General features: G+C 32.6%; 4 protein-coding genes and 1 long non-coding RNA gene across 11 annotated transcripts; 2 read left to right on the top strand and 3 right to left on the bottom strand.

The window, feature by feature from the left end:
• Positions 1–13,674: 13,674 nt before the first annotated feature.
• LOC107896408 (uncharacterized) lies at positions 13,675–18,053 on the top strand. 3 transcript variants are annotated; one of them, XR_005903520.1, is made up of 5 exons: positions 13,675–13,953; positions 14,087–15,010; positions 15,108–15,233; positions 16,766–16,850; positions 17,802–18,053. It is a non-coding gene; the product is annotated as an uncharacterized lncRNA (long non-coding RNA). The 3 variants fall into 3 exon arrangements; XR_001683745.2 differs by having other exon boundaries at positions 13,687–15,010; XR_001683746.2 differs by having other exon boundaries at positions 13,687–15,010; positions 15,108–15,223.
• Positions 18,054–35,721: 17,668 nt separating this feature from the next.
• Positions 35,722–40,006, top strand: LOC107896405 (protein REDUCED WALL ACETYLATION 2). 2 transcript variants are annotated; one of them, XM_041079146.1, is made up of 16 exons: positions 35,722–36,061; positions 36,172–36,263; positions 36,360–36,503; positions 36,596–36,652; positions 36,769–36,841; positions 37,089–37,247; positions 37,454–37,603; positions 37,681–37,936; positions 38,017–38,132; positions 38,239–38,325; positions 38,403–38,491; positions 38,580–38,642; positions 38,728–38,784; positions 38,909–39,005; positions 39,086–39,244; positions 39,672–40,006. In XM_041079146.1, the coding sequence occupies exons 1-16, from the start codon at positions 36,029–36,031 to the stop codon at positions 39,675–39,677; spliced, it is 1,638 nt and encodes a 545-aa protein (XP_040935080.1). In that variant the 5' UTR covers positions 35,722–36,028; the 3' UTR covers positions 39,678–40,006. The 2 variants fall into 2 exon arrangements, with proteins under 2 accessions (XP_040935080.1, XP_040935081.1); XM_041079147.1 differs by having other exon boundaries at positions 36,363–36,503.
• A 99-nt stretch (positions 40,007–40,105) lies between these two features.
• LOC107896406 (ER membrane protein complex subunit 6) lies at positions 40,106–43,893 on the bottom strand. The gene is made up of 5 exons (XM_016821572.2): positions 43,639–43,893; positions 42,964–43,091; positions 42,680–42,875; positions 42,527–42,546; positions 40,106–40,257 (listed from the first exon to the last, which is right to left on the bottom strand). The coding sequence occupies exons 2-5, from the start codon at positions 43,077–43,079 to the stop codon at positions 40,227–40,229; spliced, it is 363 nt and encodes a 120-aa protein (XP_016677061.1). The 5' UTR covers positions 43,080–43,091; positions 43,639–43,893; the 3' UTR covers positions 40,106–40,226.
• A 3,807-nt stretch (positions 43,894–47,700) lies between these two features.
• Positions 47,701–50,073, bottom strand: LOC107896404 (putative vacuolar protein sorting-associated protein 13F). Its single transcript, XM_016821569.2, has 5 exons — positions 49,673–50,073; positions 49,330–49,384; positions 49,171–49,227; positions 48,474–48,551; positions 47,701–48,327 (listed from the first exon to the last, which is right to left on the bottom strand). Exons 1-5 carry the CDS (start codon positions 49,928–49,930, stop codon positions 47,831–47,833), a joined length of 945 nt encoding a protein of 314 aa, XP_016677058.2. The 5' UTR covers positions 49,931–50,073; the 3' UTR covers positions 47,701–47,830.
• Positions 50,074–50,652: 579 nt separating this feature from the next.
• On the bottom strand, positions 50,653–55,933 carry LOC107896403 (uncharacterized). Of its 4 annotated transcripts, none has more exons than XM_041079148.1 (10): positions 55,470–55,933; positions 53,948–54,863; positions 53,540–53,669; positions 52,999–53,450; positions 52,674–52,754; positions 52,497–52,595; positions 52,146–52,304; positions 51,900–51,986; positions 51,604–51,675; positions 50,653–51,238 (listed from the first exon to the last, which is right to left on the bottom strand). In XM_041079148.1, the coding sequence occupies exons 2-10, from the start codon at positions 54,728–54,730 to the stop codon at positions 50,918–50,920; spliced, it is 2,184 nt and encodes a 727-aa protein (XP_040935082.1). In that variant the 5' UTR covers positions 54,731–54,863; positions 55,470–55,933; the 3' UTR covers positions 50,653–50,917. The 4 variants fall into 4 exon arrangements, with proteins under 4 accessions (XP_040935082.1, XP_016677056.2, XP_040935083.1 ...); XM_016821567.2 differs by having other exon boundaries at positions 53,948–54,841; positions 55,377–55,933; XM_041079149.1 differs by having other exon boundaries at positions 55,377–55,932.
• Positions 55,934–72,089: the final 16,156 nt, after the last annotated feature.

The following is a 72,089-nucleotide window of genomic DNA, read 5'->3' on the forward strand; positions in this document are numbered from 1 at the left end:
CATAGTAGAGTCACTCATATCATTGATATCTTGGACCTGTTATAGGTATCAAAGAATGTACAGGGAATGTATGAATTTAAGGATTCTTATTTAGTATGACCATGAATAGAAGAATGATTCAGAATAAAAGCATTCGGGATGACTATTCGTATGAAAGAATGGAAAGAGTTTTAAAAGAATATATATACTCAAAATGCGAAGATATATTTCATTGAAATCACAATGTCTACATATAAGCCTATTTTAGTTCACAAAAGTTTTATTTTCTCCAGGCTTAGAACAATTAATATGTTTTGAATATTACTCTGGAAAAGCTCTAAAAACTTCAGGCATTTCTTCTGCAGTCCAATTATTTAAAACACTCCCAGGTTCAACGGATAGATGCCTGATGTACTTCCCTCTTCAGATTCTTCTTCAAATATGGCATTGATGCTTAAGTTTCCTAACATTTCCTCTGCGGTCTTCTTTCTTGGAGTCCTCAGTCCAGAATACATGTTCCTCCTGATAAGAATGTCCTGGATATGTGGGGGAAAGCCATAGGTTCCCAATCAACTTCTTTTCCGTTCAAACGCGCTTTCCTCCTGTCTTGTCTTTTCTCTAACTCTTTCTTTCTCTGCTTGGCATTTGGTTTAAATCCTAAACCAAAACGGTCCTGTTTGTCTTTCACCACTGGTGCCTCAATCTTTCCTTGAAGGCATCTTCCCAGTCCTCTTCCAGGCACAGCTCCTTTCCCAACTGTCATTTGTAGTCCCATCCTTGTGGCTCTAGATATGCTGGGCATTGGGATTTTCTTTCCTTCAGTGACAAAGTTGCATTTACGAACTCTAAGGATCGAAAAGAACATTCGACCGCATCGTCATCTACTCCCAAATATGGTGCGTCGCTGGTTACCGATGCAATGATGTCTTCCTCAGCGTCAATCGTAATTAACCGGCCTTCTGTCACTAATTTCAACTTCTAGTGCAATGATGAAGGCACCGCCCCTGCTGAATGAATCCATGGTCTCCCCAGTAAGCAATTATACGAATGCTTGATATCCATCACTAAGAAATCCACTTCGTACGTATTTGGGCCAATCAAGAGAGGTATTTCTATTCTTCCCATCACCTTTCTTTCGGTACCATCAAATGCTCTCACTATGTTCTGGCATGATTTCATGTGAGAGCTGTCCACCGGTAACCTATTTAAGGTGGATAGGGGTAAAACATTCAAGGCTGATCCATTATCAATTAGCACTCTTGACAACATATGTTTCCCGCAGTAAGTAGAAACATGTAAGGCTTTGGTGGTTCCTCTTCCCCCGGGCGGTATTTCATCATCATTAAAGAAGATGAAATTGTCGGCACTGATATTATTAACCAAACGGTCCAACTTATTCACTGAGATATCATCAGCGACGTAAGTTTCATTTAGCACCTTAATCAGCGCATTACGATGTATCTCTGAACTTAGAAGCAATTCAAGCATCGAGATACGAGCCGGTTGCTTATGTAATTGCTCTACCACGCTGTACTCGCTATGTTTTAAAAATTTTAGAAATTCACTAGCCTCATTTTCAGTTACCGGCTGATTGATGCGCGGCTCGATTTTGTCTGTCTTTACTTTTCCCAATTCAACCGCTAAGGCTTTTCCTTTTCCAGACTCCACTCTTGCGTTTGCCGGATCATAGCGTTTTCCACTTCGTGTATAGAATCCTTCATCCTCTCCTGAAGCATTTATCAAGCTCTCCTCTCCTGGGATTGTTACATTGCAGTTGTAATTCCAAGGAACCTTTTTGCTATCCTTGTAGGAAAAGGATACAGGTTTTTGGATTACGACCTTTGGTGCTATTTGTATTCCAGATTCTCTGCTCATTGGTTTTGCAATAATCACCACCGGGTAATTGGCCTTTTGGGCTTTCCCCGTGGATCCTTCTTCTGCAGCATAAACCTCTCCTCCTTCTAATCCCTTAATCTCTTCATAAAACTCCAACTCTTTGCTATCCATTAAGTTTTGCATCATGGTTCTGAACTCGGTGCAATCTTGGATGTCATGGCTTTCTTCTGCATGGAACTCGCAAAATTTCCTTGTTCCTTCAGGCCTTTCTATTGAAACTTGCTTGATGAGACCTCTTTTCATCATTTGTTTCCAAACCCATTCAAGGGGGTCTTTATCTCTGCTATGTTGGCTTTGACTCTCCTTCCTTCATATTCAATTATCGCATTCACCCCTTTATTATCATGGTTGGGCAACGGATTCTCTGCTACATTCGGTCTTGATGAGTCACCTATCTTTACGATCCCCAAATTGATAAGTCTTTCAACTAACTTCTTGAATGCAGTGCAGTTTTCAATTGAGTGCCTCTTGGTCCCCGCGTGATACTCGCATTGAACGCTTGCGTCATACCACTTAGGGTATGGAGGTTGCATAGGTTTGAGGTAAAATGGAGATATCACACGTGCATCGAATAAGTTCTGGTATAATCCCTATACGTCACTGGGATTGGTGTGAATTGAAGTTTCTCTACCTTTGGCCTTGGATTGGATTCCTGTGTCGAAAAAATTTACTGATTAGCGGTTACTGCTCTGGCTTGCCCCACCGTGATTGATTTAGAATGGTCCCTGTTAAACGTGCTTGTATTGTTTATCTCATGTTCCTTTTTCCTTAGAGCCGACCTTTTAGTACTTTCTCCTGCTTCTATCTTGCCACATCTTATGGCGTTCTCTATCATTTCTCCAGACATCACTATGTCTGGAAAGCTTTTAGTGGCACTGCCCAACATGTGATTGAGAAATGGAGCTTTCAAGGTATTGATAAAAAGCATGGTTATCTCCTTCTCTAAAAGTGGTGGTTGAACTTGTGCTGCTACCTCCCTCCATCTCCGAGCATACTGGCGAAAGTTCTCATTAGTTTTCTTTTCCATGTTTTGCAATACAATTCGATCGGGTGCTATATCCATCACATGTCTATACTGCTTTATAAAGGCCTGCGCCAAATCTTTCCAGGAGTGGATTTCGGTTCGACTCAATTGATTGTACCATCTAGCTGCTGACCCGATCAAACTGTACTGAAAATAGTGAACCAACAGTTGCTCATTGTTGATGTACCCGGTCATCCTTCGGCAAAACATAGTGATATGAGCCTGGGGACAACTTGTCCCGTCATATTTTTCAAACTCCGGTATCTTAAATTTGGGAGGAAGGACCAAATTTGGTACCAAGCTTAGATCTTTAGCATCCATCCCATGATAATTCTCGCTACTTTCCATGGCTTTGAATTTCTCTTCGAGCCGTTTACATCTTTCCTCCAATCGACTCGGTAGTTCTTCCTTTGTTTTCTCTTTTCCCATCATTTCGTCAAAATCGGGTACTATGGGATTAGTAGGGGCTTCTCCGAGATGAGAACCTATTCCAGTTTGGAAATTTACTGGTATTGAGGCACCAATTTGAAATTTCTGAGGCCTGATAGTAACAGATGATCTGCGTGGTTGCACCTCAGCTTGGGTTTGCGCATGAGGAGGAGTGAAACCTGGGGGATAGAGAGGGCTATCATTATTTTCTTCTTCTGTATTAACCACGGGGTCTTTTCCTTTGTCGCTTCCCCCTTTGAACAATTGCGTTAATTCAGCTATCATGCTTTTTTGAGACTCTATCATTTCGTTCTTCATATCTTGTTGAATCTTCTCTAACCGCTCTTGCATTTGTTTTGTATCTCCCTTTGGAACTGTTCGAGTCTTTCGAGTCTTTGATCCATGGCTTTTGTTTTGCGACGGGTACCGTAGTGATAAACGATTGGCGAATTTTTGTTAGTTTCCAGGGTAGTTCTGTCATAATTTTAAATTAATTAGGCTCCCTTTTTAAAACTTAATGCATATGATGATATGTAAATGCATGAATACAAAAAAAGAGGTACTGATTCTAATTCAACTTCATTAGAAAGCTTTACTAGAGAAGAAATTTCTTTACATAAAATAGATTACATATACGGCTTTGCCCTTATGCCCAAAGCCTTAACCTTTTTAAGGAGCCAAGCTAATTCTCGGCCCCGGTCCGATTCCACCTCAAACTTTAAACTTAATAGATCAGCTTGAACCGCTAAGGTTTGCAGGTGATCAGCTACCTCGCGTACTTGAACCACTGCCTCACCCATAACATAATCTCTGTCTCTAATCTGATCTTGAGACCGCTGGAATCGCCCTTGCCACTGCTCACTACTTCTTTCCAGAAGCTCTATTCGGAATTCGCTGCTTTGCAATGCGTCCTCGAGCTCTCTTACTTGTCCCTTTAATTCTTCAATTTTTTCCAAGCTTACCTTTAATTTAATCACAGAATTACGACTACGGTATTGGTGAAGTAGCCTTTCCAATTCAATTATTCGGGCATTCAACTTCGTCTTCTCATTTTGGCAGACTAGCAGACTTTCTCCCAAAGTAACTTCTCGAGTTTGAGCATCCTGAAATTTCTTTTCCCACTGATTAGCTTTCGTTCTTTCCTCCTGAATTTCCTGCCGCCATTGTTCTGACGTTTTACCCAAGCCAGCAGTTCTTATCGACCTGCGCAACTTCTTGTAATCAGTCTTCAGGCTGTCTAAATCTTCTTCTGCCTTGTTCTTCCCTTTCCTTAATTTGTCGGCCTCTAATATTTGAATGTCCAAATCTAGTCCTAACTGCATTTTCTCTTCCTCTAACTTCTCTACTTTCTTTCCTATCTCCAAACTCCTCTTTTCAAATTCTTGCTTGATAATCTCTATCTCAAAGGGCAGTACCTGTAGGTGTTCCTCTAAAGATCGAGCAGTTTTTGGATTAGACGCCGGGATATTATCGTTGACCCTTTGATCACGCCACTGGCTATACTCGGGGGTCATCGTTGGACCCACGGCTAAAATTCTCATTCGGCGAGTTTGCTTCCAGGCATTAGACACCTCTCGAACCTTTTTCTTGTAATTGTCCTCCCTATAAGAAAAATCAGAATAGGCCAACCCCAGCGTTGCTGGTACGAATTGTCGTGATCTATACTGTCTGGATACGAGTAGGGGAGCATATCCGATAGCTCCCCATATCCCGAGCAGAGGAACCCAGTCGAAATCTCCACACCGGTACAATATCTCATCAGGAATTAACCAAGGAGCCCTCCATTCAATATCTTCATCCTGGAGATTCTGGAGTATCTCCCTCCATCTTTCTTCTGAAAGATCATCCCGTCTTGGTGTGGCCACCAATTCCTCTAGAGGGGAGTAACCGTTAGAGAACACTCGATAAGAGACCTTTTCCATTTTCTAGAAATGACTATGAAACCATGCCAATAAAAGTTGTGCGCATCCAATAAACCTTCCCTCACCTGTTTTCCGACATGCACTCAGGGATCTGAAAGTTTCCGCCAGTATTGCCGGAACCGGTGTAACCCCTTTACTAAGCCGATCAAACAAATCAGATACAGCCTCGTCGATGTGCCCTAAAGCCTTGGGGAAGACCACTAGCCCATAGATACCCAAAGCGAAGACATCGACCCTTTTCTTTACGTCAGGATGTACAAGCACCAAATCTCGTAAGCTTTTCCAAGGGACACATTTACTGTCGCCCTTCTGTTGGATTCAGGCAGCGACCTACTGCTCGCTAATCCCGGTAATGTTCATTAATTTCCTTAACAATGAAGGGACACAAGCAGCTCTAGAATAAACCCTGTCGACTTGAAACTTTGGGCACCGAAGCAAGGTCGTATACTCCTCCACAGTAGGCGTCAAATCGACTTTCCCAAAAGTGAAACAACTGTAGGCAGGATTCCAAAATTGAGCAAGGGCTCAGAATAAATACTTGTCCACTTTGACACTGAGCAGATAAGGTAGGTCACCGTAGTTACAATAGAACAGCTGCTTGGTCCCGACATCCCACTGATCCCAGACTTCTTTCATTTCTCGAAGGTCATTCTGGATTACACTGATACGGGTGAAATCCCATAATTCTGACACGTGCCCTTCGGTAAGACTATCGCATTTCTCTCGTTGTGTCGTTTCAGCCCAAACTCGCACAGCCGCATTATCTTCTACTTTATCAAGAAATCCCTTTTCCATGATAAGCTTTCGTTTTAGACACTGAACATGAATCGACACCTCTTTTAGAATGACAATGCTATACAATCAAATAAAGCAAAGATAATATTACGCAGAACAAGATTTAACGTAAATGACGATAAATATAACATCCATTTAGGTAAGCACTGAGGTTTGGCGTAGCTCTACCTAGGTCGGTTCTTATGGGTCATTACATGTGGTTTGGTTCTAAGCAGGGTACCTGAACCAGCAGATTCCTCAATCCTCACCCATTATAGGCTCATACGGACCGAGTTCAGTTTAGGGGAATACATTTCCCTATGGCCATGCGGAGATGAAAATCTCACGAAGACATAGGTACGGATATATCCCGGAAGCGATTCACTATCCCATGCGGAGGTGAAAACCTCACGAAGGCGTAGCTTCTCACTCCCACATAAGAGGTGTGACCAACGGTCATGCAATGCAATGTGCAGAGGTATATAAAAACTTAAAATACCAAACATGATAAAAACTATAACTCAAAATAAAATGCAATGAGAGGATCGGATATTTAACTCAAATTTTCAACTTTTGACAAAAGGACAAGAGATAATCAACTCGTGGCTTGACTCTCAATTTTTTTGAGTCCCCAGTGGAGTCGCCAAGCTGTTGACACCATTTTTTTTATTGAAAAACGGGGTCGACTTGGGTTTTGAAAATGAAAAAGGGAGTCGCCACCAATCCTTTTTGAGGTGTGATTGGGTCACCTTGGAAAAGGTTGTTTTTAATAAATAATTTGATTTTATTAAAACAACGGTTTTGGTCTACGAAATTTAGAAAATGGGTTCGGGAGTCGGTTACGTACGAGGAAGGATTAGCACCCTCGTAACGCCCAGAAATTGGTACCTAGTTGATTATCTAATGTCTTGATGTCGAAAATTGAGAACTTGAAAGAATTAAAAATACGATCCTTGTATTAAAATGAAAATTTTTGGAAAAAGAAATATATTTCACGTTAATCGAGAAAGAGAATCATATCCAGTAAGTTAGAATACAATATCTCAAATTCTCGATACGCGAATAAAAAATGCTTATTTAAAAGATATTCTAGCCATCTCGGATTTAAAAATGAGATCACGACCAGTAAGTTAGGACGTGATTTTTTTAATCCCGAGGTCATCTAAAATTTGAGTTTGGAAAGATTCGTACATTTAGATTTATCGAGAAAATCGAAACCCAGTAAGTTAGGGCACGATTTTCTCGAATCCAAACACGAAATGCCATTTTTAAAAAAATAAATTTTGTTATATCGAGTAAAAATAAAGCACAAAATTATAGTGAAAGCAAATTACATTATTTATGCATGGCAAAATCATAATGAACATGAAAATATAAAAACGATGCAAGCTATAGCAATCAATATGAACGATCAAACTTACAACATACAAAATAACAAAATAAAAAAACGAATAAAGTTAAATCATTCATTCAAAATAATAACAAAATGAAATAAATAAATAGCAAATACAATTAAGTATAAAAAGATATATATAGACATGAACTAAAATATGTGTATACATGAATTAACAAAATATATAAAGTATATTTATATAAAATAAATAAATACGCGTATGTATAAAAAAATATGTACATATATAGGTGTATAAAACTATGGAATACGAAGATAAAAAAAATACATATAAAAAGTAAGTGTATATATATATTGTAAAATAAAAGAAAAAGTATATATGTACAAACTAAAGTTTAAAACTAATGAAAATATACATATGTATACAAATAAATACGTTAATTTATATACATACTAAAAATATATTGAAAATGTGTATGTATATGCGGATTTAAAAAAATATAAAAAAAGGTGTATTTTGGACTATAAAGATTATATATATAAATATGTATGTATTTATGAAAATGAAAATATGTATATAGATATATAGATAGGTACATAAGTTGTAAAATATATAAATATATATATGTACCAGAAGTTTAAATAAAATTAATATAAATAAATAGGTAATAATAATAATAGTAGTAGTAATAATAATAATAATAATAATAATAATAATAATAATAATAATAATAATAATAGGACTAATTCAAAACGGGAACGAAATCTCAGGGCTGAAATAAAAAATAAAACGGAATAAAGGATCAAAATGTAATATGCGCGAAAAAGGGGGGACCAAAATCATAAATACCCCGAAGCCCCAAAATGCAGTGCAGCAGAGGGTCAAAATAGAACAAAAATAGAATTCTGGGGCGAAATTGAAAAATAGGAAATAGCGAAACAGGACCAAATTGCAACGCGCTACAAAGTCGGAGGGACTACGCGCACAAATATCCCATTTAAAGAAAACACGCGGATCCTTCCCCTGGGTCGGGTCACCGCGCGGGTCAGAGCTCAATACGACGCCGTTTTGGAGCCACTGATCAGACTCCAAACGGCGTCGTTTCACACATCACGTAAGGGCCAAAAAGAACCCTAATCTGGTAGCCTCCATTTCATTTTCTAATGAAAAGAGAAAAAAATAAAAAAAAAGAAACAGGAAAAGAGAACAGAGAGCTCGAATGCTCTCCTCTCTGTGCCCCTCTCGGCCTTAAAGCTCAGGCCACCATCTCCGCCTCCATGGCTAGTGGCCGGAGCTGCGCGAGAACGGCCCCTAGGCCTCCCCCTTTTGCGGCGTCCCCGAAGGCTAAGCCTTCTCAACCGCGAGACCAAAAGGAAAAAGGATGAAACGCCCCTTTTTGCTCGACTCCGACGACGGCAAAGGCGGAGTTCCGACACCAGCCCACCGAAGCAGTAAGGTATCTTCCCTTTCCCTTTTAGTCCCTCTTTATTTATTAAACGATTGCAGAAAAATAAACAACAATAAAAGAAATAAAATGAATAAGAACACGAGAACAGAGTAGAAATAACTGGAGTCAACCTTTTTTGATTTGCTTTTTCTTTTTCTTGAATTCAAAATGTTGTCTCTAAAAAAATGTACAGAGATATTGTTTGGCTTTTATAGCCAATTTACATTGTATTTTTTGGTTGTATTCTATTGCCTTGCACTATCTGTTGCGTGCTCCAGCTTTTTCTGCCATTTTGCAGGCGTTGATGAAGCTAGGCACGGTGGGTGGCGATGGGACAAGGCGAACGGCAGAGGGATGGGTGCGGCGCTAGGTTTGACTAGGGTTTCATTTTTCTGAAACCCTAGTTGGATTTTTTTTTGGGGGAATTGGGCTCCGAATTTGGGCCTCGGGTTTGGGTTGTAATTGGGCTTGTGGGTTGGTGTTTGGGCTTTGTTAATTGGGCCCGGGCAATAATTGGGCTGTACATCGACGATATACACTTCAACACTATATCCACCCAAGCCTTATGAAAAACCCATTTTCTCCATCATAGCACATACAAAACCCCATTCCATTCTGTCGTTTGCCTTACTCATATCCAACTTAAGTGCCATTAATCCCTTCCTACCATTCATTTTCTGGTCGAATGTATGAAGAATTTCATATTCAAGTAATATATTATCTGAAATCAATCTCCCCGGTACAAAGGCACTCTGTGAACTATTAATACAATCCTCCAAGACCTTTTGAAATTGATTAGTCACTATTTTAGCAAACATTTTGTATATAAAATTACATAGACTAATCGGTCTAAAATTTTCCATACTCGCAGGATTAGGAATTTTTGGAATAAGAATTATATTTGTGACATTCATAAGTTCTAAATCCATCCCATTATTAAGAACTCCTAAATAATATTGGCTTACCTCTTTACCCACAATATGCTAGCATCTTTGAAAAAAGATAATCGGGAAACCATAAGCTCTCAGTGCCTTGTGGGACTCGTGTCTCTCAAAGCTTCAAAAACTTCCTCCTCCTTATAAGCCGTAGTTAAAGCCATATTAGCTTCCTCAAAGATATATTTTTCAACTCTCGTTAAAATGTGGTCTATCTCCACTACCCCTCCTTTTGATGTGAAAAGATTCCCAAAGAAATTTCTCGTTATTTTTTTCCATTTCATTGTGATCCTCAGTCAATCTACCATCACCATAATCCAGACACTTAATAGTATTTATTCTCCTTCGTTGAGAAGCATATTTATGAAAGAAAGACTATTTATATCCCCAATTTTAAGCCAATTTGCTCTCACCCTCTACTCCCAAAACAACTCGTCTTTCTTAATTTCCATATTAAAATGAATTTTTGTATCAATAAGATCAGCTAAATTATCATTTCCGTGATCTGTTACCATTAATCTCTCTGATTTCCTATCAATTGCTCTTTCAACTCCTTATTCCCCTTAATATGTCTAGCCCATCCTCTCAAGTTGAACTGAAGTCTATCTAATTTTGTAAATATATCTCTTACTTCATCTTCGAACGAGTCTTCCATAGTCCACCAAGCCTCAAATTTAAAGTCCCTAACTACCTTCTCTCCTATCTCATACTCTAATTGTACTAATAGTGGGCAATGATCTGAGAAAGAAAGTGGTAAATAATGAATTAATACATTTGGTAAACTTTATGCCCAATCTTCATTTGCCACCCTCTGTCCAACCTTTCTTTAATATTTATTTCAGGCATGTTACCTCGTTCCCAAGTAAACCACGGCCCTGAGTACCCTATATCAAAAAGTCAACAATCCTCCAATGTTTCTCTAAACAGCTCTATTCTTCTTTCTTCCCTCAGTAAACCCTCTTTCTTATCAAATGCATGCATAATTTTATTAAAGTCACAACAAACAAGCCACAGGAGATCATTCAACCCTAGCATTTTAAGATCATTCTATGAACTACTCCTTTAACTTGTAAACGGGGAGTCATAGAAACCCGTGAAGCACCAATCCTTCTCACAGCTCCTAACCATTACATCAATAAAATTCGGTGCAACACATCTCAAATGAATAGACATCTTTTCCTTCCACTCTAAACAAAGGCCCCCTTTAGTACCCTCAGCCCCTTTGTCAATCCCTTTAACAAAACCACACCGTCTCCTCACCCTTTCCATCTTTTTCCCATCAAGTTTTGTCTCCATGAAGAATACCATTTAGGGATTGAATTACCTCAGCACATGTCGTAGGCGACACACTGCCCATGGACTCCCCAAAACCATGGAGATTCCAGCATAATATTTTCATTGCCTCTTGTCAACTTGCCTCTTGGCAGCTACCGATCCTTGATAAAGTGGAGCAAAATCTTACTTCAAAGAATTCCTTTCAGTAACGATAATCATTAAATCATTTGAGCCCTCCTCTACAAGTTTCGCTTTTTTTTCGTCCTCAAAGTTAAAAAAAAAATTCCCAAATCCCTTTTCTTTTTCCATGGCCACCATCTAACCGACTCTGTCTTGAACTATCAAGCCTGATTAATCTCCACCTTATTTTTTTTACATTCTGAGGACTATCTTCCATATTATGCAGACCCATAATGGACCTCATTCACATTCAAATCGGGCCCTGTCATAGTGAGAGATCTATCATGATCCATATTCTCCCTAACAAAGTCCTAGAAAGATGGAATTCTATCAATTTTACAATAATTATCATCCAATCCATTCCTAAAATCACTCCTCTCACTCGTATTATCCGAGTCAGACTCAAACACCACCATAGCTCCCTTCTTCGTCGATTTGACGTTCGCCCCCACCCCTCTAGTAAATGAACTGGCCTTGTCAATTTTATTTTGCTCTGCCACATTTTCAACTTCAACTCCAGCATATGACCATTGCTTCATCGATTTTCTAGCAACAGATCCAAGCTTTAAACTCTCCCTACCCAATAAATTTATTTCTACCTTAAGAGCCAACGAATATGGTAACTCATCCTTTGGTAGGTTTTTAATTTCTATTGTAACCTCAGTGCACTCCTTAATACTATGCTCCATCTGGCCATATCCAAAGAAAAATCCAAGGAGATTTTCATATTTAAAAGGGACCCAGACTTTTTTTTGCGTCTTCATCTGAATAAAAATCCCCCTTCTTAAAGGTTTTTGCACATTCATATGCATTTTAATCCTACAAAAATCACCTTTAACTTTCGATCTAAGAAATCCCCCAAAGGTTGATCCAATTGCATGCATAAGATCTTTTCAATCACACTCCGAGGGACAAGGACCCACCTTGACCCAAAAAGGAGACGCCGCTAATCTGATTTTGCTTCATTCCATCGGTTTCTATAATCTATCAAGAATAACCAATTGTCATCGGAATAGCCGTGGTCGTCCCTCCAAAATCAACTCCAGATCCTCTTCATCTTCAAATGAAATCGAGAATAAATTTTGTCCTGTCATCTATATCTTAAATTTCTTCTTTGTCTTCCAAATACATTTTAATTGAGCCTGAAAACTATCTAGATTGTAGGATTTTTTGTCCATATTGTGCATAACAACGTCAGTTTTCCATCTGAAACTATCAACGAACTTTTGACGGACAACTGAATCAGTTCCTCCTCCAATAGGGAGATCTCATCCCTCTCCATACCTCTCAAAGTCACCACCCTACTCAGACCCAACCACAGCCAACACTGTTTCTCTGGGAAGATAAGAGAGAGCACTCTTGACTTCTTGTCTAGATTAATGTACATCGTATAATCTTTAAATATATATATTTGTTCATTAAATGGGAATTGATCTAATTTATAATAAAATATCATTAATTTTGAAAAATAATTGATAGAATAAATAACATTTTAAAAGTAATGAAAATAAAAAGTGAGAAACAACCGATAATAAAACATTAAATAATTAGATAAAATAAGTTGTCATTCGAATATAAATCAAAATTTCACTTACAAATATCCATTACTTAAATACTTAATTGACTTTCATATAATATTTCATAACATAATGGTAAACAACATTTACAATAATGTAAATATTATTTAAATCAAATAATAGTAAAACGATCGAATGTCGAATACTAATAACTAAGTATATCAAATAATAAGGAAAATAATAATTTTTGTATGATGGAAACAAAACCTATTAAATTATGCTAAAATATGATAATAATGATTTTGTCTTGCATATATTTATAGTGCTAAATATTAGTTTTAATTGATATATAACTATAACACTAATTAATCATAGTTTACTTAAACTAATAAGAGTAATCTAATATGGCCCCAAAGTCTAAATAAGTTGTAACAACTATTATATTAATAAATGAAAACATTTTAAATAAATAAATTTATTTATTACAGATTAGATTACCAATATATTGATGCTATCTTTTTGCATATATAATATTAATTTCACATTTATTTTTATTAATTATAAAAATTGATTTTCACATTATTAATTATTATTGTATTTAAAATGAAATTATATTTATGCATAAAAAATATGCTTATTTAATTAAGAATTTGATTTTTTATTTTTTTAATTTATCCAATTATATTTTATGATTTTATAGATTTATACTTTTATTAATTAATAATATATATATGAGCAAATTATTTTTTTTATCTTAAAATGACTGGGTATTTTATTAGAAATCATGAAAAAGGCATAAGAAACCCATTAACCAAATTGGGCTCAGACCAACTTACAACCAAAACTCAAAATGAAAATCGGCCTCAATATTGTTTATACTGATAGGCCTCCTAAATATTTAAAATAATAAACTGACTTGAAAAAACAAAGACAATAAATGAATCAAAATTTAGAAAAACAGGAAACCTACCCCAGTCAAATTAAAAAACGGCTGGCATCCATGACTATTCAACGTTTCCCTTATCACCATCCCATCCGTTTCTGCCGATAGCACTCCCTAAAGAAGATAATAAATCGATTGCTATCTATTTTGAAACTTACTTTCTTTATCAAGTCTTATTCAATCCGGCTATTGTTTCCATCGTCCCTTTGAAGCATTCTCTTGGTCTCTCTATTCTTCTCCCATCAGCTACACAGTCTCTCTTCTTTCTAACGTAGTCTTTGTAAGATTGTGAGCTGCTGAGTGTTCCAATTTCATGAAAACACCTTTTCCTATTTTGGATATCTTGGATGATTGCTCCGATGACTGATTTATCTATTGTTGTTGTTTGGCATTTTTTAATTGTTATTTTGGAGTCCCCCATGATGTTGACCGACTACATACCAATCGAAATGCCTAATTTTAAAGTTTCCAGGCATGCGAATGCCTCAGCTACGAATGGTGTCGAAACATTGTTGTAAAGAGTCGATTTTGATACCAGTAGCTCTCCCCTCAAACTCCAAGCCACTAGACCCGACGCTGACTAAAAATTTGTATTGTCAAAAGCTGCATCAAACTGGATATGCATTCTCGGTATGTCTTCTTGATTTCTTTGATTCCTGTTAATGTATGATGGACCTTTCACTGCTATGTCTTCTTGATTCCTCTGATTCCTATTAATGTCTGATGGCGCTTTTATTGCTTGCACACCTTCATATTCTTCGATTTGTTTCTTCACTCTTTTTGCGAGATCTAATCCGGTAGAGAGTTTTTGTTCGTGAACTAGTTGGTTCTTGGAGGTCCATAGCATCCACAAAGTGTAGCAAAATAGACTACACTGCTTATTAGAACCTACCGCAAACACCCAGATTAGCCATTCCCAAGTGTTTTGATTCATATCATTAATGACCCAGGAAAGCTGTAGATTTGACCAAACTTCCATTGTAAAAGGGCATTGACGAAATATATGGCAACTGTCTTCAACTCTGGAGTGGCAGCGGGGACATTTGTCATTAGAAAGCAGTCTTTTGTACTTGAGATTAGCAAGATAGGGGATGAAATCCCATGAAATCCTCTAAATAATAATTGTGATTTTTGCGGGTAGCTGTAGATTCCAGAGCTTTCTGTAAAAATTTTTAATTTCGGCATGTATTAAATAATTCCTAGGATCTTGTAATAGTTTATAAGCACTACGTACTGAGTATTTTCCCGATTGTTCCCCTTTCCACACCTGAAAATCTTCATGTTTGGCCTCTGCAAGCAGAATCTGTAGGATTTTTTGAGCAACATCTGCTTGAAAGGTAATCATGATTGTATCTATTCTCTATTTCCTATTTGAAGAATCAATAAGATCCGACACCGCAACTAATTCATTGTTTGAATTTTTCTGCCATTCAGGTTTCTCAATTCTTGGGATCCAATTATCATTCTAAATCAAAACCTTATCCCCTCTACCCACTCTCCAACACAGTCTGTTTTGAAGAAGACCCTTAGCTGCCCATATGCTTCTCCAGGTGAGTGAAGGTAAATTTCCCAACTCAGCATTTAAAAAACTTGTCCGTGGAAAGTACTTTGCTTTTAAAACTCTGGCCAATAAAGAATTTGGAAAATTAAGCCAACCCTGTTTGGCTAATAGTGCAATATTGAATTGACCAAGGTTTCGAAACCCTAAACCCCTGTTTTCTTTTAACACGCAAAAACTTTTCCAAGCGCACCAGTGAATTCCCCTTTTCTTATGGTGTTTCTGCCACTAAAAATTCGGTATAATATTTTCTAATTCATCACATAAAATTTTTGGTAATATAAAGCATGCCATCGTATAAGTAGGTATGGCTTGTAAGATAGCCTTTATAAATACTTCTTTCCCTCCCTGCGATAAAAACCTATTACTCCAATTGTCGATGCGCTTTTTAATTCTGTCCTTTAGATTTTGGAAAGACTCATTCTTCTTTCTTCCAACCATATTCGGCAACCCTAAATAACGCTCCGGCTCATTAGAACTACGAAATCCCAAAATATTAACAACCATCCTTCTGTCCTCCTCCACTGTGTTTCTACTAAAAAATACCGTTGATTTTTCAAAATTTACACTTTTACCTGAACAAGATGTAACAGCCCAATTTAGACCCTAATCGGAACGGTGGTTTCAGGACCACGAATTCAAGTCAGAAAAATATTTTAAAATTATTTTTTGTGTTTATTTTGTGTGAATTTATATCTGTGAAATTTTCGTGATTAAATTTTGTCGTTTAGGTGTCCGATTAAATAAAAGGACTTAATCGCGTAAATTCAAAATTTGATGGTTTTAAGTGTAAGGGTCAAATTGATGTTGGCTTATTGAGTGGGAGACTTTAAGTTGTAAATAGGCCATTATTAAAATGGATGGACGGTAATGGACAATTATAAGTGAAAATAAAATGTTTAAAACTAAGGTTAAAAAGGTAAAATAATGTTAAGTTATTATATAACATATAACATAAAAATATATTAAGTTATGTTCATATATCAACATCCACCGAAACCAAAAATAAGAAAGAAAAAGAAAAAGAACTAGGGTTCGGCCATTTTGCAAGCTAAATTCAAGGTTCGTTTCTTTGTCGATTTTTGATAATTTTTACGTTTTTGAGATTGTTGCTTCGAGTACTACCCGACCTATGCTTGAATTTTTGAATTCAGTGAATATTTTGTGTTATGCCATTGATGAATATTTGTGTTTTGTGATGTTTGATGATGAAATATCAAAAATATGTTTTAGATTAACAAATTTTGTATTGAAGTTTTTGATGATTTTGAGTTAATAGGACTAAATTGAAAAAATAATAATTTGAGGGATTATAATGTGAAATAAATGAAATATATGGACTAGTATGAGTATGTTGAAGATTCGGCCCAACTATAATGTTGTGAGATTTTGAGTATTTTGTGTTTTGTGCATTTAGGATTAATTTGTAAAAGTATGAAATATCAGGGGTAAAATGGTAATTTGCCCATTTATGTGTTGTTAGATTAAATTGACTGAGATTGTGTTTAAATGAGGTTAATTTGAAATTATATAGATCAAGAACAAAGGAAATCGGACTTGGATCGGGGAAAAACAAAAATAGTCGAATAGCCAATTTGTAACGTCCGTCGATATCCGAGGTAAGTCTTTAAGCAGTTAAACATGGTTTATTTTGAACATAGAATGATTTACTATGATGATTCAAATTTTTTTAATGTATTAGTATATTAGCCGAATGAGAAATATTAATGAATCAATGTGATTGAGTTGTATTTGAATGACATCAAAACATCTGGAAGTGTGTATGTGTTACATGGGTTATTATACGATTCGATATATGAAATGTTATGGAACGAGTTTATGTTTGTGATATTCAGGCTTTGAGCCTAGTAAGCCTTGTGCTGGTGACTTTGATCGGGCTTTGTGCCTAGCAGGCTTAGTGCTGGTGAATAAATATCAGACATTGGGTCTAGTAGGCTTTATGCCGGTGTGTGATTCAGGCTTATGCCTAGCAGGTTTAACACCAGTGATTTATTTTAAGTCTATGTCTATAAGACTTCACATTGTTGTGGAAAGTGAACAAGTAAGTTGATCTAAATAACTTTTATATGTGGCCACATAAGTATGTACATGTAAGGTCATATTGAGTTTGTACATTCGGCTGCTTGTGAAGTTATATTGAACTTGTATATTTGATTACATATGAGGTTATATTGAATTTGTATATTCAGCCATATGAGATATTTTATTGAACTTGAACATTAGGTTACATGTGATGATAATTTGAACTTATATATTCGGCCATATGAGATAATATAATGAACCTTGTGTATTTGGCTATATAGGTAAGTTTTTATGAGATAATATATTGGATCTTAATATTTTCGGTTATATAGGTAAGTATTTATGTGGTTTTATTATTGACCTTGAACATTCAGCCAAGTTAACTTATTTGAGTTAAAGTATAACTTTAATGGTACAATTCGGCTTGTATGAAATGATTTAATTATTTACTTGTTGTTTAAATTGCTTAAGGCTTACTAAGCTAAGTTGGCTTACTCTGTGTGTGTTTTTGTTACTCTGTTTTATAGATTTTGGTTGTAAGTTTCAAGCTCGGAGATCGTGATCGAAGTCATCCACACTATCGTCAACTTTCGGTATTATTAAAAGTTTATTTTGAAATTTATGGCATATAAAGGCTAATATGTATTTTGTTCAACTTTGAATGTGTATATATATTAAGCCATGTGAATATGGCTTATCTTTAAAGTTTGAATATGGTTATGTTTGGCAATGGTTTATCTCATTTTGATTTTAATGTTATGTGAAATGAATGAAAAGTATATGTGATTAGTGTTTTATGATTTAGAAATAGCTTGAAAATGATTATTGGATTTGGTTGTACTTAATAAATCGGTCATGGTATGTATAAATGTGGTTAGTCAATTCGGTTACGGTACATGTTTGGTTAATTATAAATGTGAATTCGTATACTAAGCTTGTTTAACGCATATTTTGAATGACATGATATGGGTTATGTTTTGTGTTAATGAATAGAATTTAGTTTGATTTGCATGTAAGTGTATGTGTATTTAAATTGATTAATTGTTTAATATAGATTGTAAGTGAGATAAATATATCTACCAAATGAATAGTGATTCGAGTAATAATGTACTATGGGAGTTATATGAATTTTTAATAAAATGTTAATTATATATATTTATATACATGTACATGTTGTGTATTCGATTGAAGCTTGACATAATGGTTTGGTTTATAATGAAAGTATTTGCGTCTGAATATATTTGCGAATGAATAAATGATTTGTGATAAATATTATTCAGTTGAAGATGCGTATGACTATTGGGTTGGAATTATGTTTGTTTGAATGCCATGGATTTGGTTTAAATTTGAGGTAATGACAATGTGATTAATAATGCATGTATTATATTTAATTAGCCATGTGCTTAAAATGTATGAATATGACTTGCATGAATATGTGAATGTTTGGGATTATGTTTTTGTTCAGTAATGCCTCATAACCCTAATTTGGCGACGAATACGGGTTAGGGGTGTTACACAAGATCTATATTCACGTAAAATTTCTTTGAATAAATTAGCCTCCCTGCATGTTGCCTCCCTAAATAATATGCAATCATCGGCAAATAAGAGATGAGTTACCTGTTGCCCTCTCCTGCTAATCTTGACACCTTTGAAAAAACCTTCATTCAAAGCTAGTCTCATTAGGCTTGACAGACCCTCTCCACATATAAGAAACAAAAAAGGGCTTAACGGGTCACCTTGTCAAAGTCCTCTCGTAGGTCTAAATTTCTCTCCGATATGGCCATTGATGACCACATAATAAGAGACTGTAGATATACATTTTATGATTGCATCTACCCACTTCTGGTTAAATCCCATTCTAATCATCAATCCCTTCAAAAAATTCCACTCCACCCTATCATACGCTTTGCTCATATCAAGTTTAGCTGCTATAAACCCCTTTTTTCCCAATCTCTTTTGCTTGAGTGCATGCAGTATCTCATAGGCTAATAACACATTATCTGATATGAGTTTTCCCGGCACAAAAACACTCTGTGCACAGTCAATACATTTTTCAATTACTCATCAGAATCTGTTTGCCATAGCCTTAGCCAAAACTTTGTAAATCACATTGCATAGACTAATCGGTCTAAACTGTGTCATATTTAAAGGACTAGCAGTCCTTGGAATAAGCACTATATTTGTGGAATTTATGAAACTAACCTCCATGTCTCCATTCAAGAGGTTTAAACAAAAGAAGGTGATGTCCTCGCCAATAGTATGCCAACAGTTTTGGTAGAATATCGCCGACAAGCCATTTTCCCCCGTGCCTTTGTGGGACCCATATCAAAAAGGGCCTCACAAATTTCCTCCTTGCTGTAGGGCGCTGTAAGTCTATGGTTATCTTCCTCATTTATGCATTTATCAATCCCTGTTAACAAATGGTCATAACTCCCTCTTGTTCCCTCCGAAAATAATTTTTGAAAATAAAAACGCGCAACCACCTCAATCTCCTGTAATTTTTCCATTCTCTTCTATCTTCAGTTTGCAATTTATGAATGGAATTTATCCTCCGTTGCTGCGACGCTTGACTATGGAAAAACTTCGTATTCTTATCCCCATACTTCAGCCAATTAATCCTCGCCCTTTGTTCCCAATAACATTCATCTTTTTCAATCTCAAAGTTTAAATCAATTTTTGTATCAATCAATTCGACTAAATTTTCATCATCTCTTTCAGCTTTAGACAACAACGATATTTTTTCTGTTAGAAACTTTTTCTTTCTCTTTTTGTTTATTTGGATCTGCCCTGCCCATTGTTTCAATCCTATTTTTAAGCTTTCTAGCTTCTGCAACAATCCCCCATCTGATTTCCCCCATAAATATTTAACTTGATTCATGAAAGAGTTTTCCAGTAACACCAAGCTTCAAATTTGAAAGAATTATTCTGCAATCTCCCTTCACTTATTTTTGTGTTTATTAAAAGAGGGCAATGGTCTGAAAAAGAATGAACTAGATGTTGAACTTTCACCCTTGGGAATATAGCAATCCAATCTGAATTTGCAACCCCCTGTCTAAGCATTCTTGTATGTTTGTTTCTGGTAGGTTGCACCTCTCCCAAGTAAACCAGTTACCAGTATAACCCACGTCGTTCAATTGGCACTCCTCCAAAGTTCTTCGAAAAAGCTCCATTCTCAGTTCTTCTCTTGGCAGACCTCCATTCTTTTCACATTCATACAAAATTTCATTAAAGTCTCCACAAACAATCCAAGGAAAGTTCATATTAGAATTTAAACCTTTCAAAACCGTCCAAGAATCATTCCTATCTTGTGCATAAGGGGTTCCGAAAAACCCGTTAATCTCCATTTGTATCCTACCTCAGAATCATCAATTACCACATCAATATGCCGTTTGGAATAACTCTAAAGTACAATATTAACATCCATTTTCCAAGCTAAACACAACCCTCCTCTTGTGCCTTCAGAATCAACCTCAATACCGTTCATGAATCCACAACATCTTCGAACTTTTTCCATCTGTCTTTTTTGAAGTTTTGTCTCCATTAAGAAGACTATTTGGGGATTATAATTCTTCAGCATATACCGAAGTCTTAGAGTCATCCGTAGGCTCCCCAACCCACGAACGTTCCAATTTATAATTTTTATTACGCACAGCCGACTTGCCTCTTGGCAGCCGCCGATAATAAAGAATTAGAATCTACTAATCTCCTACTTCTTGCCATCAGATTACCACTCTCACCGTTTTCATTTGAATTTTCCATCACCCCCCGTTGCCGTTTTTTTCGCTCCTCTCCTTCTAAGATGCCATCATCTGAATTATGTTCCATAGCAGTTTGCATCTGATCCTTCCAAAACCCATCCCTTTTTTTACTACCGAAAAATGTTCCTCTTTCTAAATTCAATCCCAACGTTGGATCCAAACCCTTCCCAGCTTGTCCCATGTTTTCCCCTCTCCATTATTTAACCCCTAGGACTCGAGTATCCTTACCATAGCCTTCCCATTTACCTTCCCCTTCTTCTCTCAACCAAATACTCTTCATCGATAGAGCTCTCCGAGATTGCGCTCGCAGCGATAAATCCCATCCCATCCTAGCAATATCTACACCAAGCATCATTCTTGCTTCGCAAAAAGAGTCACTATGCCCCAACCGTCCACAATAAAAACAAAAGAGCGATAGATGTTCATATTTGAATTTAACATATGAATACCTTCCATAGACCATGATCTGTTTTTTCCTCTTTAATGGGCGCCTAACATCAACCTGGACTCGTAATCTCATGAAATTTTTATTTTCTTTTCCCAGGTTTGATCCATCATATTCCAAAAAATTCCCAATAAAATTACCCAGCTATATTTCTAAATTTTCAGAAAACATACCAATTGAAACGTCATGGATTTGCACCCAAAAAAGAGAAAAAATTAAGGGGACATCTAAAGGGTTTTCCCCTCTCTTCAACTTATAGAGCAATAATAGATGATTATTGAATGTCCATGGTGAACCCTTTAAGACTCTCTCCATATCCATAATGTGAAAAAACTGAAAAATATACCTTTTCATCCCCAGATCTCGAATTTAAATCCCATAAACCGGATGCCACAAAATTGCCATAGTATTTCTCATGGCTGGAAAGTGAATAACACTGGCTGTTAAAAAAACATCCCATTACTTGAAATTCCTCCCTTCCTCTATCCCCCCTGGATCTATTTGTAACTGTAGAACCTCCTCTTCTTCTTCATTGAGCGTTAACCGTGCTAATTCAGTGTCCATGACTGCAGATTTGAGAGGCTAGTGGCAAGAGAACGACGAGTAACCAGCAACCTTGAGAACTCAATTTGGCTCTTAAAGGCTGACTACAGAAGAAACTAGAAGAAAAAACAAGAAACACAAAAGACTCAAAGAAACAGACCTAGAACCTCATACCAGCGGCGACAGACAGAAAACTTGCTAGGGTAGCAGACAGAGAAAATATGAGCAAATTATTTAATTTCACATTAATATACTATAATATATTTAATTAATATTATTTTTTACTATTATCACATAATAATACTAATAAAGTATTATTCTAATATCAATTTAGTAATATAATTAACAATAAAAGATATTTTTGTTAGTTCAAAAGTTTTTCCAAACTCATACTTTTATATATATTATAGATGGATAAACTATCGAAATAATCATTTTTGTTTACCTCATGTTACGTTTTAGTCACTTATGTTAACGTGTTATAACATTTTAGTTATTGAGCTGTTAATGGCAGTTAACAGTGTAATGGTAAGCTGACGTGGCGCGTTAAATCATTATTTCAAACAAAAAATTTAGGTTAAATTATACAAATAGTTCCCATATTTTTTTTCATTTTGAGCAATTTAATTTTTTTCTTTTATGTTAAATTGTTTCTTTATTTTCCATTCTTTTCTGCTTCTCCCTTTGCTTCCCTCCCTTTTCCAGATCTTTTAACGTAGTTTTCTATGTTTTCCATTTGTTAAAACTAGTTCCTATACTTTTATTTTTTGAACAATTTAATTTTTTTTCTTTTAATCTCTTTATTTTCCTTTTCTTCTTCCCCTCTAGTTTTAACAAACAAAAAATATAGAAAAATTACATTAAAAAAGATGGAGAAGGGAGGAAAACAGAGAAAGAAGCAGAAGAGAATGAAAAAAAGAAAAAAAAAGAAAAGTTAAAAGAACATAAAAGAAAAAAATAAATTGCTCAAAATAAAAAAACATGGGGACCAATTGTATAATTTAACATAAAATTTTTGTTTGAAATGATGATTTAACGTGCCATGTCAGCTTACTGACAGCAATTAGCTGCTCAGTGACTAAAATGTTACAACGTATTAACGTAAGTGACTAAAATATAACATGAGATAAATAAAAGTGACTATTTTACCCTATTATAGATTATAGATATACATAATTATTCATTGGAAAACTACTTTTATATTTTTAAATTTTATTTTATTTTCTTTAAAAAATATTTATTCACTTGAATAATTCAAGCTTTTTTTGTTTTTTAACTTCAATTGTTAATGGATTTCTTTTTAGTTAAGAAAAGGAATTAAAATTAAAGTCAAATATGCGAAATGGAGCGGTGAATAGTCATTTTTTAACTGATGTGATGTATTTGGTGTGTTGGAGTATTCCAGTTTTTATTGGTTCTACACTTTGAAAGCTACAGGCAATGAGGGAACGCCGTCGCTTTCAAGCTTTCCACAGTCCAGATATTTGACAAAGCGGAACATCCATCATTTACTTTGGTTCATGCTAGAAACTACCTGAGAATGTTGTTAAAGCAGGAATGACTCCATTTGATAGGACCCAATTTTTTAATCTTTGTAGAAAATATGGAAAGCCATCATTTATCTTGCCGTTTCGTCTCCTACTATCCTTTGATTTGGAGATTTTCCTTTTCAGTACTTTGAGCGGAATCTATTTTGATACACATAATTTACCTTTTAAATGAGATATAGAATTTAGGTGAAGACGAGGTAAATTCATTTAACATACTTTAATTTAGATTCGGATAATTTTGGTAAAAGTATAGATTCAAAATATAGGCTTGAGTAAAAAAATAAAATCCGTTTAGAAAATGGTTCAAATCTCAAATAAGTTATTTTTTGCCCAAACTTGATCCGGCCCGAATTTGCTAAAAAAAATGTTGTTTTGCTATTGTTTTTTCACTATTTTACCGTTATTTCATTATTATGTTGCTATTTTTTTGTTTTTATTGTTTAAATATTGTATAACTCTTGCTTTATTGTTAATTTTGCTACTATTTTAGAAGTATTTACTTGTTAAGTTACACGTATCTCATGAGATATTATTTAAGTATAGAGACTTTTTTTAATTTATTTTCAATTTATTGAGAAATATTTATTTTATTGTTTTTAGTATTTTTGATATATTATATTTTTTAAATGTTTTTATATAAAAATAAAATAAAAAAATTAATATGGACAGGTCGAGCTGAGCCCAAGTTTTAATATTTTTATCCAAATTGGATTTGGACAAAAATCAAATTTAAAATTTTGTTAAGACTTAACTTGACTCAACCCATGAACAACCCTAATTTAATTAGAGTTAATTATTATGTGTAGTTCAAATTTGTGCACATTCAAGCTTTTTTTTTTTAATAATTTAATTCTCTTACCATTATGAGGTGAAGCCTCAAACGTCGGGAGTCCTTTTTAAGATAATTAAACATCAATATTAATTTTTCTTCGAGGATTTCTGCCTTTCGTTAATGCCATGTTGGATTTGGATTTAAAATTTTAAATTCTTTATTTGGATAACAAATAAAAAGTAAGGTTTAAATTTGGACAAATCGAAGTCTAATTTCATAATAGTTAAATTTTAGATTTCAACGTCTATTTTAAAATTTGGAATTTTCAAATTCTAAGATTAACTAAAAAATATGAGAAAATTTTTGTTCTCTCTTCTTCCACCCTTCTTTCAAAACCCAAACAACAAATAATTAATTATACTTATAATAAATAATTTTCAAACCAATAGTTCTCGGTTCAATCGATCCAATTGGTTCGATTGAATAAATTATTAAAAAATATATTTAAAGATAGATAAAAATTAGTTTGATTGGTCTGACCGGTTTAACTGGTTCATGAGTCAACCAATTTAACCTCTTATTCCGAATTGACATCCCCAATTGATTTCTTCTAACACCCCTAACCCGTGTTAGTCGCTAGAATAGGGTTACAAAGCAACACCGTAAGAATGTAACTTTAAAACATACATTTCACATCTCAACATAAACATGATGTAAACCTTTTATATACATGCATATCGTCTCTTAAACGAGCCCTCGAGGCCTCAAAAACACTTTAGAAATGATTTGGGACTAAATCAAAAACATTTAAAATATTTATGAAAAAGTTAGAACAATTAAACTGCAGGGGTCACACGGCTGAGACACACAGCCGTGTCTCAGGCTGTGTAACAGTTGAAAGAGGGACACACGATCGTATCCTAGCCCATATCTGTGTCTGTGTAACTCTCTGAGTTGGGTCATATAGTCAAGCCACACGCCCGTGTGCTAGGTCGTGTAACACTCGAAATGGCCACACACGCCCGTGTGCCAGGCCGTGTGCTAGGCCGTGTAACACCTTGAATTGAATGCCTTAAAACCTACAGGCGAAACACGACCACGTCATATGAACACGACTGAGATACACACCCTTATCTTAGGCAGTGTGAACATGAAATTGGCCACAATCAAGCCATTTCCATCACCCCTTCCAAGCTTGTACCTAAATACATTTTGCACATATGACCAAGGCATCATAAACATACCAAAACATACATAACATAACCAATTCAAATGGACAAATTTCATTAAACCAATATGTCATATAAGGCACCTCATAAGCAAGCATTCAACTTAACCAGACATATGCATATTTGGTCACATTGCTACCATTTCAAAACATACCATACTTGTAACACCTCTATCCCGTACCCGTCATCGGATTAGGGTTATGAGGTATTACCGACTAACATATATCTCAGGTCAACTTCTATCATAAATTAACTAATATAATATTAAATCAACTATCATGCTTCAATTTAATATTACATAAGATTATAAAATTAAAATAATCAAATAATGCCAACAAGGAAATATGCAACCTTTTTTTTTAAATCTTTTATAACCTTTGAACAGTATATGTGTAAAATGTTTTATAATTATACAAGCATCATACGCATACCATAAGCAAACAACCACAGATTATTTTTTTAATTTTTTATTTTTTTACAAATAAATAGATAGTCTATAATAGTCTTTGTTAATCTGTTTGTGACGGTTTCATATCATGAACAAATATTCATAACAATAGCTCAAACAAATAAACTACTCAAGTAATCCATAAATATTATAGTAATATATATCATGAGAGATCGGTACAAAACCATGTTTACCTTCCATCTAATTAACTAACAAAGATTACCTTTGTCGAAACACAAGTAAAAATAAACCAAACACATGAATATATATTTTTCTTGAAAGTGTATATATGCATATTACAATGTCAAGTTATAAATCCAAACATTATCTTGGCAACTATCAAGTCACAAGGCAATTCATTTCATCATAACCAAAAATAGCTATAAAAGCATGTACCGAATCTTAAGTTAGCTAAAACCATTTCATCCAAACTTATCTTATAACCGAATATACCTATATATATATGAAATAATCTTCAAGACTAATCATGTAACAAAACATACCTCACAAGTATAAGTCTTTAACCACATTTAAACCTATACAAAATATAAATCTTTCATGTCGTATAACGAACATACCAAAACAACATAATTCATGTTCGAATATAACCAATTAACATTTAATGCCAAACCACATAATAAAACTTACATTGAGCATATATACCGAATCCTCTTGTATATATATTATCTTATTATGAATCATGTTCAAACAACCAAATATATCTAGGTTTATATATTAAAGCCAACACATTCAAACTTCATCCAAGACATTAACCAACTTAAATGCACCACCATGCACATATCGCAACATTACTTTTTAAGCGTAAAATACCATAATTAAAATAAACCCAAACCATAGGTAACCATAATTGATCCTAGGCAAGATGGTTAAGCCATTTTCACATGGCATATATATACATTCATTTCCAAAATATTTAACCTCAAGATCAGCCTATACATGCCATAATTCAAGTTTAGTTTAAGGTACCACAGCTATAGATAGTGTGGTGAACTTAGTTGATGATTCCCAAGCTTGCAGCTTGACTTCGAAATCTATAAAACAGAGTAACGTAATACACAAAGTAAGCTACCATAGCTTAGTAAGTCATAAGCAATAAACAAATCAATAACATGTTTGATTCATGTTAACTAAATGAAGTGCATTAACATAACTAACCACCTAAGCCGAAGACATATACTATCATTTAATATAACATAAATCAACTTCCAAACTAGTGGCCAAAATAACCACACATCCATTTACTCTTTTATGCAACTTAAGAATCATCAAATGTCATCCCATGTATAAATAATACCTAGGTAGCCGAATACACAAATTATACGTACACATGTTAAGTTACATTTTAGTACTACACAAATTGTTCATTCATACACCGAATACACATATCCAAATACACATGGAATCTTCATTTGCATTGTACAAGATTTACAACACATAACTATAGTACTTTCTTACCTTATCTTAAGTAGACATCAAGTTAACTCATACCTAATCATTTAGCTCATAATATACACTCTATACGCAGTCTACCTTTGCCTGATGAACCATTCGAAATTGGTTAAGACACTCGGAGAATCACATAAATCATACAATGCCAACGTCTCAAACATGGTCTTACATGTAGCCACATATCGATGCCACTGTCCCAGATAGGGCCTTACTCGTGAACACATATCGGAACCACAAATCGATGCCATGGACTTACTCGCACACACATATCGGAATCCTAAGTCATGACATATGTACCCTAGCTATTCCTAAGTTTCATACGGGGCTTTCGGACGTCGTAACTCGATCGGAACGAATTCAGTAACGTAGTAACCAAGCCTTTTTATATTTGGTTATATCAAACATAAATTCTAATATTTCATAACAGCATGTATACTTTATATTTAGCTACAATTAAACACGTCTATTTGCTTAAAAACTTACCTCGGACGTCGTAAAATGGAACAGGGCTGCTAGTCGACAACTTTTGTTTTTCCCGATCCAAATCCGATTTCTTTGGTTCTTGATCTAAACACATTCAAATTAAGCTCATTAAAACATATTTTCATTCAATTTAGTCCAAAAACACATAAATAGGAAAATTACTATTTTACCCCTGACATTTATAATTTTTACAATTTAGTCCCTATTGCACAAAACACAAAATACACCAAATTTCTCCACACCCAGACTAGGCCGAATATTAGCCATGTCTATACAAGCCCATATAATTTTTTAATTTCATATTTTATTCCCTAAAATTATTATTTTTGCAATTAAGTCCTAATTACTCAAAATTATCAAAAATTCCAATACAAAATATGTTAATCTAAAACATATCATTCATTTTTCATCATCAAACAACAAAAATCACAAGCTATCAACAATGGCACAACTCAAAATATTCATCAAAATAAAAAATTCAAGTATGAGTTTTGAAGATTACTAAGCAACGATCTCAAAAACTTAGAAATTATCAAAAACCGAACAAAAATCTAGCCTTGATTGAGCTTTAGAAGTGCCGAACCCTAGCCTTTATTTTTTTTATTTCTTTGGCTTAGTTTCCTTTGTTTTTTTTCTATTTCTTTGTCTTAGTTTCGGTGTATGAACAGGGAAAAATGATATGAAATAAACTTATTTTATGTTTATTATATGATAGTTTATAATATATTATTTCATTTCCAAATTTAACCTTAATTATAACATTATATTATTTCATTTAAATGTCCTTAGCTATCCAACACTATATATATTGGGCTAATTTCATCATAACTAATCTCATTTAGAAAGCCATCAACAATTAAGCCTTTTACAAAATAAACTACCCACTTTTCAATTTACGCGATTAAGTCTTTTTATTTAATCGGACACCTAAACGACAAAATTAAATTACGAAAATTTCACAGATATAAATTCACACAAAATAAACATAGAAAATAATTTTTAAATATTTTCTTGACTCGGATTCGTGGTCCCGAAACTACCGTTCCGATTAGGGTCTAAATCGGGCTGTTACAATACTTGACTTATACCATGTCAATATAACTTACCATTTGAACCATTGCTTTCATGCATCTCAACCACTTAAATGACACAATTTATTCATTACCAAAATGGTACCAAACAACCAACATATAGATATACATACCAAAATTAACATCTAAACATTCAACCAAACATTAAACATAAGTCCACCTATACATGCCATTATAACCTTGGCCAAAACATCAAAAAAACTACCGATATAATCTTTGGATAGTATGATAGATCTCTGACAAACTTCCAAATCGATCAAACTTCCGATAATATGAAAAGTAAAGGAAATAAACTAGGTAAGCAATAAATGCTTAATAAGCTCGTATAAACTATAAACATAATATCCCATTTCAATAATGAAACTTTATAGGGTAAGTATAAACCTATACTAGTGCCACAAGATTTATCAACTATATAATCATCAACTCACAAATGAGTAAATCTATCCAAATCACATATATTTTTCATTCTTAACATAATAGGATTTTATAAGACATATTATACAATCCTTAACCTTTTCATAAGACTATGAACCACTCCGTTTATTTACTTACCATTCCTTTTACTTACTTTCCATTCCATTGACTTAGCATAGTTTAAATAACATTACCAATTCACAAGTTAGTACATTTATTCATGTCATAGGTAAATTCATCCGTAGCATAAGTAAATTTATCACACATAAGTACGCCATTTAACTCATCAATCCTACTATATCATCATATTAGATCTCAATTATGAACTTATTGTCTCATTACCTTTTCTTACCCGTTTCATTTGCATAATACAAAACATAAGCATAAACATCAACCTTAACCACAAGCTTGACACAAGCCTAAACATCATCATTAATATACAAGTTAGTGCATTTATACAAAATTCTTTTGAGATAAATCACATGAAAATTTCATAAGAAAATATATCTTTTAATTCATACAACCTTTTCATGAACATAAGCATATTTCCATTTAAACACTTACCATTTCAATGTATATCATTAAAATTAAGCGTAATATAATCCAACTATAAGTTTGGCACAAGCCTAAGCACCATCAACAACACATGTTAGCATATTCAAACATAATCTATATGAATTTAACATAAGTAAACCATTACACATGGACATAATTCATTTGAATTCATCATTTTCCTTAGCATATCATACTTTCAATGAAACTTACCATTTCAACCCTTTTCATAAATACATAACATAGTTCCTTTTAAACACTTACCATTCCTTTCCTTTGCATGCCCGTTGAACCGTTTAAAATATCACCAGATACGCGAAATAGCTCAAACAAAGTGTGCTAAACATTTAACCCTAACTTTTCCTTTCCTTTACATTATTACTCACATGAGCTGTGAGTCAGAATGTAAGCTACACGATGCTGCTTACACGAATTGTGGAGTATTCTCAAAAAATGCAGAACCTTAGCCATCGATAGGACATTCAAGACCAGTACTCGAAACATGAAAACCCTAATGACATGTCATTTGTATCCTATGAATTCCTAAGGTTCAAATTGGGCTCGATAATTATCATGACATCGTTAGATTTACATCATTCCATTACATAGTAATCAACATATTAACATATAGATCAATACATAGCATTAAAATGATATATATAATCATACGAACTTCCATGGCTAAATTGTAGAAATGTCAAAGTACAGGGGTTACTTGGTAATTCTCCCTTCTCCTCGATTTTTCACTTGTTCTTGATCTAAATTAATAATTTCATTAAATTTATTAATTCAGATAGAAAAAATAAATATTTTTATACAATTTATTATTTTTCAACATTTTTACAAATTTCCCCCAACATTTTACTTTTATTCAATTTAGTCCCTGAGCCTAAAACATGCAAATTAACCATTTTTATTAAATTTCAAGCTTAGCCGTATGGTGTGGAACTCATTTACAACCCATATTTGATATTATTTCATAACAAGTCCTTTTACTTTTATTAATTTCACATTTTAGTCCTTAACATTAAAAATTACCAAAAATTACTTAATAAAACATGTCTATTTAACAACAAAGGTTAACAATATATCATAAAATTTCACAAAAACCTCAAATTCATCCATGGCACATTCTAAAATATTTGATAATTTTGAAAACAGAGGTATGGGTTAGCTAAACCTAGTTGCAACGATCTCAAAAATATAAAAATCATTAAAAACGAGTGCAAAATGGACTTACATGTATAAATTGAAGCATGGCTGAACCTAACTTCTCGATGGGTATGGATTTTGGTTGAAACAAAGAAAACTTAAGGTTGAAGATGGCCACTTTTGTATTATTTATTAATTTATTAACCTTTTTACTTTATTTTAATAATAAAAATAACATATAAACATCTAAAATTAAAATAATTTAAAGATTAAACCATCCACGATCTTAATAATGGGTAATTTATCCATTAAGGCCATCCAATTATGTTTCTTTAATCAATTAACACCTTTAAACTAATAGCGATTAACTTTTTCAACTATTACGATTTAGTCCTTTTTAATTAATTAACTATCTAAACATTAAAATTTCTTAACGAAACTTTAATACAACCTTAATAATACTTCATAAATATTTTTAAATATTTACGGCTTGATTTATAGAAACGAGGTCCCGATACCTCATTTTCTAAAACCACTTGACTTTAGGGTTTTACCACTTAAACCTAATTGTTCTTCCATTTAACCAAAAATTATTAAATAAAAATTTATTATCACGCCATAAATTATTCATAAATATTAAATAATAATATTTATGGACTCACGCGTTGAATTTGTGGCCCTGAAATCACTATTTCCAACACCACTAAAAAATTGGCCGTTACAAATCTCCCCCCTTACGAAAATTTCGTCCTCGAAGTTTCTCACATGATAATAGCCATTAAGTCGAGTCTTTCTTTCACATTTTCAATGGTAGTATATAAACAAAATAAATCGTAGCTCGTCTCCAATTAGAACTCATATCAGAACTTGATACTATACTTTAACTTAACTGAACAATTATGATGCTCTCCAGTCATAGCCTTACCATTAGTAGTATAACTACCAAGAAATTCCCAGTAATCATCTTTCGAAACATAATCGAAAAAAACTTGGATCATCATACTCTAATTGATGCTTCCAACACATCTGCATCTGTAACTTCTAATTGATAAGTGTTCCATTTCATGAAAAGCTTCAAACAATATCATTTAAATAAAAGTGTGATAGCTGCAACTATCAAGATGATTTTAACCCATAATAACATTTCCCAATTCTAAAGATGAACTCGAATATATATAACTCATCTAACTTTTCAAGTGATTAATCCGTTCTGACTAAAACAAATAAGTCGATCTTATTAATCAATTAATAACATTTTAGAATAATTCTTTCTTCTTGTTGTCAAGATAATCTAGACACACAGTCTACTGTAATTCCCTTAGAATACCAACCAAAGATCACCATAAACTGCATTAACTCATACAAAACATGACATCCCGTTTTGACTCATTGACATAATCCGAGATTACCTGAGTAATGAGAACTAATATGCGAGGTTAAGCTCGATTTTCCACCATCTATACTTTTGCCATTATCTATCCCCTTTATGAAAGCTAGAAATGGGATACATAATAAAACTATTTTAATTATTAACATCGAAGCTTTGAAACATACCAGAGATGAATTAAAACCACAGTGCTATAATAAGATCGACAGTACAACCATATAGATAGAATAATACCTCAAACATCAATAGTGCACTCTAAAACAAAAGAGAGAAAAAAAACCGAATGTAGCTCCAGTAACAACTAGTACAGTAACATAACCTCTATAAATCTGAGATTTGTATCACCGTGCTCCCATGATCCAACCAGGAAGTATAACAATAATAGATGTAATTACCTCCAACCAATGAATATCCTTTATAGATGAACCATGTTTGATAGATTAAACAATAAGAATAATAAGATAGCTGAGATAAAGAAGTCTAAGATGTAAAACTCCACTAAATTTTCGAGAATATAACCCATAATAATTGATAAAGAGAACGATGATATCCCAAAGAAAAATCCAAAAGAAGAATATCACTCATACACACTGGAACCAGAAGAGGAAAAATTTTAAAATAAATTACTAAATTATGCCACATGGCACAACCACGACTTGCCACATGGCAAAGTTAACGGTGTCAAAGGATGATGGCTTAATTGATTGCCTAAATTCAATTGAGGGCTTAGTTAAGTGCTATTTTCGATTGATTATTGAATTGTTTTTAAGGGGGTTTTTTATATAATAAACCTTAAAATAATTTTATTTTTTAACAAAATTATATTATTATGAGGATATTTTTATTTTAATATTTTTATATAAATTCTATAAAATTCACTCAAATAAAATTTAAACATGATAAATTAGCATTTAAATCATAATAGTTAGTATCGTACCCATTCATAAGTAAATTTTATATTTCATTCTTATCAAAAATTTATTACAACGAAATATTTATATACCATGATAATTTAGCATTATATATATACATAAAAATATAGCAATTAGAATAATCCTAAACTGATATCAAAATATTTATATTTAATTCTGATCAAAATTTTAATATGTTTCGATAATTTTGATATATTCCCACATGATAAATAATAATTAAAAACCTTAACTTTACTATTTCAATTGATTGCAATCTTTCAAATAAATAACATGGTGGGGTGTGCCATGACCAATGGCCCATGATATAGTTGATATTGAAAGTTGAATAAAAACTATGGAGCGACGGGGTGAGGGTCTACAATTAGAATGGGCTTATAGGTTGATGAAAATTGGATGAAGGTTGAAAAGAACGGACAATGGCAGCCAGCCCGAAATAATACATGGTTGGGGGTTATCACTCGCAGTGTTCATCCTCACTCAATTAATGTCGGTGGCATATCAACACCAACACGCCCTTCACAATTTCCAACTTTCTGCCGACAACACATCCCATCTACATTTCGGTCACGCGTCTTTTAAATTATTATTCTATTTTTGTACTCAATATTAATTTCTTTAATATCATATCACATTTATTAATATAAATTTTTTAAAATATAATAATTTATTCAACCTTTCGTTTTATTTTTCACTTTTTATTTTTTAAACTCAAATCATCTCAAAATAAATAAAAAAATTAACATTTACTAGCATCCACGTGGTAGTTCATATATAAATTATATTAGCATTTAATTAGTTTTAAAAAAAATTAAAAAAATATGTTTTCTTATATATTTTTAATTTTTAAAATATCATTTTTATAAATAATTTTTATTTTTTTAATTTTTAAAATTAATTAATTATTGACGTGTGACAAAATTAACCAATAACTTTTTTCATTATAAATTGATTTCACAAACAATAAAAATTAAAAATTAAATAAAATCTAAATACAGCTTAATTATTATTATTATTATTTTAAGTTGGAAGGTAAGATTGTGTCAATTTTTTATTAAAAGTTTTTAACATTATAGCTAAGTTTGAAGTTACCAGTTAAATAAACCAATATGCCATAGTCAAATTTATTTAAAAAAACAAATTAATATTATAACGTCAACTGTTTCTCTAAAATTTTAATTAAAAATAATAAATATAATTACTTCTTTTTGGTTTTTTAAAGTTATTTTTGTTTTTTATTTAAAATTTCACCTTTTTAATTCTTAAATTTTTTATCAAATTACCTAAAATATTAACATACAACTAATTGATATCTCAGCATTTAATTACATTTTAAAATATTAAAATAATCTTTTATATTTTGTAATAATTTTAATGATTTTTGAACATCATCATAACTTCATGAATTGACACTCAAAACATGACGATTCCATTTCCCCTACTCCATTCCTACATCTCATGGGCATGAAAACATCGCATTTTTTTTAAATATATAATTTATATGTAAATATTTATTTTTGGTTAAATTCTGTCATTAGTCCCTATATTTTAAAAAAGTATAGGGACTTAGAATGATACAATTGGAGAAATTGGACTAAATTTATAATTGCAAGTATGGCACAATACTAATAATTGAATTTAACCAAATGTATATTTGAAAAGTACAGGGACTAAAAGTGACCAATTTGAAAAGTAAAAAGAATAAAATTGATAAAATAAAAGTATAGGGACTAAATCTATAACTTTCACAAAGTACAAGGACTAATAATAAATTTAACCTTTATTTATTGTTGTATTTTCCTTTAATTTATTTAGGCAAAACTGTACTATAAGTCCCTATACTCTTTGTAAAATTAAAATTCAATCCCTAGATTTTTATTTTAAAAAAATTAATCTCTATACTTTTATAATTTCAAAATTGAGGTCAAATTGTTAAATACTGTTAAATTTTTTATTAAATTTATTAGTGTGATATTTTAAATTAAAATAATCCAATTGATAGCTATAAAACTAAAAAATAAGTTGTAATGACTCTAAATTTAACAAAATAAATTTTAACAGTGGTGGTAAATAACTTATATATTTTAATTTAAATAATAAAAAAATTAAATTCTTTAAAATAAAAATATAAAGATTAAATTCTAAATTTACAAATAGTACATGTAGTTATATAGGATATTTTAACCATTTATTTGTTATATGGTACGGAAAAACACAGGTCTCTCGGTTATCAACTCTGTTTCTTTACATTTTATTTAATTTTAATTAATCGTTATTTATGTATTTTTTTTCCTTTCTCTACATGCCCTGCTATTTTGAATCAAATCCATCTATTGTTGTACTTCGCTTCGTCGTCTTTATCATTTCTTTTTCTTTTCCTTTCCACTCACTGGCTAGAAAAACCAGATTTCTATCAGATCTGTAAATTTTCTTTTTAAACTCATCTGTTTACGCTCAAATGCGCCTGATTTTGCCGGCTTAACTTCACTTTTCATTTTGTTTCTTCGTTTGCCGAAAGTTTCCAAATAATGATGATCTTCGGCCCGATCACTCCCGGTCAGGTGCGTTCACTTCAGCATTCTCCAACCCTCTCGGATCTTGCATTTTAAACTTTCTTCTTTTTTATATAAAAAAGAAAAATCTTGTTTTTTTTTTTTAAATTTTTTTCTAGGTTTCGTTTTTTCTCGGCGTATTTCCGGTGATTTCAGCTTGGATCTATGCAGAATACTTGCAATACAAGAAAAATTCACTTGCATCCAAGGCGTAAGCTCTGATTTTTTACATTTTGTGACGCGATTACAATTAATTAACGTACTTTATTGGTGAAAAATTAATTTTCTGTTTTCGTATTTCTGTTAGTAGGCATTCTGATGTGAGTTTAGTCGAAATTGGAAATGGTGCCGTTAAGGAGGAAGATAGAGCGGTTTTACTGGAAGGCGGAGGTCTTCAATCTGGTTCTCCTAAAGCGCGGTCTTCAACATCTTCCGTGTCTCCAATTGTCAAGTTTGTCATTGGAGCCTTGATTTCTTTTCTTTCCTTCTCATTTCTTTCTATTTTGATCAGGTACTGAATTTATATGCTTTGATTTTGTTAAGGTTTCTTATGATGGATGAAACTTTCTTGATTGAGAATCGGTTGACACTTCGAGCAATGTAAGTGAATTTTTTATTTGTTGATTAATATTTGAATCATTTCTTTCAGAGATTTAATAGTATGTAACTTAACTTGCTCTCTTTTTTTCAATTCTTTTTGTTTTTTCGTCTTATAGATCTGAATTCGGTGTTCTTTTGGCATACTATTACATATGCGACCGTACTGATGTATTTGCCTCTTCGAAAAAGGTGAAGATGATTACTTCAGTATATAATTCATAGTTATAGTATTGTGTCTAAATAGAATAATAGATACTTGTTAAAAGATAAAAATGAACTTTAATTGAAGTTAACAACTGCTGAGCACTCTGTTCTTCTTATAAAATATTGCAGTAAGTCATGGATTTCAAATTTAGTTTTACTGCAATAAATAATCATTTAAAACTATATTATTGCTTGCTAATTAAGTTCTCTCATTCATTGTATGTCTATGCAGAGTTACAACCGGGATCTTTTCTTGTTCCTCTACTTTCTTCTCATCATAGTTTCGGCAATAACTTCATTCAAGATACACCATGATAAGTCACCATTTTCAGGGAAATCTATACTTTATTTGAACAGACATCAAACTGAGGAGTGGAAAGGTTGGATGCAGGTTTGTAATTCTTTGAAATGATGCAATAAACCCGCAAAATTTTATTCTTGAAAGATCTTCGTTTACTTGTAATAATAGAATGTGTTGGGTTGCATAGAAAGTGCAAACATTTGTGGCCAATGCTGCTTACACGCAAACTGTTCCAGCATTGCTGAACAAGGATTGTTGATAGTCTTGTGCTTACTTTTCCCCCATTTATTTTGCAGGTCTTATTTTTGATGTACCATTACTTTGCAGCATCAGAGATTTACAATGCTATCCGAATTTTCATTGCTGCTTATGTTTGGATGACTGGATTTGGGAACTTCTCATATTATTATGTGCGCAAAGATTTCAGTCTTGCAAGGTTTGCACAGGTATGAGTTCCCTAAGTAAAGATCATGTAAACTACTCCATGTTTCAAGTTCCAACGTTGAGTGTTTTGATTGAACAGATGATGTGGCGGCTCAATTTCTTGGTATTTTTTTGCTGTGTTGTCCTCAATAATAGTTATATGCTATACTATATATGCCCCATGCATACTCTATTCACTCTTATGGTTTATGGGGCACTTGGTATTCTGAACAAGTACAATGAGAAAGGGTCAGTCATTGCTCTAAAAATCATTGCCTGCTTCTTGGTGGTTATCCTAGTTTGGGAAGTGCCTGGAGTATTTGAATTTCTCTGGAGCCCATTCACCTTTTTCCTTGGTGGGTAATTTTCCAAAGCATGATTTCTATTTAAACAACTTTTGGTCATATTGATGGGAAAAATATAAAAACCATTGCAGGATATACTGATCCGGCAAAGCCAAACCTTCCCCTCTTGCATGAATGGCATTTCCGCTCTGGCCTTGATCGTTATATTTGGATTATTGGGATGATATATGCATATTACCATCCAACTGTAAGTTCTGATGCAATTATTTTCGATCTTTTCATTGTATCTTGCTATGAATTAATGCAATTAATTTTTGGAGTTGATAGCTAGATATTGGGATTTACTATTGCAGGTTGAACGATGGATGGAAAAACTCGAGGAAACAGAGGTGAAGCGGAGAGTATCAATTAAAATAGCTGTGGCAATAATAGCCCTGATGGTATCATATATACCCCTTTTGACTTGCCATTCCTTTTCCTAGAAACTCTTATTCATGAGGTTTCAATTAACTTGCAGGTGGGATTTCTATGGTTCGAGCACATTTACAAGCTTGACAAGATCACCTACAATAAATACCACCCTTACACGTCATGGATCCCGATAACGTAGGTCTCATGTTGACTGTGTTGATATTTTGACATATCTGAACATTTTGGCTCTTACTGATAAATTTTTGTTCCTTGTTTTCACCAGTGTGTATATATGTTTAAGAAATGTTACCCAATCCTTCCGAAGCTACAGTTTAACCCTTTTTGCGTAAGTAACCCTTAATTATCTCTTGTTTTATTCTTTTGTTTTCCGATGGCCAATAAGGTGGAGCTAATATGTCTTTCATTTCCAGATGGCTTGGAAAGATTACACTGGAGACCTATATCTCGCAGATTCACATCTGGCTAAGGTAAGCTGAAGTTGACAACATGAGAATTCTTGGTGCTTCAACTGCTCGCTAGGAGTTGATCCAAATTCGAACCTCTAAATCATAGCATATGATATTTTAAACTCAATATCCGATCAATGTGCAGATCCGGGATTCCAGATGGTCAGCCTAAGCTGCTCCTTTCTCTGATCCCAGATTACCCAATGTTGAATTTCATGCTTACGACTTCCATATACCTGGCAGTAAGTAAAATGGTGTCATCTTTGGGAACTGAAAATATCTCTCATTAGTCATGCCCTGACATTTTTTTTCTTGCCTCCAGATTTCTTACAGACTCTTTGACTTGACAAATATACTGAAATCAGCTTTTGTACCTACCAAAGACAACAAGCGCCTTCTCCACAACTTGATTACTGGTGTTGTAGTCTCGAGCATATTATACTCTCTCTCTTTCGTGTTCCAAAGAATCCCTCAGATGTTGGTAAGGTTTAGTTCTTCAAATTAATCTAATTGTATCACTGAGAGTAGGCCTGTCAATTTTGATCTGAATTTAAAAATTCAAAACTAAAACGACTTGGGACCTAAAACGATCCGAACAAGTAAATCCGAAATGACCTTCATTCAAAACAATCCAAACAATTAGCCCAAAATTTCCTGAACCTGAATGACGAAATTCAAAATGATCCAAACCCAAAATGGTTCGAATTGAATGGGCCCAGACTTAGAATGAATTGAAACCTAAATTATTAGAACTCAAAATGACTTAGAAAATTTTAAAATAAAAATCAATCTGACCCAAAACCCAACTGATTCATTCAATTGACAGGTATAACTGAGAAAACAGCAGATAGTGAGTGTAACACTTGAAAATCTGATTCTGAAGGCCTTTACTGTATTGGAATTTGCAGGTGTGAGAACTATAAATATAGAGATAGTAGGAGGCAGCCACCATGACCTTGTTCATCACTGTGTCGTTGGAAGTATTTTCCTTCACAATGGAAACGTAAAATTGCAGAATTCAATAGGAGAATACGTCTCGTTGATCAGATCATGCGGAATCTCGGAACATGGAAGGTTAAAGTCGGTATAAAACCTCCAATTTGAGGTTGGTTATTTTTGTTCACTATTATTGTTTTCTAAACACACGATATAGTTACTACATGATTCGTTACCATGTCTAAAACGTACTTATATTGGTTTGCATTACATCCTCCTTATTAAATAAAGATTTGCCTTTAATTAATATGCCTTACGTTTACGTTTTATTCCAAGATTTGTTGAATCTAAGAATTAAGGAAAATGGAAAATAAAATGCAATAGAAAGTAACTAAAAGAAGAAAGGTAACAAAAACATGGAATCCGATTGCAAAAAAGTAACAAAAACATGGAATCCGATTGCAAATGCCAGGAGCAAGGGAAACAGAGCAGCTTCTTTTCCAGCCGAGATCATAGGAGATAGTTCCTCAGAATATATGCACGATATCATAAGCAAATCTATTCAAGTTAAAGAAAGTAGTAGAGTATTAAGATATGAAAAAAAAGATATTCAAAGGTAGCTTACTTTTAATCAAGGTTGAATTCACCTCAACAAGGCTATCTCAAATTCTATAAAGAGAATATTTACAAAGAAAGATACTGAAAGTAAAATAAAAGAATTCTAAACTATTTTTCGATGCCTTGTTTAGGCTTCATACATTGCTATTTATAGTAAAATTTTTAAACTATTTAATTTTTCTTCAATCCCGCACAGTGTTTCTGATAAGGATGAATTTATTGTGGCTTCCACATATCCTGCCATTTGTCACATTACATCTTTGTTTGTACATAGATGCCTTGCTTTTTAAGTTACCACTTATCTTGAATTTCTTCTTGTTTTCCCACGTGGCTAGCTATTGTCTTTATACTTCTTGGATATTGTCAAGATTCCAAGTCTCTATTTCATATAGGTGTAATGATTCTGGTGACAGTCTTGGTGAATTTTAAGTCTCCTGCGTGTTTCTGATTTCATCGATTATGTGCGATGAAAAATCATCAATTTCTATATCAACTATCTTTTTTAACTGCTTTAAAGATTCTTCATTTCTATTTTTGTAGATATTTCTAGTCTCGTCAGCCTCTATCATTCTTCCATCAGTCCAAAGTTTATAACTTTGATGTTGAAGTACATGCTGAGTTGTTGTTATTAAATCAATCCCTGTTTGGACTGATGGAAGAAGGAGACTGAAAATATCCAGAAAAATAGAAATGAAGAATCTTTAAAGCTATTAAAAAAGATAGCTGATATATAGATTGATGATTTACCATCGCACATAATCGATGAAATCAGAAACACGTGGGAGACTTGGAATTCACCAAGACTATCACCAGAATCATTACACCTAGATGAAATAAAGACTTGGAATCTCGACAATATCCAAGAAGGATAAAGACAAAATAGCTAGCCACATAGGAAAACAAAAAGAAATTCAAGATAGGCGGTAACTTAAAAAGCAAGGCATCTATGTACAAACAAAGATGTGATGTGACAAATGCCAAGATACGTGGAAGCCATAATAAATTCATCTTTATCAGAAACACTGTGCGGGATTGAAGAAAAATTAAATAGAGTTTAGGAATTTTACTATAAATAGCAATGTATGAAGCCTAAATAAGGCATCGAAAAATAGTTTAGAATTATTCTATTTTACTTTCAGTATCTCTCTTTGTAAAAACCTTCCTTTACTTTTAATAAAATTATCTTTTGCATCCCTTATTCCCCGTAATTGGTATCAGAGTTATTAAATCCTTTACTCTTCTAGTAGAGGATCTGTAATAGATATAAGGTAATTTGGTTTAACTTTAAAACCTATTATACCAGTATGTTAATTAGACTGAATGCCTCCAATAAGTGTTTTTATTGGATTTTCAAATTAGGTATATCATGACCTTTTCTAAATAAGGCTCTAGTTGTTATCATAATTATACCTAAATGTATATATTTAACCTGAGGATATTTCTTCCTAAGGGGATTTTTGGTAACAACAAATCATTGGTTGTTTAAAATTCTAGAAAATAATTTTAGTGAAGATCCATTAAAATTATGTTAGAATAGTTCTAGATATTGTGAAATAAAATTAGAAAATCCCAATAAAATCATTAGAGTAAAACCTATGATATATACCAAATAGGATATAGATGAATTTGATATACAAATCAAAGAATTATTAGAAAAAGGATTAATAGAAAAAACTAATAGTCCACATTCTATTCCTGTTTTTATGGTAAGAAACTATGCTGAAATAAAAAGAGAAAAAGCTAGAATGGTAATTAATTATAAAAGACTAAATCAAAATATTATTTTTGATGGATATTTTATTTCAAGAAAAGATGTTTTAATTAATCAAGCTAAACAAGCAAAATATTTTAGTAAATTTGACTATAAATCAAGATTTTGGCAAATAATGCTAACAGAAGAATCTAAGCGTTTAACAGCCTTTAGTGCACCTAATGGTCATTATCAATGGAGAGTTAAGTATATGTATAATATTTTAGTATGAGCTTGAGTAGGTTAAAGCAACTAACAACCTACTCGACTTGAATTTGCATATATAACGAATTCAAACTGAGCTTCAGCTTCTATACTTGTATACATTTGAGCTCGAATCTTGTTTCTCGCAATCAATTTTGAGTTGAGCTCAAGTGTTTTTACCGATCGAGTTCAATTAAGCTTGATTACAAAACGCAATGTTGTGTAGAAAGTTTCTAAATCTAAAGAAAAGGATACGTCCAGAATAGCACGAATGACTGCAAAAATAAAAGAAGAATATAAGCCAAGGAAATAGATGAAAGGTTAGGCAAAGCAAAAGAACAAAATTTAGATTCATTTAAGATATGGGAATACGTAAAGCAAGTCAAAACATAAAAGAAAAGGCTTTACCATAAGCCCACCCAAGAATCCATCGAGTATAAACCGATTCCAGCAATCAAAATAAGAATGAAGGGAGAACTTTGCCTTTGCTATGAGTCCAATTGAAGTAATTGCCATGACAATGAAATACAATATAAAACCCATACAGCCTGTCAACCCTAAAATCCCAGAAATAGCCCCTCCGATTATCGACAAAAATGTTCGGCTGCAAATGAAACCACAATGCTCATCTCAAGTATTGGCTTTCAACACACAACTTTTAGTATCTCCACTAAATGTGAACACAGACATGCCTGTAATATACAACTTTCATGTTATTCTGCAAATTCTCTGCTCTAAAAGTTGATACATCATTCATAACTTCCTTTGATTTCTTGTCAGATGAACTTGAATTACCCTGTCCTGCCATTACCTGTCAATTCTGCAATCCAAATCCGAAAAATAATTCAGAACGACAGATTTTGAAATAATTTAAATCCGTAAAAAATCAAAGCATCAAACACTAATCAAAATGATTTGGAGTCAAAATAATGAATCCCACCCATCCAATTGGCAGGCTTAGTATAAAGAAAACGAAAAAGAAATACCATATCAGAAGGTGAATTACCCAGTGAAGCACAAGCGAAAAACTTGAGAAACAATTATAAAGTCCTTACTGCGCTAATCTAAAAGATCAATGCAGCATTACTGATATGAAAAACAGATTCGGAAAACGTTTATCGTATTACATGTTCCTTTGACTACGGCAGAGCGTCTCAAATTTTGGAACTTCGATCAGAAGGCAGCATAGATATACATTATCAAATTTCGAAAATTTCAACTGATTAATATGAAAGAATATAAGAATTTTACATCCATGATAATTGAAACGTAGGGGATAGCAATGGATCTAACCATCAACAAACCATTAAAAAGACAAATAAGAAAATACAATTAAAAGAAAAAAAGAAAAGAAAAAAGAGGTTTACCCAGATGATCGGAGAATACGAGACCCTTTTTTTCCTGTATTCTTCTACTGAGAATTTACTTCGAGATAGCCCACTCGAAATTTTTATTTTTTTTATCAAGTCTTATATAATTCCGTCTTTCCATTAAATGCCATTACACTACCTTTACTTTTTTCAAAATTATAAATAAAAAAAATCCACAGAAATAAAAATTAGCATTTTTTTTGTTTTATTTTTTATGAATTATTGTTTAATCTCAATTAAACTAATTTTAAAAGAGATGTCTTTGTATCATCTTTAAAATATCCACATGGTGCGTATTTATCGTTTTTTTTATTCAATCTTTATTGTTTTGGGTAAATTAGTAGAATATGCCAAATTCAAAAAATATTAACGAAAGTAGGTCGATTTTGGAGAGAAAAACATAAAAATGCATCCCTATTGCCATCTTAGCTGAAAAATGACGCGTTTTCGTCCAACAATAACTTTTTCTAACGGTCAAAAAATCACACTAATATGGTGTTTACCCACGCTTGGTGTTGAGTTAATTATTTATTTATTGACTAAATTATAGAGTAAAAATTTAAAGGTTATAATTTGCTCAAAGTTCTTGTACTCTTTGTATATTTGGAATTCAATCCTTCTACTTTTCGAATTTAAAAACTTAGGTCCATCTGATAACACTATTAAAATTATTTTGTTAAATTTGTTGTTGTGACATTTTAAAATGAAAAAAAAAACTCATTTGGTATCCATGTAACAAAACAAAAACATTATAACGAACCTGAATTTAACAAAAAAAAATTAATAGTGCTAACAGTTCTTAAAAATTTATATAATTATTTTAATTAGAATATAGTATTTAGACTAACTAACGACATTATAAAAGTTGAGGTATCAAATTATGATAAAATTAAAGTATATGGATTAAATCTCAAATTTAAGTGAAATATGAGGATCAAATTGAAATTTAACCATTCTTATAATCGTAAAGAATTAGAGGGATTGGAGTTGAAATTTACCCATATGTTCTCATGTAAAAAAGAAAAGATAAAACAATCGACAAGTGTCCATGGATCAAATTGAAATTTCACCATTCTTATAATCTTAAAAAATTAGAGGGGTTAGAATTAAACTTTACTCATTATGTTCTCATGTTAAAAAGAAGAAGAAGATGAAAGAATGGACGCATGTGTCCACTAATGACTTCCTTTTATATATAGTAATATAGTCTAGCATGGATGCTATTATGATTCGCGTTTTAAATTAAATTCTAGAATAAATATTTGAATATTAAAATATAGTTTAAATCGCTGCGTTTGTATATTTAAAATTTAATATATTTATTTTATTTTTAAAAATTTAGCTTCTCTGTTTTATAAATTTAAAAAATTCAGATCTAATTGTTAATACTATTAAATTCTTCTGTTAAATTTATTGGTGAAACATTTTGAAATTTTAAAAAAATTAATTGCAATGTATTTAAAAAAATAATATTGTAATGTATTTTAATTTAACAAATAACTTTAATAGCATTAATAACTCTTAAAAGTTAGATTAGGATTATAATCAAAATAAAGTATTTAAATTAATAAATGACATTGTGAAAAATTAAAGTACCAAATTATATAAAAAAGTAGAAGTATAAAAATTGAATCTTAAATTAGAATGTAGCATAAGGATTAAAATTGAAATTTGACTCTTTTTTTGTTTATAATCTAAAATTTGAGTGTAGCATAAGAACTAAAATTGAAAATTTATCATTATCCTATAAAATAAGAGGCTATACCACATGTCAAGCATGAGGAATGTCCTTTCAACCTTCCTTTTATATATAGTCATATAGATTGAGTGTAACACAAGGATGAAAATTGAAAAATTATTATTATATAATTTAAAATTTGAGTGTAGGATAAATACTAAAATTGAGATTTTAAAATTTTCCTATAAAATGTAAGAAAAAGAAAGCTAAATAATTTTTATATTTACATGATATTAATTTTTTTGTCTATTAATTTATTTTATACTTTACCCACGTATAAGGTTTATAGGATTAGTAATTTAGTATAAGCAATCATTTTTGTGAAAAAAATAATTGTTTTACTTCCCTTCTCATAAAGACTATCAAATTCTCTAAAATAAATAATTGATAATCATAGGTAGTTACAAATATTCGGAAAAAAGTTTATTGGATTGAATTAAGATGTTGAAATTAAGGTGTAACAAAAATAAATTTGATAAGTTATTGTAATTTTATGAAAAATTTAAATTAAAAATTATCGAAAGAACTAAATTAGTCAAAGAAAATTAAAAACAATAATTATTTAATTTAATATACTTTTAATTAATTTTACATTTCATCACCCAATCACTAAAATTCTTACATTCCTGCCCATGAATCAAATAACTAATGTAACGTTCCCAATAATGACTAAATAATATTATATTCCGGTAACCATATTGCAAAAGTAATCTTACATTTTCGAGGGTAGGTAAGATTTTAGAATAACATTCTATTTAGATTTCAAAGATTACCTTAAGTCGATAATATCACACTCCACTATAGCCAAAATTCTAAAATATAGGAGATAACCAATAATCTTAACACCAACTCTTCCTTTGTTAATTCTACATTCCTATGATAATGTGAGATTTTAGATAATTTTATCCCATTTGTAAAAACTTTGATTCATTTTACTTAAACTAAAATGATATTTTTTTTACTCTTTGATATATTTTTAAATTAAATGTATTCATGCGCTAGATTGAGCTTACACAAGAGGTTTCTACCTATTATCTCTACTAAAACTTGGCCTTCCCTCAAATATAGATTTAAAATTTTATCTAATATTGTGCCTATATAAAATAAGGTAATTTAGGCCAAAGTTATTGTTTTCAATTTCAAATGTAATTACAAATTTACAATCAAATATTTACTTTGATAATTCATAAATAAATATAATAAAAAATATTTATTTATATTTATTTTTTAAAAGCAATTCATATAAATTAAACTAAATTGCATATCAATTCATTAATTTTGACATTCTAAAATAGAAAAACAATGCATAAAATTTGAATAGTAATAGAGAATTCGATCAAATTTGAAACTTTTTTTTGTTGCCACTAGAACTGCCTGCCAGAGTAAGTGCAAAAACAAAAATTCCTATCACTTTTATTTAAAAAAAAAACAAAGAGAAGAAGAAGAAGAAGAAAAAGCCCCAGCTGCTTATTCATCTTCGCTAATTTCAATTTATTTATTTAAAAATTAGATATATAATTAAGTTACTAGAGGAATGGATTGATTTATTAGTAAAATAAAATAGTATAAGCTTAAATAGAAGCTTTTTAAGTAAACTTATATTTTAGCCAAATAAATTTAAAAAAAAGAATGTAAAATACGTAGATAATGTTCTAAGTAATCTAATATTATTTCTTGACTTTAATTCAAGGAATATTATATTCTCAAGAATAATGTGAAATTTTGGCATATAATTCCCAAGTTTGAATTTCAGATATTACCTTAAGCCAATAATCTCATATCTCCAACAGTGTTAAAAGGTTCTCTAAAATGAAGAGTCTGGTTGCAACAATGGCTGCAGACGAAATACAAGTAACCATGGGTTTTTTTACTCTCACTTGTTACTCACGGAGTAGTTGGTTTTGCTAGTGATAGTGAAGATTGAGGGCGAAGTGGACCTCAAAGAAGGCTGGTAGTGTTTATCTGTTACTCGGGATGACTGGGAGGAGTTTGGTTCTTCTAATTAAGCTGGCATTAAATTCTTAAATTATTGTTGATTCAACAAAAAATCAATGGTTGGGTCAGCTGAAGTGTTTTCTATCAGTAAGTTAGCATTGAAAGTGTTGTCATAGCAAGTGTGGGTCTTGAGGTTTGTAGATGATTTCCATTGTTCATATCAAAAATATAATTTCTTCATTTAATACTAAAAATAGTCATGAAATTTCATAAACATACAAAGGGTCAGCTGAAGTGTTTTCTATCAGTAATTTTAACTTGGCATTGAAAGTGTTGTCATAGCAAGTGTGGGTCTTGAGGTTTGTAGATGATTTCCATTGTTCATATCAAAAATATAATTTCTTCATTTAACACTAAAAATAGTCATGAAATTTCATAAACATACAAACCTTCCAAGAACACCTGCTCTCACCTCTCAAAACTGAATACTAAGAGAGATTTAAGAAGAATGTTTACCTATTTAGAAACTTTTTGAGCTTTAAGATTTCTTCTACCTTTATTCCCGACACTACCTGATTTGTGATTTGATTCTTCTATGTAATCATCATCTCCAGCAACAATACCATCTTCAAAGATATCCACATCATCTTCTCCATCCCAATCCTCCTCCTCCAGCTCTTCATCATCATCAACTTCATATACATCATCACCATCATCATAATCTTCATCATCTTCGACTTCAGCTTCATCATCACCACCTGCACGAACAGTGTGCCACTCAGGTGGAGGTGGACAATCCTCGGTGATTGCCTCGTCTCTTTTTATCACCAGATGCCGAATGACTCTTTCATCTTGGTCTAACATAGTCTTAAACTCATTAATCCATCTAGCTTCCAACTCAAAGTTCATCAAGATGTAGTGGGCATTCTTAGCTTTCTTTATCTTGTATGCTAGTCTCCGAAGACCCCAATCATTCAATCTCCATAACCTGCCTTTCTTATCCCTCAAGAAATCTGCAGATATAATATAAGAAATTTACACCAGGTTACCTTGAACTTTCTCATTGATTCTTTCAAAAGAATATGTTGGGAATTCAATAAAAGGATACTAATAGCCCAAAATGAAAAGAACAATAAGCATACAATTTACACCAAGTTACCTTGGACTTTCTCATTGACACTTTCAACCTCTTCATCATGCTTCTCATGAACTAAATAAACAACCTCGTAGTGCCGCACTGTAAAAACAAGGAGAACAATGAATCATAACAAAGTGACCAGATGTCAAACAACATTGAAAAAAGAATATCCACGTTGTCTATACAATGATAAAAGGTTTGCTTCTCCATATTTGACAGAAATCAGAACCCCAAAATGCAACTTTGATATTACAAAGGCTAATAAAACCATGAGTTTCCCTGAATTATTCAACTCCCATTTTAAGATATTCATCTTCCATTTCCTTGGAAGGCTGCCAAGATGTTGATATCTTTGGCTTCATATTCAGGAGTTCAATAAATCAATTTATACTTTCTAAAATCAGCTTTGAATCCAACACTTGCTGAAGTCTTTGTTAGTAGTGACATAAGTTCATCCTACAATTCATGAATCAAGAATTCTTGCAACAACATGGTCTGCTCAGACAACTATGAGGAGTCAATTAAACCATTTCGAAGATATTTTTCACTTTTTAAAAGGCAAGAAGCAGAGAAAAGAGTATAATTGTGAAAACCAAATAAAAAGCTTGATGACTATGATAGAATAATAATTTTTTCAAGAAAACAACCATAAATTTCTTTATGTTTAATCCTATCATACTAGCAGAAACTACAAAGTAACTACGAGAAGTGGGCTTACTGCGTTCCAAGTTCAATGCGCTTTGCAGCTCAAGGTTGAGAGATTCATACAATTCTTCTGCAAATTTACAAAAAATTTTAATGAGTACAACGCGGCTATATTTATTCATCTGAAATATAAAAGCAGGTTATACAAACTTAATGACCACAATTGACTTACGTTCTTCTTCGTCAGCAAATTCTGGGAGAAGTCTACCATCTTCCTGAACTTTCTTCTGCAATTCAAAGAGAAAACCCACACCTCAAATTCCATGAAAAAAAAAAGATTAAGGAGCTAAAATTTCTCAAATGGAACACAAAAACAGTACGTGAAACAGTGGCAGTTCACAATAAGAAAGCCTTGGCCTTTTCTTTTTACTAAGCAAAAAAAAAGGGGAAAAAACTCTTATCTTTACTAGACATAGATATATAACCCAATTGATATTGCAGAGTTATAATAACACAAATAAAGAAAACATAAAAAGGAGAAAAAAAAGGAACATGGGTTTATGCAGAAAAGAGACCTCTTTGAGAAGAACAGCTTCAGGGAAGAACCCAGTGGTCTCATCTGGTTTGGGGATGAAACTGTGACTGTCTTGCTTAATATCATTGTTTTTGTTCTTCTTTGCCTCCACAATTAAAAGCTTTCTACGACCAAGGCAAGAGTTTTGTTGCGGGAATATGGAGAAAGAGTGTTGGTTTCCGAAGAACCCACATTTTATTTGAAGTTTGGGTTGGGTGGGAGCAACAATTTTCGTAGAAGAGTGTAGGAGTGACTCCATTGCAGGAACTTGAAGGAGTTGCAGAGTCTAATAACATATATCTCTTTAATATCTGGAGTTACGGATAAAAAAGATAGAATTGAGCCATTTATGGGTGCTTCTAATCCATGGGTTGAGTCTGCCACCCAACACCCACATCGTAAAGCCCATTTATGCGACGTGTGAATTTCACTTTTTAAATCACATAGTTCGCAGTAGGTAAAATTCGATTATTAGCCCTACGTTATAGATTTAGATTTTATACTTTAATTTTAAAGTAACAGCTAACAGTAGCTGATAAACCCTTTGTTATATCAAATTCTACTATCAATCTTGTTATATCTTGTACACATGAAATCTTTTTGTGATTATGTCAAAATATCAAACTAACATAACATTTAAAAATATATTTATTACTTAAAATTTTTAAAAATAGTAAAATTTAATTTAATAACTTTAAAATATCAAAACTAAAAATGAACAAATCAAAATAAAGAGAAAAAAATAAAATTTGCATTGTACAAGAACTAATACGAGTATTTATCCTCAGAAAATACAATATCCTTTCAACTTCCATTTCAGTAAAGGAAAAGGGAAATTGTCCTGAATTATAATTCTACCATCTTGTATGGCAATTGAGAGTATCGTCAGGCATTTCTTCAAATGAAAAAAAAAATTGAACTAGAAATTCAGTTGACGCTTTGATCAGGATACTGACAACAAAATGAAATGAAGAATGTGTAAGAAGAGAACTGCAAATTTTTTTAGTAATACTATAACCGGGAAGATTAACCTCCAGGTTCTGCAATCTATTTCATATTTGGTATGATGCTCCATATCTAATTATTTGAAGGAAGATGATAGTAAATGCTATACAAAATCTGCATGAAATATGCCTCAAGGCCCGAGAACAAGTTAAACATGGATTCAAGTTTTCTGGATGTTTATGGCCAAAAATTGCTTTCTCTCTCGACAATCCGGGCCTACACAAATCATGATGACTGCAGCTTACCATTGTTTCTTACCCTTTTTCTTTCTCTTGCTTCCACTACCGCTGCTGCTGCTCTTCGAGCTGCTTTCTGCTTTCGTAGATGGATTTTCAGCAGAGGTGCTGCTACCGTTAAAGTTGTCAAACATGCCTCCTTGTACTGCATTCTGTAACCACGCTAAGAATTCTTCTTCGGTCATCGTTTCTTCCAGATTAGGAGGAGTTGGCATTGTGCCACCTCTCTGTCCTGAACTTGATCCCTTGCCAGTAGCATGCTTGGATGTCACACTAGTGTTCACATGAAAACTTGGCTTATGTGTGTTAGGTGGACATCTCATTCCCTGCAACATAATCCAGCAGTATTAAGTGTAGACATGATTCATATCAAAAGACTAATACAGTCACATACGCGACGGAGATGGATGTCAAAGTGGGTACAACTTGTGAAAATTCCATGTGAAACCCATTTAGCATCCTATTCAACTCCAGATATCTTCATATTAACAGTTTCCCACAGGTATTTTTTGGTCGAAGACAAACTTCTTACTAACAACCAAAGATCGCCTTAAACTTTTTTAGGTAACCAGAAAAAGAGCAGTAGCTCCTGTTAATCTTTTGAATAAATGCTTCAAACCTCCTTAGAAATGTATCCATGATGGGTGGCAGATTAACATGATAACAAATACCAAGTGAAAGTTGACTTTACCTGACAAATATACCATTCAGTAGCATCGTATATCTTGCTATCAGCACAGACATAGGCAGAGGGAGCTTCCACCTAGACCGACAATCAATTAACTTTATGTAAAAAAAAAGTAGAAACAGATCTTAAGAATATCAACTCAAACAAGACTTGACCCTCAACTAACTGGGGTCAATACTTCTAAAAGCAATCCCTATAACTGTTTCTTTTTCAAGAGATTGTATTATCACTTGTGTCAAATCAAAGATATTGAAAAATGGAATAGTATCTGCATGTAATGAGAAGTGGACAGTGCATACCTTAAGCAAAAATCCGAAAAATAAGGGCTCCGACGATTGTTCAACCCATCCATCACCATCTTTTGCTTGATGAAAATCTTTGCATTCCTTAGGTAAGTTCCAAAAACAATATTAATTTCTTGTTAGGGAACAAATGAAATCGTCACAGACATTAGGGGATCTCATGCTTGATGAGAATGTGGTAATTGTCAAAGTCATAAACAGAACAAGCTAAAATGATACATGTTTTAGGGGGCAAGGAAATACCTGGCACCATCTTGCTCGAGATTTTGATTTCTTGGTGTGTGCCCAGACATGAAAGTTACCACATTTTTTGCAGGCAATACGCCTGGATTCTCCAAATGGTTCCTCCCCATCAGCCTCTGACCGTGCAGATCTAGAGGGAAAGAAAACATGTCTGCCATTCTGGCGATGAATTGCAGAAAAAGATCATGTAAGATGCAATGATTGATATGTCTACTGCAAGAAAAATATTTTATGGATGTACTGCTTAAGACAGTCATTTCATTGCAAGAATCAGCAGAAACTTTAACCTAAACTCTGCAAGATAGTCTTTCTTTATATTCAAGTGAAAAGTTGCAGGATGTATGCTCAAACCTTTTGAGAAGCATTTTGAAATCTACGGAAGTAGTTTAACAGCTCCTCCCGCCTAAGCTCATCATCATATGTTTTTCGCTTCAACGAATCAAGTAAAACCTATAAACGAAGTTCTATTATTATCAGAAAAGAAATGCCAATCCACAAGGGGGAGAGCATAATAAACCAAGAGATTACCTCATATGCATTTTGAAGCTTTTTAAAAGCTTCTGCAGCCTTTTCATTGCCCATGTTCTTATCTGGATGGACCAGCATTGCCTAGCAAACAGTCTGCAAATTTCAATACCGTAGACATCTTGCTCCTATTTTTTGTTAAAACAATTTGAAAATGATAAAAAAAACAGTGGGTATCAAGGGTAAGCTGATCCAAAAGATCTTTCACAAAGGCTCACTAAGATTTTACCCAATTGACTAGATACATTTGGCTAATAAAGCTCCAGAAAATTTGAAGAAATACTCAGAATGTGTGACCAACACAATGCAAAATAAACACAGGACGTACCTTTTTTCTGTATTCTCGTTTCAGTACATTAACATCGACATTCTGATACCGTGACAAACCCAATGCAGAATAGTGATCAGAGCAGTTCAACAATCGAGCAACTTCATCTTCAGAAGTCATCACAGTGTCAACCCCACTAGTTGAAGCTACCCCAGGACCATGGTTTGCTGAAAACCCTGGGACATTTTCAGAGAACGAACCATGCACTGACTCGTCATTGAAGAAGCCTGAATGACCATACATTCCATTGGTTTGCTCAGGGTTTCCATCAGGTGCTGCTTGCTGATTTATGTGGTTCTTTAGGTAGTAGATCAATGAATCACTTGAGATAAATGATAGATTAAGAGCCAAAAGCAAACCAAGCCATCCAGCATACATCCAAGCACAGTATACAGAATATATAGTGGCGACCAATAATGCAAGACGCTCATGGCTAAATGAAAATGCCAATCCTGAATAATAGCAAAACCAAAACTCCATAAATTTGGTGGAATAAATTAGCAAATAAGACTAATCCAACCAGAAAAAGAAAAATAATAACCTCCAAGGAAGATCACCATAAGTGTTGTCCAGAAACTTCCATAAAACCACAGGAAAATAGTTCCAAAAACAGCTACTACCAACATTGCGACAGTGAGCCCAACAAAAACTGCTGTCAGAGCAGCTATAGCCTGAGCAATCAACATTTACACAAGTAATAAGAACCCATAACTTGTCAATAGCTCAAGAAATGTCTCAAAATATTCAATAAATCATTGAAACATTACAGAGACTTAGCAATAAGTAGTCCAGGAAATTCCTCAACAAAATCAAATAAATACTTTTGAAAACATAATTTTATGCAAATGGTGGTTCAAAATAATCATCAATATGCAAATTGAGGGGCGTCATGATCTCACGGAAAAGGAAACCTTAGGAAAAACATTGATGACATGGAACAAGTGCTTACCAACACCAGAAGAAACTTCATCATCCCAACCATAGCAATTACTGAGAAGATACTGCACCATATAACCAGAAAAAGAGATGCTGTACCCATGCGGAGGAAGGAATCAATGCCTCTAAGAGCACAGTCCAACCAGATTATTGACAAAAGAAGCATTATATTTCCAAATTGCACGAGCCATTTCAAAACAATGGGATATAATCTCTCAAACTTTGCTCTGACATGATCTCGAGCATTATACACATTAGTTGTTAGGGAAATTAAAATTGGTCTTTGTCTCTCAAGCCACTGGATTATCACCTTGAAGGTGGACACAGCTATTGTTCTCGCATTCCTTACCACCGCAGTATCAGAAAAATCCACATTATCCATGGCATTTTTAAGATGAAAACCATTAAGCAAGCAGCCCCAAGATCCATTTTTATGTTTCAGATTAAGGTTCCCATCAGGTGAGATTTCATTTTGTTCCCTTCCACTTGAAGCTTCCTTTGAAGGTGTGTTTTCAGTGCAAGACCCTGAATTACTCCCAGAAGATATTGATTGGCCAAGATCCTCAGCTGAATCTCCATGCTTCTCCAATGACACACATTTCTCAGAATTCTGCCTATATTTATTCTCAGTCCCTGCACGATGACCTTTAGTGACATTCTCCTTTGAAGGATTGCCATTTGGTAGTTTATCTCCAGAAAAGTCCTTTACCTCACTTATTTTCCCCCTTCCTTTTGCATCAGTGACTTGATGACCTGCCTCTGAACCCCTTTTTTTCCCATTCTTCCCCCGAGCCATGAAATTATATGTATTCTTGTAGCTTCTTAAGAAAGGAAACAACTTTAAGCCATCCCTAGCATATTAAGGGAACAGACAAAAATAGCTTTGACATGAAAGAAACCCTCTCCTCTGAACAAAAAAAAAAAATCACCTGTCACCAAAGAACGAAACACAGCAATGACAGTGTAAACCTAAGAATTTAATTGCATGCACTAAGTATTCTAAAGATTAGATGTTGCAACCTGATACCAAACAGAAAAAGAAACAATAAGATCTAAAGTTACCAATTGAAAAACTACCTAAAGAAAATATATCAGAAGTGTATATATTTCAGAACAGCATCACCAGGGTTCCAAAGGGAAAACAAAAAATCATACATATATCAGAAGGGAATTATTTCATAGAAAGAAAACCAAACCTTGCTTGCAATTTCCACACGAAATGAATAAACGCGGGTTTTTATTTTATTTTTTAATTTCCAGGAATAACAACCAACTTTTCATCAATATGTTACTAAATACAGCCTATACAGAACATTTCATATCCCTCTCTCAACCTGGCAGCTGTAATAAGCAATAATAGCAAAGAAAACTCATTTGGGAACCAAAACCCATAAATTCCATAAATGAAATAGGGAAATACTTGAAACAAATATGTATTATACCAAGTACAAAATGAAGAACGCCACAGAGTCAATTCTTGCAAAAATGGAGAGCTGATGTTTAATAAAGGAAATGGTAGGCAAATGAAGAATCACCTTGAAGCAGTGCAAGTAGAGTCAATAGAGAGAAGGAAGATGAGAAAACCCAATAAGCAGAAGTAATAATAATAATAAAAGCCCTAAAAACGAGAATCAAAGAAAAGGAGGTCCAGAAAGTATGAGATTCTTTTGGTCTTTATACTGTAAGCTAAAATTTTGGGTTTTGTCGAACCTTTTTGCCCACTAATTGAAGAAAAAAGAGAAGGGTTAATCGAAAGGAGGGTATTAAAGAAATTAAAAGGTGTGTTGATGGAGGAGATGAGTGAAAAACAGATAAAATAAAGAAAAAAAGCAATTGCAGAAAGACAGTGATAAACACGGGGACCCGGGGGGGGGGGAAGTAACGGAGCTCTAAAACCAGATTGGATGTTGTTGTAGGGTTCTGTTTGGTTGCTTATCTCCGCTTCAGTTCTGCCTTCGGATTTCTTATTCCCGGTTGTTTTTATTTTCAACGTACAAGCATCTCAAATGAACTTCAATTTATTTATTTTTTATTTAAAGACACATGACATTATTTTACAATTACTTGTTAAGGATTTTAGGCTTCCTTTAATTTTAGGAAATAATGGTAGTTTTTTTTTATAAAATTAAATAAAATTAAGAAAAAGTGTCTATGTGAAAATTTTAAAACTGATTTTTAAAAAATAAAAATGAAATTATGTAAAAATTTAAAAATATATATAATAAAAAGTAGTTTTCACCTTAAAAAATAAAGTAAATAGTTGTTTTTATTAAAAATGTTTTGTAAAAATAAAAATAATAAAAATAAAGGTTTATGGTTTATGGTCAGACCAAGTTGAGCTAAAGTACGGAAATTCAACTCAAGCCGGGTCGAATTTATTAGGCTGGATAGATTACTAGACTCATAGATAAGTCTAATTCAAATCCTATTTTTAACAATTTTTCAAATATCAAATTTGATATTCTAGTTGAAATTTGTATAAAAATAAGTCTTTATTTCATTTCTCGTGTTTCTATTACAAAAAATATATATTAAATATCAAATGTCTTCATTATTAAAAACAAAATTTTATTTATGAAACATATTTTTCAACTTTTAAAAATAGGAAATAAAACATAAATATATGCAGGTTAATATATTTGCAAATATTTATATATTTTTAATTCAAATAATATTTTAATTTAAATATTAAAAGTGTGTTTATCGATAAGGTCTTAATTCGATTGACACGAATATTGTTATCAATATAAGAAGATGTAAGTTCGAAGACACTCTAACACATGATCCTTCTATTTATAAATAGAGGAGGGTACAATAAAAAGAATATTAAAAATATGTTTAAACACCAGAGAATAATTAAGTTAAAATGAAAATAATTATGCAAAACGAAAATAAATAAATAAAAGATAAGGAATAAGGATATCCACCTAATTTCTTCTTTACGAAGGGTTTTTGTAAAATAAATGTGTGGATGTATTTAAGAGTCAAATAGTTTGTACAGTGGAGTTTTAGTTTGGTCTCAAGTGGGTTTAGTTTTCATTAATTAAATTATAAATAGTAAGGACGAAGAATAGTTAAAATTTGGGTCTACAGACCATTTAAATGTGTGCCAGCAAAAGTTTTTTATCCTAAAAGGAAAATTAATAAAAAAAATGTTAATTGCACTATACATACTAAAATTATAACTCAGTTTTTAAATTCATCTTGAATTTCAAAACATTTTAATTCTAATATTTTATTAATCAAGTCTTTTTATCAAGTAACTCATTAGTTTAAACATTAAATATTAACTCAAATATAATTTAAAGAATATTTATATTGTGTTTATTTTATAGAAAATGTTTTGTGTAAAATGTTTTATGTATTCTTTTATTCTTATATTTGTTTTATAGAAAATAATTTGGTCAACTGAAAATAATTTTTTCTTTTATCTTTTAAAAACTGAATTTCGCTATTAAAAAGCATATGTTATTTTTAAGAAAAGAACCCCTTATGAGGAACTTGATTTTGTATGAAAATTAAATCAAATATTTATATAAAATATTAACCCGGCATTGGTTATTATTAGCTTTATATAAAATAAATTTCGACTGTTAGAAGAGAATCTTTAAATAATATTTTGTAACAAATATATTTTATATTGCGTTTGTGTCATTAAAGATATTTCAAAAATTGATTTAAAAAAATTGTCAAAATAATGGAAAATGGAAAATATTTTACATAGGATGATCCAAACACCAAAAAATTAATATATTTGTTAAAAGTCATTTTTTGGGAAATTGTTTTCTGTGAAATAAACACATTCTTAACTTTTATTGACTTGGATTTTTTAACGCGTATGTATCAACTACATGAACAACTTGGAAATGATGTATTAAAAGAAAAAAAGAATATCCTTTCAAAAATACTACACGGACAATTTGGGAATGATGTATTAAAAACACTCCTAAATTTTATTGACTTGGAATTTTTTCTAGCACGTCACATTAACATCGTCAATGCGGTAGGTACATACATTTTTAGATTTTGATCCATATATTTTAAATATGCTCCATGTTAGATCTAAAATAGTTATGCTGACAAAAAAAACCCAATACTAGTAATTTGAGTTCAGGAATCAATTGAAATATTTTGAAGTTTAAATACTTATTTAAAATTAGAACAATAGTTTAAGAATGTTTGATGAAATTAATCCAATAGAATATAATAAAATTGAAAGGAAAGGAAATTTGAGAAATATAATAGTAATAATTATCCTTTTTATTAATATACTCGGGGAAAATTATATCCAATTTCATTCTTCAATTATCAAAAGTTTGAACCCATTGATGGATGTATATATGGGATGTTTGGTAAACAGAGTTTTGGGCCTCTTTTAGTTGATTTGGGCTCAAATGGAGGATTGAGTAGTTAAACTCTCTAATTGTATTGTTTGGCGAATAAAGGTTTGCAAGAGCTTATTGAGTTAAAACCCTCAAAACAAAAAATGCAAGAATGGACAACTTTTTTCACAATTGATTGGGAATGAGATATGTGGAATGGCATATGTGACCATATTTGCTAAAAAATTACTCTATTTGCCACATGCTTTCAAACTTAATAGGGTTGTTTATTTAAAATTTCAAAAATATTAACTAATTAATTTTTATAATGGATGTTTTAATTCATTGGTAATAATATTTTATTTCAATAATTTCACCCAGTAAAGACTAAAGTATTATAAACAAATAAATACTTAACAATAAAATGTGTCATACGCTTATTCGTCATTTTGCACATCAACTTTCAGCTATTAGCTAAGTTTTACCAAACACTTTTAAATAAACAGTTAATAGAATCAGTTAGTCAAACCAGCCACTGCATTCAACATTCACCAATTAACTATCAACTATCAGCCAATTGCCAAATAGGGCCATATTTATATTAGATTATGTTATACCCACAATATGAGTGAATTTTTTATATATCAAAACTATATTTATAAAGAAAATTTATGTAAAACACTAAATCAGTTTTATTTGAAATAACAAAGTTAAAGCTTTAATGACTTTAGTGTTTTAGATTCAAGCTAGTCATCACACAAGCTTGTCACATGGAGCGTAATCAATTAGTTTCAAACTCAAGCAATTCCAAAAGAGCCGAAGATGAAGACATGGATAATGAAGATAAGGCAGACCATGCTAATGGTGAAAGGCGTCGAGTGGAAGCATCAAATGATGATTTTGTTAATGATGAAGAGGAGTTCAAGTGGACTGTCTCACAACACTCCCAAAAGGGCCATAATTGTACTTAGTTGGAATGTTAGGGAATGGGTGTCCTCTAACAACTAACTATCTTAGTTATCAAGTGAATAAATTTAAGCCTCGTGTAGTGATCTTAATGGAAACTAAGAAACCTTTATCAAATATGTCTAAGTTAGCTAGTAAGTTAGGATATAATAGGTGTTTTGGTACTAATTCTAAAGGCAAAAGCCACGCTTTTGCCTATAGTGGGAGGGATCATGTTTTTGGGCTTTAAGCCCTATCCTTGTCAATGAAAATATAATCACTGTTTGTGTGTACGATGAAAAATCTAAACCATGTTGGATTACAAGTTTCTATGAACAATCAAATTTAAATAAAAGGTTTCAAGTTTGGGGTCAAAGAAAGAATATTGCTCGACTCATCGGCTCGAACATATGGCTCATACTTGGAGACTTCAATCAAGTCTTAAGTAGAGAGGAAAAGTTCTCATTATCTCACAAGGACATTAAGGGATACAAAAGCTTCTTAAGTTGTATCAATGAGTGCAATCTCATCAATATCACTATGCATGGAGGTATCTTCATGTAGACAAAATGATAAGAAATAGCGGACTAAGATCTTATTCAAGTTGTTCAACTCGAGAAAGAAAGATTCAGATCTGACCTGTAAAGAAGAAATAAATAAATTTAGAAATAAAGAAAATGAGAACACTAAAAGAAAATTGAGAATAAATAATAAATAATAAATAAATGAAAAAAAACAAAGTGGAAGATGGAACGAGTAAACCGATGGATATGATGAATAGATTGATAAGTGTCCAATTGAACCCTTTGAGATATAATACCAACAAACTCGATTAATGACTTTAATCAATCCTTCAAGAAATAGTCCTTGGCAAATTGAAGGATGAAGAATAAATTTTCATGACTCCTTGAAGAAAATTGAGAATAAAAATACTTCTAAAAATCACAAAAAAAAGAAGTCTTGCACAAAGAAGCTAACTTCCGGAGTTGAAAACTTTATTAGTGAAAATAATTGTGTCTAACGAACAATGAAGAGACCTTTATATAAGCTAGCTAAGTACATCTAAATAAAACTCTGAACTATACAAAAACTCCAATTAATCTTAACAATAAGTAGTTTTAAACTAGACTTTTTTGTTTAACTAAAAAAACATAAAACTCCTACACAACTTAAAATACTTAAAAGATATTTGAAATTTGGAATAAATAAATAATAAAACAATACCTAATAAATACAATATTGGGCTCATATGTAATAAAAATTAAGCCTAAAAGTCAAACCCAATATGACATAAACTCGAATTAAAAGCCCAAAACTCACAATGTTCGTAATAATCTCGTCTAGAAATTCTGCTCACACAGTCTTCACTAAAATAGTCATAACTTGAGCTCTCGAAATCAAAATCAAGTGATTCAAATTTTGTTTTGAATTTAAGAGATAGATCTTCAAACGCTATAAGGCATATCAACTTAAAAATGTCTAGATCCCATCCAAACTTGAAAATTGGCATCTTTGGTGAATGAAATTTAATAAATTTCACTCTATCTGTGCACGTATCACAAACAATAGAAGTGAAGATTAAGCAATATGGGAAAATCTTGATTGCGCTTTTAGCAACATGACATGTAACAACCCAAAAGTTAGTAGTGTTGGAAAATGTGATTTTGAGACCTCGTTTCCGTAAATATTTTTATTTAAGATTTACGGAGTTATTATATAGGTGAATTGAAAATTTGATTAGTAATTTAGTTGAAATTGTGACTAATTAGGATTTGAAGACTAAATTGTAAAGTCTAATCGCTATAGGTTTATTAATTGGCTAAAGGTTCAGGGATTAAAATTGCTATAAATCCAAGGTCTAAATTTTCAAATAAACCATTTTAGACATAATGATAGTGCACAGTGGTGTATTGTGTAAATTTTATTATTATTAAAATTTATAATTAAACTTTTATAATTTATAAACTAAATAAATAAAGGTGGAAAGAAAGAGAAACTTAGCTTCATCTTCCTCACCACCACCGAGTTTTATAACCAAAGAAACCAAGAAAATCGTCCAAGGGCTTCAAACTTTGAAGCTTCAATCGGTTAGTGCAATTTAGTCAATTTATTGTAATTTTTATGTTTTTGAGATCATAGAAGCTTAATCTAACTAACCCATGTATCAATTTGTAAAATTGTTAAACTTTTAGAAAGTTACCGTTGTTGATTTCTTAAAGTTTAGGTGTTAAATTGATGGATTTTAAGCTTAGATGTGAAAAAGGACTAAATTATAAAGTTAATTGATAGTTTCGTACATTAGAGACCAAATTGAATAATTTATAAAATTAGACGTAAAAATAAGAAATAGGAGGTCCCTAATGGAGTATAGTGAAATCAGAGTGCAATTTGGAGTTTTAAATTGAAAGTTATGTTAGTCATGGTTTTAGGGACTAAATTGAATAAAATAAAATTTTGTATAAAATGACAATTGATTGTGAATTTAGTTGAATATTGATGGTATTGTATATTTATATTAATTCGTAGCTAAAATCAACCCAGATTCCTCAAGCTATCGACGAATAGCTCGACATTCTCAATTTGTATTTCAATAATTCGATCCAATTTAATTATTGCTCATCATGTTAAACTACATGATTTAGTCATGAAATAAGTATATAATACTTGTATGAGTTAATTGATATGGTACATCGAGATAGAGGACTAAATTGAATAGAATAAAAAGTTATCTAATTTATCTGATATATGAAATTATTATGAAATAGAGTTGAGATGGTTATATATGGGATTGAAATGGTAAATTAATGATGAAATTGAGATTGATAGATTGTGAAATGAATTTATAATGGAATTGGGAAGTGGTTATCTATTAAATGTACAAGTTATACTTCGGTATATCCGATGATGCACTATGTGTGCCAGTACATTTCTTTCAGTTTATTCGATGATGCATTGTGTGTGCCAGTATAAATGTTTCGGTATATCCGATGATGCACTATGTGTGTCAATACATTTTTTTTGGTTTATCTGATGATGCACTGTATGCCAGTGTAAATGCTTCGGTATATTTGAAGATGCACTATATGTGTCATTATTCTTCGATTTATCTGATTATGCACTATGTGTGCCAGCATATTTCCTTTAGTTTATCTAATGAAGCACTAAGGTGTCAGATCGGAATTATAATAGTCTATTTTCAGTGAAATCGGAACAGTGGTTTTGGGACCACAAATCTGAAGTGGAAATAATTATTTTATTATCATTTTGAGGTCTATAGCATGATAGTATGATTTTATAAAAATTTCATTAAGAAATTTTAACGTTTGCATGTTTAATTCGATAAAAGGGACTAAATCGCGTAAAGTGTAAAAGTAGAGTTCTAATAGCTAAAGGTGTCTAATAGCTATAGAACTTTAAATTGAAGGTCCTTATATGGTAATTAGCCCATAAATGAGTTAGTGGGAGATGTTGGCTTGGTATAAGTGAAATATTTAATGTTTTAAAAGGTTAAAAAGGTAAATTAGTAAAGAATGATAAAAATTAATTAAAACAAAGGTGTCATCTTCTTAATTTTCATTTAGTTCAACTGAAAATCACCATTGGAGGAGATTTAAGGTTCGGTCAAGCTACTCCCTTGCATGTAAGTGCAATTTTGGTCGGTTTTTAATGATTTTTATGTTTTTGGAGTCGTTGTAGCTTAATCTAGTTAGCCTAGGGACTAATTTGCAAAATTGATAAAGTATTAGGGTTTTACCATTGATGAATGTGTATGTGTTTTGATGTTTGATGATAGAAAATGAATGGTTGTTGTTAGATAAACAAGTTTTTGTAAAGTGATTTTGGTTGAAAATGTCAAATAGGGATTAAATTGAGAAATGTGAAAATTATGTGGTAAATGTGTGAAATAATGAAATGTATGGGCTGATATGGGTATATATATAATTCAGCTAGCATGGGTGTGGGTTTAATTGCATGAATTTGCATTTTTATGAGCTAGGGACTAAATTGTAAAGTAGTCAAATGTTCAGGAGTAAAATGGTAATTTTTCCATAATATGAAATTGGATTGAATTGAATTGAATAGAATAAATATTAAAGTGGTTAAATTTGATTATATAGATCAAGAAAAGCCATGTTCGGAATTAGATTGGGGGAAAAAAGTAGTAGATTGATCGGTCGATTTTCTCCGTATTAATTCGAGGTAAGTTTGTATATTAATAAGCTTTAAATTATATGTTTTGACATGCTTAATTAATATAACTGGGATGATATGACACTACGAAAATTCTCAACGAGATATCAGCAATTGTATGGATTCCAATTGAACCTTAGGAATAGATAAGATACAAATGACATGTCATTAGGGATTACCGTGTTTTATGTGCTGGTCCTGTACGTTCTACCGGTGACTAAGTTTTCCAGCATGTGTTGCGGTTACTCATCTACCTGTGTGAGCAGCACCGTGTAGCTACGTTTTGACCATCAACTTGTGTGAGCAGACCCGGTTATAGCTCAAGAGTGAGCATATATATATAATATGAGATAAATATGGTTTCAACCATGTATTGGCACTAGTATGCGAGATACCCGAGTATCTGATATTATTCCAAACGGTTCAACGGGCACGGTAATATTCTTAGAATGTATGAGTTTAATATGAGCAAGTATATGTATGTACATGAATCATGTGGAATTTGAATCTATGAGATTGGTGATTTCACGATTAACTTTGTTGGTGATTATATATTAAGCTAATGACACCAAATTGAATTGCATTATGATTTAAATTACTTACTTAACTGTGGTTGATTAGTAAGTTATTTTTGCAGTTATATGAACTTACTAAGCTTAATTGCTTATTTTGTTTATTTTTCCGTGTTTTATAGTTTTCAGCAGCTCGCTCGTTTTGGAAGTTGTCGGAGATTGCATCACACTATTGAACTCTTATTTTGGTACTTTTGGACTTAATGTATTTTGGTTATATGGCATGTATAGGTCTTTTAGCTAGTGGAAGCCTGCATGTTTTGATATGTTTTAGCCATTTATGTGGCTTGACAATGGTATATGCTTTGATATGTAAATATGTGTAAATGACTCTTTAATATGTAGTTTATAATTGCTATGTGAATGCCTTGTTGTGAATTGGTATTTAAGGTAGCAAATGGTTAAAAATGAGAATGTATTAACATGCTAAGTATTAGGCTAGATAGTGCATATATGAAATTGACCATTTAGGTGAATTCTTGAAAGTGATATTGGTATATTTTTAAATGGCAAATTGTGATGTTTATGAGCATTATGGTTGTTGGTATTGGTATGGCATGATTTGGACTTGGTTGAGATTGGTTTGAATGCCTATTGATGATATGGTCATATGCTATTTAGTATGTGTAGGTTGGTGCCACTTTGGGTGAGAAATAAGGCTTGAAAAATGACCTATTTTTGTCCACACGAGCAGAGACAAGGGCGTGTGTCTCAGCCGTGTGTGACACACGGTTAAGGGACACGGTTGTGTGTCCCTTAATACTTATTTAAAAACCAAGTCAGTAGCTTAACACGGCTTAGCACACGGGCGTGTGGCACAAGTCAGTATACCCTCAAGTTTTCACACGGCCTAGTACACGGCCTGGCACACGGGTGTGTGAGGCCACTTTGAAAGATAGACGGCCTGGCACACAGGTATGTAGTTTGGCCATGTGACCCAAGTTAGTGAGTTACATGGGGTCGGACACGAGCTGGGACACCGCCATATGATCCCATTTCGAATGTCCACATGGTTTATGACACAGGCTTATCTCTTGGCCGTGTGAGACACACGGCCTGGGCATACAGGTGTGTCCCCTACACTTTGAAAATTTTCTATGTTTGTCTAAAAATTTCTCAAGTATTCGATTTAATCTTGAACCACTTCTAATGCTTGTTTTAAGCCCCGAAGGCTCATGTTAGGGACTATATGACTGAATTTGAATGACTTTTATTTAGATATGAGAAATGGATATGAATTGTATGATTGTTTAAAGAATAAGTCCAGTAATGCTCCGTAACCCTATTTTGATGACGAATATGGGTTAGGGGTGTTACAGGAATACAGGTTGAATATCATGGTAATTAACTTGAAAATGTTATGTTTGTATACATTAAGTTATGAAATAATGTTAAATGATGCGAAATGAGCCGAAAACGAATTTGTAGGGCCAATCAAGAAATTGAGCTAATAAACTCAGAAATGATTAAAGTAAATGAAATGGAATTGAATGTGCATGCTTATAAATAATGTATATAAGTGACTAAACCTATGATACAATGATGTTGTGAACTTGAATAAGTATATGTGTATAGATGTGGAATGGAATTATGAGGTAATTGTGAGATATAATGTGGAATAGAATGGCAAGTAATAGTAATGTGGGAAAAGAAAATTTCAGTATGAAAACTGTATGTTGATTAATTTGTGAATTGGATTTGAATTAAGTGCATACATATATATAAACTTGTTAATGTTATCTTGAATTATAGAATTACCACTAGGTTTTATCACTCAGCGTACAGTTTTGTTTCCCATGCGCAGGTTAGGTATAAGATGTGATCCCAAGTGTTGACTTCAACATCCAAATAACATATTGAACTCAAAAAAGTTGGTGAACCTCTTTTGTTAATTATATGGTTTGTACCTAGTAGAGTCACCTTAATGTTTTGTTATGTTTTGGATTGTTGAATTTGAAATAGGTAAATAAATAACATGTATATACCAAGTTTGTGATTGTAGTTTAGCATGAGTTGGGTTTATGTGTGTTATTGTTGATTGATGATATGTAAGAAGTATGCAAACTTGGTATAAAAAATGGAATAATAATGTTTAGTACCTTGATGATATAGGTATATTTTGGTAATGGTTAGAAAGTTTATAGATGTGTGAACTGGTACCATTAGGATATGAATTAGCATGAAATGTAATGGTATTTGGTTACTGCTTGGATTGTGTTCATAGTAGATGAAAATGATAAGTTGATGGATGATTGTATGATGAAATTGGTAGAGAGGATATTTATGGACAATTGTGTATGTTTAAATATGAATTGGGAATGTTTTAGTATGAAATGAATTAAGGATTGAAATGAAATAGGTACCAAAAGTAAAAAGATAGAAATATTCTATGAGGTATCGATACCTTGGCAAGGGTATCGACACTTTGGTGATTTTTTAAAAATATTCTAAATACCAAATTGTAAAATGGTATCGATACCATAGTAAAGTATCGATACTGTGAGAAAGGTACCGGTAATTTATGACAAGTACCAATACTATTGATTTTTACTCAAATTTTCCAAACATCGAAGCTAAGAATGAACTGATACCTAATTAGGGTATCAATATTTGTTCTAAAAATTTGAAAACTTTGCAATTCGGTCCTACTTCATGCTCGAGTCAGTAAAAGAGCTTTCATAAGCTCGATTAAGGCTTAGATTTTATTATGCATCATAATGTACATGTGTTTATGGCATGATTGATTGTATTAATGGTTTATTTACAATGTACTTAACGATAGTTGCTTTGACAATGAATGTGATATCTCATAACTCGGACCCGGCAGCTAAGTCAGGTAGAGGGGTGTTACACGACATTGCCGAAAAATCATCCTAGAGTATAATTTTCCAATCATAGAATTAGACCATATCGTGATCTTACTTGATATAAATAAAAAGGACAAGCTTTCGAAGAAGGTTGTTTCACTTCGAAGCATTAATGTTACTTGATCACGATTTTTGTGTGACAGGTTTTAAATATTTATAAAGAATCGTTCTTGAAATTAACTATTATCACGATGTAGGCAAGTGTACCTATCGAACAGTAGTATAGTTTTAGCAAGATCGGATTGTCAAACCCAAAGGAACTAAAAGTACTAGTAATGACTGTCTTTTTATTATCTAGCCTAAGAATAAGGGGTTTTGTTTTAACTAACTAATTATCTAAACTAAGAATTCGCAGAAAGTAGAATTGTGGGATTACTTTTGGAAAACGATTGAATTAAGACAATACCTAAGGAAAAATTCACCTAGACTTTACTTGTTATTCTGGCTCCGAATCGGACGATTTATTCATTTAACTTGTCCCGTAGAGATCCCTAAGTTATGTTATTATCCCTATTCAGGACTAATAACGTTTAATCCCTATATTGAATAATTGAGACTTTTCTCTAATTAACACCTTAGGGTTGCATTAACTCGATCTATGGATCCCCTTATTAGGTTTCACCTTAATCCGGCAAAACCTTGTCACCCTATGTCTAGGCGCGCAATCAACTCCGCTTAATTATGACAAATGTACTTTTAGACAGGGTCTATTCCTCCTCTGAATAAGAGCTTATCTTAAATTAGTATCCTGGGATATCAAAACAAAAATTAAGAACACATAATTAAGAACAAGTTAATTATTTATCATACAATTCAGAAAATAATAACAAGATTCGTCTTAGGTTTCATTCCCCTTAGGTATTTAGAGGATTTAGTTCATAATTTAAAAGGAAAACATCTCAGAAGAATAATGAATACAAAACATAAAGAAAACCCAAAACTCCTGAAGGGAAATTGAGGAAAGATCTTCAGTCTTGATGATGACTCCGGCTTTTGAGATGGATCAATCGGCTTCCCTTGAGCAGTTCCCTGCCCCCTGCTCTCTGTGTCCCTTTTCCTATTCCTTCAGGGCGTATTTATATGCTTTAGAATTCCTAAAAGCCCTCAAAATTAGCCATTTTTGAATTGGACTCAACTTGGGCTCGGCAGGGACATGCCCGTGTGCGATTACTTCAGGTCGTGGTCAAGCCTATTAAATAGGCACAGGCGTGTGGTCTACCCGTGTGAGTCGTGCTTCGATTCTGCCAAATTGACACGGCCGTGTGGTCTGCCCGTATGAGGAAGTCCAGGCCGTGTTGATTTCGTACTTTGGCTCATTTTCTTAGTTTTTGGCTCGTTTCTCGTTCCTTTCGCTCTCTTATGCTCACCTAAGTATAAAACATGAAATTAAGGCATTAGGAGCATTGAATTCACTAATTCTAAGGAAAAATCATCCATAAAATGCGTTAAGTATGGGGTAAAAATATGTATAAATTATGATTTATCATTACTTGAACCACAAAGCAAAGTAATAATCAAGGAGTCTTAGATGATGATAATGGATAGATTCCTATCGTTCAAACTCCAATCCAAATTAAAAGTTACAAGTGAAAGACTCAAGGTATGGAATAGGGAGTCTTTTGGTAACATTCATAAGAGGAAACATGTTTTAACAAATAGGCTTAAAGAAGCACCAAACAACATAAAAGATAGTTCTTCTATTGACAAGGTAAGGAATATAAAAGATGAGTTGGAAAAAAAGTCTTGGAAGAAGAGCATATTCTACGGTATCAAAAATCAAGAACGGATTGGATCATAAAGGGAAAAAGGAACATAATGTACTTTCACCTCATTGCTAATAAAAGAAGAATTAGAAACACGATTTATATGATCATGGATAAGAAGGGTAGAACTTGGGAGAATCAGGAAGATATAGAAAATTGTTTTAAAAACTTTTTCAAATGCATTTTTTTAAAGATTATCCTCATAGTGTGCAAGACATTGAATGCTTTCTAAGTGGGTTGGAAATTCCCAAAATCCTAGAGAATTTAAAATATCTGCTAAACAACCTATTTTTAGAAGAGGAAGTTTAAAAAGCATTGTTTGAATTAGGGCTCCTCAAGGCTTCAGGACCAGATGGTTACCCAACTATCTTTTTTCAGAAAAACTAGGATGCAGTTGACCACTGGTAACTAAAGCATATTTCAATTTTCTTAACACAAGGAGAATGTTGAAAGAATTAAACAAAACCTTTATTGTACTAACTCCAAAAGGGAAATCTCTAAAAAAGATTAGCCAAAATCATCCCATAGGTCTGTGCAATGTAGTATACATGGTAATATCCAAAGTCCTAATTCAATGTTTAAAACTCATTCTTAGTGAAATTGTTTCCCCATATCATAATGCTTTCATTGGGGGAAGACAAATGGGTGACAACATTATTTTGGCTTCGAAATTAGTTAATCTCATCAATAAGAAGACCAAATGTAAATGAAGTATAGGAGCTTTGAAATTTGAGATGGATCAGGCTTATGATAGGTTCAGATGGAATTTCGCACACACAATTCTGAAAATGAGTGGATTTGAGGAAAAGTGGATCAACCTCATCATGTAATGTATTTCAACTATATCTTATTAGATTCTACTAAGTGGATCTCTCATAGGTAACATCGATCCTATGAGAGGTTTAAGACAAGTTGAGTCCCTTGCTCCCTATCTTTTCGTTCTATGCCAAATATCTTATCATTAATGATTAGTAAAGAGGAAAAAGAAAGAAACTTATAGGGACTCAAAGTGGGAAGAAGGAGTATCCCGATAAATTAATTACTATTTGCGAATGATAGTTTTTTATTTTTCAAAATCAAAAGGGAGTCATGCCATATAGTTAAAAGGATTCTGGATCAATATTGTGTCTTTTCAGGAGTAAAAATTGTCATCCGAAGTTCAAAAGAATGTTCGGAGGTATCTTACAAGTAAGAATTAATGGAAGAACTGTAAATACATGGGGATGGATTTGGATTCTCTAAATAAGAAAAACAAATTCTTTCAACCCGTATTAAACAAAATGGAATCAAAATTCTCCCTTTAGAAAGCTAAATTGTTGGGCCAAGGAGGCAGGCTTACCTTAATCAAATATGTGATTGCAAGTTTACCCACCTATCAGTTATCATGCTTTCAAGCCCTAAAGAATGTTTGCGACAAGATTAATCAATTGCTACCAAAATTTTAGTAAGGAAAGGAAGCAAATGAAAGGAAAATCCATTACATAAACTGGGAAAAAAATCTGCTCGAGTACATCTTTGGAGGCCTTGGTATAAGAAAAATGCAATTGATGAATAAAGCTCCATTAGCTAAAATTGCACAGAGGATAGTGGATGAGCAAAGTTGGATACTGTGTAATGCCCCCGTACCCGAGACCATCGCCGGAGTCGAGCACGAGGTGTTAACAGGCTTAATTCATTAATTAAATAGCTCAAACAATTTATTTTAAAAATTTCCAGACAAGCTGGCTAACTGCATCACAGTCGCTTAAAAATTCATATCTCTAGTTCTGAAACTCAAAATTAAGATCCGTAAATTTTTCCTAAAACTAGAATCATATATCTATCTACTAATTTTTTTTCTAGAATTTTTGGTCAGGCAAATTAGTACAGTTTATTAGTTAAAGTCTCCCCTATTTCAGGGTTCGGCTACTCTGACCCCTTTGCACTACGAATCAAATTTATTTATGTACAGAAATCCAATGACTATTACGTTTATTTCAATTAAAAATAGACTCAATAAGGAATCCATACATATAAATTGTGAGGCCTAATTATTTTTTACACAAATTATGGTGAATTTATAAAGTCAGAATAGGGAATCCAGAAATTGCTCTGACCCTATTTCACCAAAACATAAATATCTCATAAAATACAACTCTTTTACCTATTTTGTTTCTTCCAAATGAAAATAGATTCATTAAGCTTCAATTCCATATTTTATTCATCATCTAATTCTATCTCTACTATTTTTAGTGATTTTTCAAACTCACATCACTGCTACTGTGTGATTCTGTTTTATAGAAAATTTCACCATTTTATGGATTTCCATAGATTAGTTAGCACATAAAGAATACGTGTTATCAAATATAATCTCGATTAGCCACTCCAATAGCTAATAATTCTCAAACATTTCCTTGCCATCCATGAGCTATATCATAAGATTATATACACAAAAGGATTATAATGTTATACATGCCATATTCCCAAAATATGTAAGCCATCATACCGAGATGGTCCATTAATAGTGTGAGCGTGCCTCCGACCGTCCTGATCTCCAAACCGGCTTGTCAAAACTACAAGGAATGGAAGGGAAGGAGTAAGCATAAATGCTTAGTAAGTTCACATGCAAATAACAAATAACTTAACAAAGTAATTATACCAACATTAGCATAATATCACCAAAACATATATCACATTTCTATTCATCATTCATCATCTTACTACATTATTGTTGTGGTATCAAGTCTCAACCCGATGGTTACCTGTCCAAAGTGCCCATTCCACAACACTTACCAATACGTCACTTGCATCTTGAGTATTCTTCCATTTCACTAGAATTTTACCCATTGAACACATTGGAATATAACTCGGATACATGGAAAGTTTGCACATAAATGCCACATATGTAGCCAAGCTACCATGTAACCCGCCCATAAGCGAACTCGGACTCAACTCAATGAGCTCGGGCGTTCGCATCCATAAGTGAACTCGGACTCAACTCAACGAGCTCGGATGCCTAGTTACATTTCACGAACTCGGACTCAACTCAACGAGCTCGGACATTCACATCCATAAGTGAACTCGGACTCGACTCAACGAGCTCAGATGCCCAAATATCCTAATCTATTCCTAAGGTTCAACGGGACCTTCCTCGTTCGTACTCCTTTACCATTCTACTTGGAATACTAATGATGATACTTCGGTAGTCTTTCACATTTTTCACATAATTCATAAAATTTTTGCATGTTGTCCAACAATGACCACAAAGCATAGAATTGCATGATAACAATCATAATATCGTATAAATAGCATTAAATGATTTAAAATAACGGTTATATTACAATATTTACATATGAACTTACCTCGTATGCGAAAATGGTCATTTTTACCATTTTGTCCACAACTTGGTATTTTGCCAATTTTAGCCCGAATTTCAATTTTCCTTGCTCTATCATTTCAAATATAGCCTAATTAGGACTCATATTATTCAAATCAACCCAAAATCATATTTTGGAA

Source organism: Gossypium hirsutum, chromosome A10 (assembly GCF_007990345.1).
Source record: "Gossypium hirsutum isolate 1008001.06 chromosome A10, Gossypium_hirsutum_v2.1, whole genome shotgun sequence".
Classification (NCBI taxonomy): domain Eukaryota; kingdom Viridiplantae; phylum Streptophyta; class Magnoliopsida; order Malvales; family Malvaceae; genus Gossypium; species Gossypium hirsutum.

What these genes read in the sequence shown, in the direction of transcription:
- LOC107896405 (XM_041079146.1), top strand. Translation starts at nt 36,029, where the DNA reads ATGATGATCTTCGGCCCGATCACTCCCGGTCAG. An exon ending in TATTTGCCTCTTCGAAAAAG is followed by an intron (nt 36,842 to 37,088) that starts GTGAAGATGATT and finishes ATGTCTATGCAG; the next exon opens with AGTTACAACCGGGATCTTTT. An exon ending in CCCATTCACCTTTTTCCTTG is followed by an intron (nt 37,937 to 38,016) that starts GTGGGTAATTTT and finishes AAACCATTGCAG; the next exon opens with GATATACTGATCCGGCAAAG.
- LOC107896406 (XM_016821572.2), bottom strand. Translation starts at nt 43,079, where the DNA reads ATGGCAGGACAGGGTAATTCAAGTTCATCTGACAAGAAATCAAAGGAA. An exon ending in ATGAAAGTTGTATATTACAG is followed by an intron (nt 42,876 to 42,963) that starts GCATGTCTGTGT and finishes TTTCATTTGCAG; the next exon opens with CCGAACATTTTTGTCGATAA. An exon ending in GATTCTTGGGTGGGCTTATG is followed by an intron (nt 42,547 to 42,679) that starts GTAAAGCCTTTT and finishes TTATTTTTGCAG; the next exon opens with TCATTCGTGCTATTCTGGAC.
- LOC107896404 (XM_016821569.2), bottom strand. Translation starts at nt 49,930, where the DNA reads ATGGAGTCACTCCTACACTCTTCTACGAAAATTGTTGCTCCCACCCAA. An exon ending in AAGCTGTTCTTCTCAAAGAG is followed by an intron (nt 49,385 to 49,672) that starts GTCTCTTTTCTG and finishes TTTGAATTGCAG; the next exon opens with AAGAAAGTTCAGGAAGATGG. An exon ending in ATTTGCTGACGAAGAAGAAC is followed by an intron (nt 49,228 to 49,329) that starts GTAAGTCAATTG and finishes GTAAATTTGCAG; the next exon opens with AAGAATTGTATGAATCTCTC.
- LOC107896403 (XM_041079148.1), bottom strand. Translation starts at nt 54,730, where the DNA reads ATGGCTCGGGGGAAGAATGGGAAAAAAAGGGGTTCAGAGGCAGGTCAT. An exon ending in AACGAGAATACAGAAAAAAG is followed by an intron (nt 52,755 to 52,998) that starts GTACGTCCTGTG and finishes ACTGTTTGCTAG; the next exon opens with GCAATGCTGGTCCATCCAGA. An exon ending in CTGAATGGTATATTTGTCAG is followed by an intron (nt 51,239 to 51,603) that starts GTAAAGTCAACT and finishes ATTATGTTGCAG; the next exon opens with GGAATGAGATGTCCACCTAA.